This window comes from Heterocephalus glaber, unplaced genomic scaffold (assembly GCF_053883595.1).
Source record: "Heterocephalus glaber isolate CG9 unplaced genomic scaffold, H.glaber_assembly_v1.0 deba00001745, whole genome shotgun sequence".
In the NCBI taxonomy this organism is placed as follows: domain Eukaryota; kingdom Metazoa; phylum Chordata; class Mammalia; order Rodentia; family Bathyergidae; genus Heterocephalus; species Heterocephalus glaber.
Genome location: NW_028258451.1, coordinates 2,518,492 through 2,588,608, shown reverse-complemented (window position 1 = coordinate 2,588,608; position 70,117 = coordinate 2,518,492). Strand labels below are relative to the sequence as shown.

Sequence of the window (70,117 nt, the reverse complement as noted above, 5' to 3'; positions counted from 1 at the left end):
CTCGAAGCACTCGAAGGGGTTCTCTCCACTGTGCACAACATAGTGTCTGAGGAAGCCACCCCGGTGCCGGAAGACTTGCCCGCACTCCGTGCACACAAAGGACTTCTCCCTGCTGTGTCGCCGGCTGTGCAAGACAAAATTTGAGCGGTGGGTGAAGGCCTTCCCACACTCGCCACACGTGTAGGGCTTCTCCCCGCTGTGGATGCGCTGGTGCTGGGTGAGGTAGGACTTGCGGTTGAAGGCCTTGCCGCACTCCAGGCACTCGTAGGGCCGCTCCCCGGTGTGGATCATCTGGTGCTGCAGCAGGTGGGTGCTCTTGATGAAGGTCTTCCCGCACTCCGTGCACTCATAGGGCTTCACTCCGGAGTGGATCTTCTCGTGGCCAGCAAGCAAGTGTTTCTTGTTAAACACCTTCCCGCACTCGCCGCACCGGAAGGCATTTTCCTCCCCCAGCACAGTGTCCCCCGCAGGAACTTGCTCCTGCACAGCCCTCAGACGCACTCTGTCTTCGGTCCCTAAGCCACCAGGGCCAGCGCTCGCCCTCCTGGGCAGCTTCTCCCTCAGGGCTCTCAGGCGTCCTTCCTGCCTGTCTGGCGGGCGGCCCTGATCGAGAGCTCGCACCCATGGGGAGGCCCGGGAGGCTTCATGCGACAAATGCCCCTGAAGCCCGGCTCCCTCGCACAAGGCTGGCTCAGACGTGGTGGGTTCTGTGGCCTTGGTTTTTCTGCTGTCATCTGAAAGAAATCCAAGACACAGTAGGGCTGTTAGTGACGGCAACCCAGAAGAAACGAAAGCACTACTTAATGAACAAATAGCTGAAAGCAGTGACTCTATGCCGGTTAGGTTGCTTCCGAAACTGCAGTTTCCAACTACTTTCCTGATCCTTGGATTCTAAATACCTTGCAAGGGACAGCAAGGCAGAGAGGCTGTGCCAGCAGAGGGAGAGTCCACAGGGACATGGCCGGCCAGGGTGATGGGGACACTGTGTGCTGAGTGTCCTCTGAGAGACACCAGCCTGTGCTGCTGCGAGTGCACTCGGGAGGGCACCTCATGCAGCCTGCAGGATAACAAAAACTAACCGCTCAGTGGCCAGGTGTGGTGGCCACACCTGTAACCCCAGCCCTGGGCAGGCTTGGCCAGGTGGGGTGGCCACAGCTATAATCCCAGGCCCCCCAGAGGCTGAGGCAGCAGGGGCCAAGTTCAAGGCCCACCTGGCCGACCCAGTGAGAGCCTATCTCTAAATCGAACAAAAAAGGGCTGCAGATGTAGCTCAACAGGCCCTGGCTCGAATCCCTAGTACCACCAAAAACAAAACAAAATGCAAAAATTAACCACAAAAAACCCCTATCACTGTTTGTTCAAAGTCATGAAAAGCAACCTCTCAGCACTGGCTATTTCCACAATTCTTTTTTAAAATTCACAGTGGGCCGGCCTGGGGGTTTGTCTCAGTGGTTCTGCCACCTGCCTTGCAAGCACAGGGTCCTGAGTTCAATCCCCGGTACCAAAACCAAAAAAAAATCACAGTGAGCGCCTAAGATCAAAATGGATCCTTTATGCAAACAGATAATCCATCATTGGCCCCTAAACAATTTATTCTGGAGAGAGGATTCAGGAAAGTCAGGCCCCTCATAAAGCCAAACAGCCTGAGTCGGTTTATGCCACATTCACACCTGTGCTGGGCCTATGCGAAGGGAAGAAGCAGTGGACCCTGAGCCACACAGTCTATTAATTCAATTATTCAGTCAACTGCCCTCATGCAGAGATTTGGTGTCCTGATACTGGAATACAGGGGCGTGAGGCAGAGAAGGAGGAGGGAAGTGGATCCCAGGGACACAGCAAAGATCTGAAGCGAGAACTGAAGCCCACAGGGAGAGTGAAGAGACTTCAGCAAAAGGGAAGGCGGTGGCAGGTGGCACTTTCTCTGAGTCCTGACTCACTGCATAGGAAGGGCGGCCCAAACCTGCAGATGCACAGTTATTAATGGTGACCCTGGAGGGCTCCAGGGAGAAATGTACTAGCAGAGCGGAGCAGTGTCTGGTGAGTTACTTGGGTCCAGGAGAGGGTGATGGCCAGTGGCCATCTTGAGAGGCCGGCTGAACTCAAAATTGGGAGCAGCTAGGAGCTGGCTCCGTCTGGTGCCTCCTGGTGTTGGGGTGAGGCTGCCAAGTTCAGGTCAGCGGGAGGTCAGAGAGCAGAGTTCAAGCCAGCAGGAGGCACATGGATTGTTGCAGGCTCAATAAATCTGGCTCCAGCCTCACAGTCAGAAACCAGCCTGAAATTCAGAGAAACTAAAGGTGCAGGCTTGCTAGAATTATCCACTATTGCACCAAAAAGTTACAGCTGGCTTGCTGGGATTAATCAACTCAGAACTGGACTGTCCGCCCAAGTTCTCTACCAGGTGACAGAACTGAACTGAACTTTTTGTTTTTGCTTTTTTTCTTATTATTATTTTCTTTTTTTCCTCTCTTTTTTCTGGTTTTTGTTCTTGTTCTCTTCAGCTTATTTGTTTGTTTTTTTTCCCCAGTACCAGGGATCAAACTCAGGACCTTGCACTTGCCAGGCAGGCACAGTCCCACTGAGCTACATCCCTGGCCCTTCTTTCTTTTGGCACCAAAATCAAATTCAGGACCTTGCGCTTGTGAGGCAGGTGTCAGAACCACTGAGCTAAATCCCCGGCCCTCTTCTTTTGTTTTTTTGCTTTTTCTTTTCTTTTTTGGGGGTGGGTACCAGGGATCGAACTCTGGACCTTGCGCTTGCAAGGCAGGCATGGTGCCTTGCCTCAAGCTGCCTGCCTCACAAGTGCAAGGTCCAGAGTTCCATCCCTGGTACCAAAAAACAAACAAACAAAAAAATAGCAAGAGACCACAAGATATCAATCTAGCAGTTGCTAGATGACACAAAGAATAACATAAGATTGATCAGAGTCAATGAAAAAGCAAGCGATAGCACAAAGGACATAAAATACCTGTTCACAGGAGTAATGACAGAAAACTCCCAAACGGAGAAAAAAATTTGACATACAGATAAGTGAGGTATATAGGCCTCCAATTAGCCATGATTAAAAAAAAAATCTTCCCCAAGGCATATAATGGTCAAGATTCCAGAAATTCAACACAAGAACAGAATATTAAAAGCTGTTAGAAGGCTGGGGATCTAGCTTAGTGGCACCGCATCTGCCTTGCAAGCACAAGGTCCTGAGTTTGATCCCCAGTATCAAAAAAAAAAAAAAGCTGTTAGAGAAAAGAAACAAATAAAGGAAAGCCCATCAGAATGACAGCAGACTTCTAAACACAAACCCTCAAGTCAAGGAGAGCATGGAATGAAGTATTTCAAGCTCCAACACAGACTGATGTACCCTGCAAAACTGTCTTTCAAAATTGATGGAAAAATAAGATACTTCCATGACAACACCTAAAGAAATTCATGACCATCAGACCAGCACTCCAAAGTATTCTTGAAGGATATTCTAGAGACAACAAGGATTACAACTCCATGAACCCCAACAGAATGAATCCACCAGGCACGCCAAGAAATTAAACAGAAAAGGAAAGAAGGAAGACAACAATAGGAAAATAACATGACCGAGGTAAGACATACATATCAGAGATAACTATCAATGTTAATGGTCTCAATTCACCAATCAAAAGAAACAGACTGGGGCCGGGGATTTAGCTCAGTGGCAGTGTGCTAGCCTTGCAAGTGTAAGGTCCTGAGTTCAATCCCTGGTACCGAGAAAAAAAAAAAAAGAAAGAAAGAGACTGGCACAATGGATCAAGAAGCAAGATCTAGGGTTGGAGATTTAGCTCAGTGGTTTTGTCACCTGTTGCGCAAGCACAAGGACCCGAGTTTGATCTCTGGTACCAAAAAAAAAAAAAAAAAAAAAGAAGCAAGATCTAACAATATGTTGCATATAAGAAACACATTTAAGGGGAGGGGGCTTTTGGGGGGGATGGAATAAAATAAAATTTATTTTTAAAAAGAAACATTTAATTAAAAAAGAAATTCATAGACTGAAGGTCAAAGTATGGAAAACAATATTCCATGCAACAGGATCCCAGAAAAAAGCAGGGGTAGCTATTCTATTTGCACACAAAATGGATTTCAAGCCAAGACTGATTAGGAGAGACAAAGAAAGTCACTACATCCTTGTAATGGAGGACGATAACAACCATAAATATATATGCACCAAATACCAGTGCACCCAACTATATAAAACAAATACTAACAGACATAAAATATCATATTAGCATTAATACAGCTGTAATGGGAGACCTCAATACCCCACTGTCACAAAGAGACAGATCAGGCCCACACCCTACCGAGGTCCCCAGTTGCGTGGAACACACGCCGAATCAGCCCGCTGCAGACAGGCAGGTCTGTGCACGCCCTAACGAGGTCCTGAGTCGCGCGGAAGACACTGAATCACCCCGCTGCAGACAGGCAGCCACCTGATTCCACACTACAAAGACGCAGAGGACACCAGACCACCAGACCAAGGTACTGAGTCCCACTGTTCCCAGCCCAGAGGTAGGGGCTTCTGAGCCATCGTCCCACTGCTCCTGGTCCAGAGGAAGGGGCTTCCTGGTCACCATCCCTCCCGCTGCTCCCAGCCCAGAGGAAAGGGCTTTTGGGCCACCTTCTGTCCCGCTGCTCCTGGCCCAGAGGAAGGGGCTTCAGGGCCACCATCCCTCCCACCACTCCCGGCACAGAGGAAGGGGCTTCTGAGCCACCATCCCACTACTCCTGGTCCAGAGGAAGGGGTTTCCCGGCCACCATCCCTCCGGCTGCTCCCAGCCCACAGGAAAGGGCTTTTGGGTCACTATCCCTACCGCTGCTCCCGGCCCCTGTCCCACCTCACCCAGCTCAGAGGAGGTAATCCGTGCAGGTGCTAACAGCCCCCCGCCCCAGTCGAAATGAGAAAACACGTAAATAAGTCTCAAAATCAGACTTCCAGATCACCTAAAGCAACCGCAAAGGGAAATGAGATGGAACACTCTGATACTCAACCACTTGGACCCACTGAACTGGCAACAAAAGGGGATCTGGAAAAAATGAAATCAGAAATAATTTCTCAGATAACAGGAGAAATTGTGCCCCTAATGCAAGACATGATTAATAAATCTAGAGAGGAGCTGAGGAACATGATGGAATCCCAACATAAGAAACAAATGGAATCCATAAAACAGATGCAAATAGATTTCCAGGACATGAAAAACTCCACTGAAAGTCTACACAGCAGAATGAGCCAATGTGAGGACAGAATTTCAGATATAGAAGATAAGATTGCAATTAGTGACCAGGAAAAGAAAAATTGCTTCAAAATTATAAGGGAACATGAGAAATCAATCCAGCAGCTGCTAGACGATGCGAAGAAGAATAACATAAGACTGATTGGGCTCAATGAAGAAACAGGAGAGAATGCAGATGACAAAAAAAATCTCTTCACAGAAATAATGGCAGAAAACTTCCCAAGCAGGGGAAAAGAGCTTGACATACAGATAAGTGAGGCATATAGGACTCCAAATAGCCTTGATCAAAAAAAATCTACACATAGGCATATAATTGTTAAGATTCCAGAAACAAAGAGACAGATGAACTAGACAAAAAATCAACAATGAAATATTAGAACTGAACCAAACTTTTGAACAAATGGACTTAGTAGATGTCTACAGAGTGCTCCATCCCACAACATCAGAATACACATTCTTCTCAGGTGCACACAAGACATTCTCCAAAATAGACCACATACTAGCTCACTGAACATGCTTAAGTAAATGCAAAGGAATTGAAATTATCCCATGCATATTATCAGACCACAGTGCAATGAAACTGGAAATCAATAGTAAAAGAAACCACAAGAACTTCATAAACACATGGAAATTAAACAACACACTCCTGAAAAACCAATGGGTTACAGATGAAATTAAAAAAGAATTTAGACAGTTTCTACAATTACAAAATAATGACAATACAACATACCAGAACTTATGGGAACCAATGAAAGTAGTCCTATGAGGGAAATTTATAGTGGAAATTTATAGAGGAAAACAGAGCGGCCTCAAAGTTAACAACCTAATGTTGAACCTGAAGCTTCTAGAAAATGAAGAGCAAGTCAAGCCCAAAGCTTGTACAAGGAAGGAAATTATAAAGATCAGAGCAGAAATTAATGCAATGGAGACTTAAAAAACAATAGAAAGAATCAACGTATCAGAGAGTTGATTCTTTGAAAGATTAAATAAAATTGATAACCCCTTAGCCAATCATATCCAAAAAAGGAAAGAAAAGACTGAAATCCATGCACTTAGGAATGAAAAGGGTGAATCACAACAGATCTTGCAGAAATCCAGAGGATCATCAATACCTACTTGGAGAACCTGTACTCTAATAAGATGGGAAACACAGAAGAAATGGACCGATTTCTAGATACATATGAATTGCCAAAACTGAATAAAAAAGATATAAAAATTCTAAGTAAACCAGTATCAGTCAATGAAATTGAAGATGTAATTAAAAACCTACCAACAAAGGGCCCGGGATTTAGCTCAGTGGCGCCAAGCCTGCCTGGCCAGTGCAAGGTCCTGAGTTTGATTTCCGGCACCAAAAAAAAACCAAAAAACAAAATCTATCAACAAAGAAAAGCCCAGGCCCTGACGTATTCACTGCTGAATTCTACAAAAAATTTAGAGAAGACCTAATCCCGCTACTTCTCAAACTCTAATGAAATTCAAAGTGAAACAATACTCCCAAATTCATTTCTGGGAGCAAGCATGACCTTGATACCAAAAAGGAGAGAAGGATCCAACCAAAAAAGAGAACTACGGGCCAAACTTCTTAATGAACATAGATGTAAAAATCCTCAATAAGATACTGGCAGACAGAATGCAGCAAATCATCACGAAAGTTATATGCCATGATCAAGTAGGATTCACCCCAGAGATGGAGGGATGGTTCAGCATATGCAAATCAATACATGCAATACACTATATTAACAGAGCCAACGACAAAAACCATATGATCATCTCAATAGATGCAGAAAAACCGCCTGACAAGGTCCAACACCCATTCAAGCCTGAAGAGGGCTTGGATGCTGACCTGGAGATTAAAAATGAGCTCTGGGGACATGGGCCTTCGACAGGGTCTGAAAATAGGGCTTTGAGTGTCTAAGTGTAAATTCATGCTTCAGGGGTATGAGGGTATGGGCCCAGCACAGGTGGATATAAAGAAATGGTCAAAAATAAAGAAAGCTCCACAGAAAAAAAAAGAAAGAAATTTAAACGCCAAATGCGAACTTCAGGGGAAAGCACCACTCTTCATACAAGAGACAAAGTCATTAATCCTACTAAGAAATTCAAAACCAGTCGGTGTCTTCGTTACTTTTCTCTTGTGGCTGAGACAAAATACCTGACACTCAAAGTTAAAGGGGGAAAGGTTTATTCAGCTCACAGCTTGCAGAGGTTTCAGTCCAGCTGGCTGGCTCCAAGGCGGTTCACAGCACTCAGAAGACAACAAAACAAGCAAGGGGGGAAACATGCCTCTTTCTGTCCCTTATGTTGTATCTAGGATACCAGGAGCAGGGTGGTGCCATGCCAGACAGTGGACTGATTTAGCAACCACTCACCCTTAATCCCAGCATCACACACTCTAGATTCAGCCACCTCTGAAAAAGCCCTATGACCACATGAGGCTTTGGGGGACATCTAGACACAGCCATAACCATGAGGAATGTGCAAAGAAACCTACATACCAAAAAGACAGATGATCTCACAAACCCCATTTGCAGCTATAATTCAATCATTTGAATTCTAAAAACATTATAAAAAAAAAACCCTACACATGTGGAGATGGATAATATACAGGAACAAGCCAGGCCTTGCTGCTTATGAGCACAGAAACACGCTAACAGAAGCCGGGGAAGTGAACAGACACACAAGGAACACCAAGCTGCTCCATTAGCGTCAGCGCATGGCAGTCCTGGGGAGCAGTGTGAAGGGCACTATGCTCCAGCTTGGCTGTGAGGCCCCTCCCTCTCCACTCTGTAAAGCCACAGGCTCAGGACAGAAGGTCCAGGTCCTTGAGTCCTGTGCAGTACGGAGCTCCCCATGATCCCCTGGACCTTGCTGAGTGACAAACAGCTCTCCCCTGCTGACCTGAGATTCTGGAGTTTGGTAGGAGCACCCAGAGACAGCCAGCTCATGAACCTGCCCCTCCCCAGGAGCAGGGACAAGTGTGCTGGGGCTGGGAGGTCAGAGGAGCCACAGGACAAAGGGCTCCACGGCTCCAATATCCCCATGGGCCCACAATACGAACAGTCCCCAGATGGGCGTGGGGGTGCACGACTGTCATCTCAGCACTCTGGAGGGCTGAGGCAGGAGGATCGAAAATTCAAGCCCAGCCTGGGCAACTTTTCGACACAGAGAGACCCTGTCTCAAAGTGGCTCAGGAAGAAGGCCCCGGGTTCAATTCTCAGCAATACCCATCTCAAAAACAAACAAACAAACAAAAAAAAAAACAAGAAAAACCAATCCCAAGGCTCCAGGCCGTGGTCTCCCATCCCCACCCTGGCTCTTACCTGGCTGTGTGCTTTGGGCACAGCCCAGCCTCGCTGTCCATGGCTGCTGCCTGTGCTCCAGCTGCTGGATCAGCTCAGGTGTGGGAACAGGACACCCTGGTCAGGGAGAAAATGGGAACGTTTTTTGTGGTACTGAAGAGTTGAACTCAAGGCCCTTGCACTGGGCTACATGCCTGTTTCTTTATTTTTTCTTTTGAAACAGGATTTGGCAAAGTCATCCAGGCTGGGCTGAACTTGCCATCCACCTGCTTCAGCCTCCTTAGGGCTTGGATTTCGGGGTGCACGACCATGCCCTGCTTAGACACGTGGGTTCTGGTGAAGAGATGAAGACCTTCACCCTCATCTGGGCTTTCAGGACAGGGACTGGACCTTAGAATGAAGCTGCTCTCAGCAACACAACCCAGCGTGAGTCCTGGAAACCAAGGCCTTGCCGTGCTGCGCTGCCACAGAAACCCATGCTGGACAGTAAGTCAGAAACTGGTATTTAGGGTACAACCACTTCCTGGGCAGTGGTGCAAGCCATTTAAGTGCACAGCAGTTCAAAATGAAAGAGCAGGACTGGGGATTTAGCTCAGTGGTTCTGCTGCCTGCCTCGCAAGTGCAAGGACCGAGTTTGATCCCTGGTACCAAAAAACAAAACAAAACAAAAGAGCATATATGGAATAATTCAGAAGTGGCATATTTAGCACGTTCACTGCCAGGCAGCTGATCTGAATTCTGTCCTCTGATGTGAAATAGCCGCACAGTGGTGATTCAAGCCTCCCGATGAGACGGTCATGCGTGTAACACTGGGGTTCAACCTGGTAGGAATGTGCTGAACAGTGACCTTTCACTCAACACAAGTATGTGTATAGTCCTCTCTGTTATCAGATACCTAAGGCCGGGCATTGCGTTAAGCAAAGGTTTACTCAATAGAGCTGGAGTCTCAGCCAGGGCTCAGCCTCCATGTGGATGAGGTCGTGCAGGATTAGGTGGGGCTACTTGAGGGGAGAGGGATCCTCTGAGGAGGCAGTCAGCCAGAGGGGCAGATGTGCTTTCACAAGAGCCATCCTCCCAGGGCATAACTGGGTCCCCAGACCCAGGCTGAATGTGCCATTAACCCTAGGAAGGGCGGTGGCCCCAGGGTCAAAACTACCTGCCACTACACCCTATCATTTTTTGCTTTATTTTTTACGATGTTTGGGTACAAACCCAGGGCCCCAAGCACATGTCCTACCACTGAGCTGTACCCAACCCTAGACTCTACTGCTATCTTTCTTTTTGTATTTGTTGCTTTTATTTCCCTGCTGGTAAATAAAAGCAACAAATACAAGGTGTAGGAAGCCATCAAATTTAAAGTACTAAGAAAAAACAATCTCACATAATATCAAAACCCAAAGATAACCACCATTAACATCTCCCCCAAAGTTCAGCATCCAATATTCTCTATTTTGAGCTTTCCAAATTTTCTATTTCTCAACTTAAGCCTCTCAAATTCCCTAGCAATATTTTCTAAGTGGCTAAATTCACATTTGAGGTATTTCATTCTTCCTTAACAAAAACAATGCCATCCACCTAAATGGCATTGATTCCTGAGTGTCTCACCGTAGGGGTCTTGGCTCAGTGACGTGGACGCACTGAGCAGTTCAGGTGTGCATTCTGAGAGGATAATTTGGTGAATTTTATCTAAGCTCCACCGCTTAAAGGTCTCAGCAGCTCAGTTCACCACACTGAGGGCTCCCGCTCCAGCATACACTCCGTCTACACTGCAGGAGGGCGTATCTGCACTGACCAATGTCTTCATTGAGATCCAGGGTAAGTTTTACAGCGCTTTCTGTAGGTCACAGACCAAGCATGGACTCTGTTTCAGAATCTTCTCACAGCACCGGGGGAGTTTCATAGCGATCAGGACCATTTCACAGGGAACAAAGCGGGGCTCAGTCTGAGCCAGGTGGAGGCCGAGGTCTGCTCTCTGCACTGTGCTGTTCAATCCCAGAGCTCAGACTGCCCAGAAGCTTCGAGTCCAGGCAGGACAGGAATCTGATCCTCACGGCAGCCAGAGAAGCGCTGGTGCCAGCGAGCTCCCAGTAGCTGATGGGCACAGCTTGGTCCCAGCATCCTCCCGAATCCTTTTTCCCTGACATGGAAACCCCACATCTGAGCACAGGGAGCACAAGGAGGGACGGTTAGGCTCAGCACCAGGCCAGGCCCACAGAGCTGGGACAGGACTCTGGGCCCGCCCCAGGCGTGGCCTCTCCCAGCCACCACCCAGGGGGAAATACCCTGAGGGAGGGCTCGGTGAGAGATTTGCCCTCAGGGAGGGGCCAGGAAGGGCTGGATGTGGCCACACTGAGAGGCTCTGCCTGTTTCTTCCTGAAGGGCTGGGCATCCGACCTTGGATACTACATGGAGGTAACTGCACGCCACCAAGCTGCACCCCGACTTTAGGACTGAGGCATTGTGTGAACCACTAAAACATTTTCTATTGGGAACTCTGGAAACTGTTCAGTGTTTTGGACACACAAAAGATGTTTACAGAAACATCAACATTCTCTCTCATCATATTATCCACAAAAGGATTTTACTATCAACACCAACAGCAAGAGCACCAGCTTCGTAGGATGAAGGTGCCAACTGCGTGGAGTCACCCACACGAGGGACTTGCCGCAGCAGCTGTTTTCCTTCCTTTGCTGTGAGACTCCTGGAACCTGGGTGCGCCTGGAACGGGCCCGGCACCCAGAGTGTGCCTGTGCCTACACAGTGGCCGGCACTGACTGCTCTTTTTTAACTCATTTTTATTTCTATCTCTTAGTAGCAAAATAATTTAAAATAAAAAATTTATTTGTCCAGTAAAATAAACCCAAAACTCATCAAATATCTACAAGTACCATAGGCACCATGTGCAAGATCTCTACTCTGCCCAAACTAGCAAACACTGCCAAGTACAGTAGAGAGGATTTAAATTAATGATGAAACACATGTTCTTTTATGCTATAAACTTCTATTTGCTGATTCATGTGTTAGGTACACATAGGTAACATCTTTGTTAACCTTAGGTTAACAAAGCTCATTAGAAAAGCTCATTAGAAAAAATAAACAAGACATTTACCACAAAACACTTACCAACAGAGGGTTCTCAGAGAGGACCAAATAAGAAACAAAAAAGTTATGCAGACAGGGTTATAATTATACATACAATTCCACACACAGAATGACATGGATAGCTTTACAGAAAGTATTTAAAATATCCCTTGCATTATGAATTCTCTTTCTCAAAACTAATCTGCCAAATATGTCTTTAGACAGGATACTGTGACATTCCTTTCTTTCTCTCACTTAAAATAATAATAATTTTTACAGATTTTTGAGTTCAGTTTCATGTTTTTAAGATGTAAAACATTCAACAGAATGAAGAAATGAACATGAGCTACAGGTAGTTAGAAAGCCTCCTTTAATCCACAGAACACACACCAACCATGATTCTTAACTGCTCTTCTTTTATTTATTTATTTATTTAACCATTTTTTCTTTTTTTCTTTTGGTACCAGGGATTGAACTCAGGACCCTTGCGCTTGTGAGGCAGGCGCTGGAACCACTGAGCTAAATCCCTGGCCCTTATTTATTTTTTTGACCGCTCTTCTTTTTTTTTTTTTTTTTTTTGGTACCAGGGATCAAACTCGGGTCCTTGCGCTTGCACAGCAGGTGGTGAAACCACTCAGCTAAATCCCCAGCCCTAGACCGCTCTCCTTAAAAGCGACCAATCTTTCACTTTTCTCAGTGGGAATCCTGCATCACTTTCTTGGTACCAAGGATCGAACTCAGGACTTTGCGCTTACAAGGCAGGCTCGGTGCTGCTGAGCTAAATCCCCGGCCCACTGAATCATTTTGATCAAGGGACAACCCAGGCCATCGTGGAAATGCAGGAGCCTCAATGTCCATTCCCAGTGAGCTCAGGGCCTGCCAAGGGCAGTGAGCCTTAGGCTGCTCCCTCTGTTAAAAAGGGAGGGTTTAAAGGAAGGATGGCTTAAAACTCAGCACTCAGACTTTCAAGGAATGGCCTCCTCAGGATATAACTCAGTGCCAGGAGAGGAAGTGTCCACACAGCCCTCAAGCTGGGTCTGCGAACCTCAGCCAGGCTGACATTTAGCTTCTGATAACTCCTGTTGGGGATGGTGATCAGTCTTCGGGTTGCAAGGCTATTCAGAAGTACAGCAGCTTGCCCGGCGCAGTGGCACACACGATCCCAGAACTCTGGGAGGCCACGGCAGGAGGGCTCCAAGCTTGAGACCAGCCTGGGCAACTCAGTGACCTAATGAGACCCTGTCTCAAAATAAAAAAGTAAATAAAAAGAAAAGGGCCGGGATTATAGCTACATGCTAAGGCCCTGGGTTCAATTCCCAGTAACACAAAAAGGATTTAGAAGAAAGAGAACAGAGAGTGTTACTGAGGGAAAATGCCCTCACTGCCTCACGGCAGAACATCCCATCCGCCAGGCCTGCGAACTGGCCTGTGGCGGGTACTTGAGCCAACCAGGCCAAGGCAGGCTACTCCAAGTCAGGGAGAGGCCAGCCCGTGCTGGGCGCCAGGTGAGAGACTGGGAGAAGGAACATCTGTCTCAAGGATGCCCCAGAAGTCGGCTGTAGAGGAAGGAAACCGGAAACACGCAGAGAAGCACAGATCAGAGCTCTGGGGCTACCGAGGGCAAGGACCAGCGTGGCCCTTATGCAGCAATCCTGCTCAGCCAGAACCCCCTACAACCTTTCAATACTGGGGACAGAACCTGAGGCCTTTACACTGAGCTACAGCCTCAGCCCTTTTTGGGGGGGGAGGGGTACTGGGGATTGAACTTGGGACCTTGCACTTGCAAGGCAGGCAAAGGAACCACTGAGCTAAATCCCCAGCACAGCCTCAGCCTTTTAAAAAAAATTTGTATTTTGAGACAAGGTCTTGCTAAGTTGCCCAGGCAAGGCTTGAACTTGCAATCCTCCTGCCTCAGCCTCCCAGAGTGCTGAGATTACAGGTGCACAGCCCCACGCCTGGCCTAAAAACGTCCATTTTTTTTTGGTACTGGGGATCGAACTCAGAACCTTTTGCGCTTGCTAGACACTTGCAGGGCGGAACCACTGAGCTAAATCCCCAGCCCAACGTCCATTATTAATAGTGAAGTAAGCTGGCCCACGTAGAAGTGAGGCTGTAATTGGAGTGGTTCTCAGTCCCTCATGGGGCCTGCCCAGAAATCTTGCCTCTGGTTTCTTCCATTCCTTCCCTCTCCACAGCATCCTGGGAGCCAACTGGCACTGTTTCCCGCCCAGAGACACAGGAGGACCAGCCTGGCAGAGGGGAGTGTAGGCAGAGGGGAGTGACTGAAGCTGTGAGCAGCAGCAGGGCAAGCTCCAACAGTGTTCGTGACCAGCCAAGCCTGCAGCCACGTCCACTGCACTGAGGAGGAGGTGGCCTTACCCAGTGAAACCAGGAGCCCACAGTTCTCCAGCATCACCTCCTGGTACAAGGCCCTCTGAGCCAGGTCCAGCTGCCCCCACTCCTCTTGGGTGAAGGTCACGGCCACATCCTCGAAGGTCACAGGCACCTGGAGGGTCAAGCAGAGGTGTGAGAATTGGCCTCGGCTCCTGGAGGGGCTGTCTTACGTGGCTGGCTAAAAACGGCCCAGAGATAGCACAGCCCCGCTAGCACCACACTTCCTGAGAGCCATGCTCTGCGCTCAAGGGGAGGAGACGCTGCTTTGGACAGAACTCAGTAAATAAGAGTCCACTGGAGAATGAGAGAATGGGACAATGGTGGGCTATGAGGTGTGGACAGGGAGGGCTACAGCCCTCCCTGACACCAGAGCACTGAGGAAACAATGGCTTCAACAGCAACACCCAAGTCTCCCCACTCCAGCTAGGTGCCTGCTCTTCACTGAGGGCTTCACATTCTTGAAAGTGACTAAAAGACTCCAGCTCTGAAGTCAGATTCTTGGAGTCTAAACCCAAATTCCTGAAACTGGCACTCGATTGCCTTTCTAGCCTGACGCCACCTCACTTCTCTAAGCCTAGACTTCTGGATCGAAACAGTAACAGTTCCAACTTCCGCAATCACACTTGGGAGCTTTAAAGACAGGAGACTATGCCTAGCGTGGTTTGGGCATTTTCTTCTTTTATGTAATTTCCCCTGTGGTGCCATGGATTGAACTCAGGGCCTCACCAATGCTGGCGAGTGCTCTACACCAGAGCTACTACACCTTCAGCCCAGGGCATTTTTTATTCTCTCTCCATCATCATCGTAGACTGCCAAGTGGCTTGGGGCTGAAGGAGCTTCCTCAATTCACCTGGACTTACACATCTTACTGTGATAGGCAAGATCTGAACATAGACGGCTGTGGTCCAAGGTCTGACGGTATAGCCCTGGCACTCCAACACCAAAGTGAACCTGAGTTAGTAAGTGGTGAGGCATTTTCACTCGTTTTTGCCAAGTCCATTTCAGTCACCCGTGAACACGGACAGAGCGAAGCTTTCACCAGTGACGTCACAGGAGTGGATGATGACAGGACCAGGTTGTCGTCCCCATCGCCCTGGACTCTCCCCAGGGAAACCACAGAATGGGCCATTCACGGTTTTCCTGTGGCTGAGACAGCACGGGCTGGATCTCATCAGAGACCCAGCACCTTCGGGACAGCCCAAAGCCCGGGGCAAACCTGTGGGTCCCGCGCCCCGCTCGCGAAGGAGCAGGACGGAGCCCGGACCCACTCACCCGCGCGTGGTCGAGCAGCGCAGCCGCCGCCATCCCGGACCCCGCGAGCCGCCCTCGGGGTCCCCGAATTGTCCTCCTCCCGGCCGCCGTCCCGCGCGGAAATGGCGCACCGGTCCGGACGCCGCGGGGAACAGGCGCCTTACGGGGGGCTCGGGCCGCACCAAGGTGCTCCGGAGCTTACTAGCCTCCTCCCCAGCTCGGTACCCGCGAGGCGCCCGGGAAGGGCCACGGCCCCAAAGCGCCCTAACCAAACAGCCAGGGACCTCGGGGCCGAAGCAAATGGCGTTAGTGGGGAACCGCCCGGAAGCCCCGCCCTCCTGAACCGTCATGTGTCCGGAGGTCATGGGTACGCGAAGCAGGGCCTCCTGGGTACTGTAGTTTTCCGTCCTGCCGAACGCGGCAAGGAGCACCTTTCCCCTCAAGGTTCCCGCGGTCTGCAAGACGGAAAGGACCCAAAGTTGCCGGCCTTGCCCCACTGTGGGCGCACCTGCGGGTGGGGACAGCGAGGAGCAGAGGAGAGCCCGGACCTTCTTCGGGGAAGGAACTCGAGGCTCCTGCAAAGGCAGAACTGGCCCTCAGCGGATCCAGCAGCTTCTCTCTCCAGATCGCCTTCCCGGGTCCTCTTCTGGCAGACGACAAAAAAGGAGCCCAACGCCAGGTGGCGCACTCTGTTAAGTCCAGCACTCTAAGAGGCTGAGGCAGGCGGATCGCAAGTCCAAACCCAGCCTGGGCAACTTAGCGATTTAAGGAGACCTTGTCTCAAAATAAAAAATTTAAAAAGGGCTGATGCTGTAGCTCCGTGTGAAGGCCCTGGGTTCAAGCCCCAGCAACGCACACACACACGCTGTCTATCGAGGTCTTGAGGTCTCCCCAGCGTGTTGGCCTTGGCTGAATCGCGCTGCTTCCACAGGAGGCCAGCCAAACTGTGGGTTTGCCTTCACCTAAGGGGGACTCTGGAGTCCAGGAAGGGGGAGGTTAGGGCGTGGCCAGCTGGTTGGCAGGGGGCGTGGCCTGTCAATCAGTTATCAGGACACCTGCGATGCAGGGCATACGCAGAGGAGTTCCCGAGTTCTACGCCGGAAAACGACCAGAAAGTGCTGTTTTAAATTCTGGCGCGGGATCAAGCAGGTCTTTAGTAGAACAGCCTAGATCTGCCCTCAGCCTGAGAACACAAGACTGGCCGGCAACCTTGCGGCTGTGGCTCTCTTTCAGTGGCTGGCCCTCACCCCTTTCCCTACCTTTAACTCGTGTAAAACCGGGCCGGGGATTTAGCTCAGTGGCGCCGCCCCTGCCTCTCAAGCACAAGGTCCTGAGTTTGATTCCCGGTACAGAAAAAAAAAAAAAAAGTAAAACCTTAAAGGTAAGAAGGGACAAGAAAAGAAAGAGAGAATAGAAGGAAAAAAATGGAAACAACTCTTTTGTAGATAAGGAGGGAAGAGGAATCAAAGGGGAGGAACGGGAAAAAAAAGAAGCAAGATCTGTCATGTACAGGTACAAATCCCCTATGATGAATGTGATCGTTATGTATATCTAAAATGTATCAGTAAAATAAACAACAAAATGTGAAATCTTGCTACCTTTTTGTGCATGACTTGACCCATTCTTTGTTCAGGACAAGAACCTGGAAAGGCTTTCCGGAAAGAGCTTGAAGCATCCCAAGACCCCAGTAACACTTTTGTTGTTGGGTAATTCCTTTAGAAATGACTTACCAAAAAAAGTATTCCAGGTCCTTCTTGCCTCAAACAAAGAATTGGACAAGCCAAGCCAAAAACGGTGCCAAAAGTTTATTCCAAAGGTGAGGGGTAAAGGGTTGTGGGAAGAATAAAAGAAAAGGTAAAAGCAAAAATAGAAGTGCACCCTGCACAGGGCGGGCTACGGTGGGGAGTCGGTAGCGAGCTGCTCCTAGAGTGGGGTGTCCGTTCTGCAGTCCACGCCTCCCGCGAGCCCTAGAAGGTCTACATACACGTGCTGAGAATCGTCCGGGCTGCCCTATCTTGAAATTGGCAGGGCCCGCCCACTTCACCCAGCTTCGCCTCTCAGCGCCTCTATCACTCTGGGACCCAAGTTGGGAGTCTCCTTCCCGGAAATGCCAGGCTCAGGAAAGGAAGGCTTTACTCATGGCCAAAGAATGGAGAAGCAGAAGCTCTGCCGCAGACCAGCTTGTACACGCCAGGGCTTTCTTCGCAACAGATAGAGGATAGGAATAATGGAGCGACAGAGAGACTGGTAAGGGGAGGAACAGTCATCACACCTCTGGAGTGGCCAGAGCTTCCCGGAAATCGTCATCCTCCCTTCCCTCCTTTCACTGCCTGGTGTTTCCGGTGGTGGCAGGTGGGAGGCGGCTTTAGCTTTGAAGGCAAAGGAGAGAGGCTGTCTGGGCCAAGGCCGAGTTACCCCACGTAGTAGTTCCCAGAAAACCACTTCTCAGATGTTCAGAGCTGAGTAGAAACCTGGCCCAGGGGTTCAGGTAGGGAAGCCAGGACACAACATGAAGACAGAGGTGCTGCCTTTTCTTCTCATCCCAGTCACCCACGAGGTGTCTGGTAAAAGCACTGACTCTTCCCTTGCCTGCCTGGGGCTCGAGACATCTTAGCTGACAACAGACAACCAAAGCTTGCTACTCACTAGAAAGAGACATGAAAAATATAAAAAGGGAAGAAAAATTAATAGGCTTATTTTTGTTAATTTGTGTAGTACAGGAAAGATCCATGAGCTGTACTCTTGTCAGAAAATTCATAGGAGTTTAAAAATGGATGCTTACTTGTGATTCTTGCCTCCAGAAATTACCCTGTTTACATGTGTCTCACCCATTTGTCCTTGACCCTTGACTTCACATGCAGTTATATTTATAAACATTAGAGGTTTTCTATATATAATCAGGAATGGGATCATGACTGTGTTGTCTGGTAAAAATGTATTAAAACTCATTGCAGCCCGCTGTGGTGGTGCACACCTGTGATGCCAGCATTCTGGGAGGCAGAGGCAGGAGGATTGAAAGTTTGAATCCAGCATGGGTAACTTAGTGAGACCCTGTCTCAAAATAAAAAACAGAAAAAGAACTGGAAATGTAGCTCAGCCTGAAGACCCTGAGTTTGATCCCCAGTACAGAACAAACAAATGACAAATAAACACCCTTTGCATCTTGGAATGGAGACAGATCAGTGGAAGAGCACTTACCTAGGATGCACAAGGTCCTGGCTTCAATCCCCATGTCTGGGACAGGAAGAGGGGGGTGAATATAAAGTACTGCAAAGCACAGTAGCCAAACCAGTAAGTTACTGACGTAAAAACAAACATGTAGACCAAAGGAACTGAACAGAAAGGTCATTTATAAATCCACTCATTTTTATAAATCCACTGAATTTTTTTTGTACCAGGAATTGAACTTGGGACCTTGCGCTTTCGAGACAGGCGGTGGAACCACTGAGCTAAATTCCTGGCCCCACTGATTTTTGACAAATGTGGCAAGAACACACAAAGAAGAAAGGATGGTCTCCTTAATATGGACATGGTGTTGAGGGATACCCACAGGAGCATATATTTGGACCTTTTCTTCAGCCTAAAACAAAAACAAGTTCAAAATGAATTAAATACATGAGCATCTAAATCATACTAATAAACTTAATTAATTTTAAAAAAGACTTGAAGCTGTAAAACAACTAGAAGAAAACAGGGGAAAGGGTTCTTTTTTCTCTTTTTTTTCAGTACATGAAATTGAGCCCAGGGCCTTCAGATAGAACTTCATACCCAGGCCTTTTTATTTGCTGAGACTGAATCTCGCTAAGTCACTAAGTTGCCCAGGCTGGTCTTGAACTTGCAATCCTCCTGCCTCAGCCCTGAGAAAAGATTCTTGACATTGGTCCAGGCAATAGTTTTTCAGACATGACACCAAAAGTTCAGCCTACCAAAGCAGAAACAGACAAGTGGTGTTGGATCAGACCAGTAAGCTTCTGTACAGCAAAGGAGAGAAAGTGAAAGAGCAACCTACAGGATTAGAAAAAATATTTGCAATTTATATATTACATACCAAATTAATATCTAAAAAATAAGGAACTCCTATTGCTCAACAGCAACAAAGCAAAACAGGCCAACGTGTACATGAAAATGTGTTTAAGACTCCGTTTTTTGGTTTTGTTTTGTCTTGTTTGTTTGTTTGTTTTGAGACAAGGTTTTGCTGTATAGGCCAGGCTGGCCTTGAACTCGCCATGGAGCCCAGGCTGGCCTCCAACTTGTGGGTCCTCCTGCCTCAGCCTCCTGAGTACTAGGACTTCTGGCGTGTGCCACTGTGCCTGGCTGTTTTTAATGCTTTTAATTACCAGGAAAATGCAAATCAAAATCAGTTCTGGAGATGTAACTAAAAGTCCTGAGTTCAGTTAATACAGTTACCGCTGCACTGACTTGCAGGCTGTGGATGCCCGGGCCCCAGGAGTAGCCTCTCTCCCAGTGGCTGCCCCTCCCTAGGCTGCGTCCTGTGCACCTCACCCTGGAGCAATTTGGGGCTCGGGGCAGGGGCGTCACTGCTGGGGCTGCATCTTGCCACCCTCGGGGTCCTCATCTGTGAAACGGATGTCAGATTGGCTCAGAGGCTGCAGGGGCCCAAGGGACTGTAGACCACGTGTTTATCGCCACATCCGAGGCGCAGGACCCCGACCCTGATGCAAGTCGGCATGCCCTGGCCCTCGTCGCCTTCCCTGCTGTAAAGTGAGCCGTGCGTGGTGCAAAGCCAAATCCAGAACTGAATTCAGTGTGCTGAGAAACGTACCTCATTATAAACGCACAGCTACTCATTCACTATGTTACGCCGATTCATGTCAAATCTCCATGTATTTTTATATTTAATACGTAATTTACAAATAGAGTATATAATTCATTATATGATTTAATTATATGACTATTATAACTCGTAAACATTAAATTTACAAACCACATAGAGATGATGGACCCTGGATCTGTACTCTTATCTTCTCAGTTTTTCGTGAATCTTTGCAGGACCCAGAGTTTACATTCCTGGGGAAGTTGCTGCAGGTTCGTATCCCACCTCATCCCTTCTGCTGTCCCCTCCCACGTCCTGCTCCCTCGGGGCTGGGCGGGCAGAGTCCCCTCCTCTGCTGCTGTGGGGAGTCAACTCCACAGATCCTTCGCTGAGCCGGGTGTGGACGGTGGGGACAGTGCGTGAGGATCACTGAATTGATGTCAGCCCCGAAACATGGCTAGAGGGCTGGAACAGAGCCAGGGATGGTTTGCGAAGAGATGTCCATTTGGGCAACAGTAGTTTGGGATGGACATCAGCACAGTTTGTGTCCAAGGGCGCCTTCTCTGTCCCCACTCAAAGGGGTGTGTTTAGATCTTGGGGTGCAGCTTGATGGCTGGGGGTGCCCCTGCTGACCCAGGCGGACTTCCTGCCCCACACCCGTGCCGGGGCTCAGCCTCCATCTCCACGCCCTGGAGGCATCGCTCCGGCTCTCTGCAGCCCCGCCCAGCCCAGTGCCCACAGCATGCCGGGTCAGCCCTGCTGCCCGGGCCTCCCCAGCTGGCCCCCTCCGCCGCGCTGTGTCGGCTGCTCAGCCCACCCTCCTTGCCTGGCCTCGCCTCTGCTCTCACTTTCTGCAGCGCCGAGCCCCTCGCCTCCCTCGGCAGTCAGTCTGTCTCCAGGCGTGGCGATGTGGCCTGGCTCTTGAATGTCCCCCGCACCTGGCGTGTCTGGAGCCGGCCGGGGGGGGTGACTGGGTCTGGGGCCGCTGTGCTGGCAAGGGGATTGTGGGGATTATGGGGTGAATCGTGGTGCCTGCCAAGAGGAGGGGCAGACAGCTCCTGCCTCCTCCAGCTGCTCCCGGCCTTCTGGGGCCACAGGGGGGCTTTACACAGATGCCACTTGCCAGGGCAGTGACTGCGGTGTCCACACCGACCTGGCCACTGCGAGACCACAGCCTACCATGAGCCCAGGATTGGCTGGGAGCTGCACCGTAACCCGCACAGCAGCAGGTCTGAGCCTCGTGGTCAGGGATGCCAGGGTCACAGAGGGAAAGTTCGGCTGAGGGGCCCAGGCCAATTAAAGAAACCAGGGTGCAAAATCCTGGGTCTGGTTCAGGGCCAGGAAGAAAATGCTACCCAGTAAATTCTTGGAATAACTGGTGTGTAAACACGGGCTGTCCAGCAGTAATTATGATGTAACAGTGATACATTTATCAAACTGAAGCTGAGCACTTAGGAAGGCTGAGCCAGGAGGATTGCAATCTTAAGTCCCACTTGGACAACTTAGTGAGAACCTGTGTGAAATTTAAAAATAAAAAGGACTGGGAATATAGGTCTGTGGTACAGCACCATGGGTTTGAGCCTTAGTACTACAAAGAAGTGTTTTCTTCTTAAATTTAATAACTGTACTGTGCCTCTAAATGAGAATGTCCTTATTTTTAGAAAGTCCATACTGGGTGTCTTGCCAAAAGAATTAAAAGCATCATACCACAGCGATGTATGCACACCGATGTCTACAGCAGCAGTGTGTAATAGCTAAATCTTGGAAACAGACCAAGTGCCCATCAAGCAAGGAATAGATAAAGAAGATGTGGTTTTTAAAACATATATATAATGGAATATTACTCTGCCATAAAGAAGGATAAGCTGAAGACATTTCTAGCTAAATGGATACACCTTGAGACCATATTAAGTGAGATAAATTGGACACACATGTTTAAATACCACAGTTTCCCTGGTGTTGATAGAGAAAATTTAAACTATAGGTTAGTTATTAAGGTAGCTGAAGTAGAATAAGTAGTGCATTCCTTTAAGATTTACCTTTCCCATAACTCATATTGTTTAAGGTGATGGCTAACTGAAACTTTGACCTATAACCTAGCTGTAGATAACATTTAACCTGGAGAAAAACAAAGTAGAAATGTTTGGGTAGTTTACAATGTATGTCTTTTAGGCGCCATCTATTTGTTATATGTCTGTGACTATAACCATTAACAGGAACTAGTTGTAAAAGGGAACTAGAAATTTTACTAAGACCACCAGGAATGAGGTAAAGGCTAAAAGAAGATATAAAAGGAAATGTTAAAACAAAGAATGGGGCAGACATTGATCAGATGAGTTTCTGGTGTTCCCACTCGCTTGCAAGTAAAGGTTTTGTTTTTTTACCCAAATTCTGTGTCCCCGTGCATTTCTTTCCACGATTCCGGAACAGTGTGAGAAACTGAAAGGGTAAATAAGGACAAAAATGTATAATGGATGTTGGGAAATGGGAAGAAAATCTTCAAATGAGAAGGGGAACAAAGGAAGGGGAGGGAAAGGAAGGAAGGGACAAGAAAAAAAAAGAATAGAAGGAAAAATGGAAAAAAGCTTTTGTATATAATGAGGGGAGGAGGAGTCAAAGGGTCCAAGGGGAATGGGAAAAGAAGAAGCAAGATCTATCATGTACAGGTGCAAATTCCCAATGATGAATGTGATCGTTATGTATATCTAAAATGGGCCAATACAATTAATTTTAAAAAATCTACACTGTAATATTTTGGGGCAAAGATGAGTGATACCTGCAATTTACATTAAGGAGATGGGGCGGGGGGGGGGCTCAAATACGGCAAAATGATGTCACGTGGTGATTAGGGTGAAAGTTAAGTTGAACTCCCTCCCTCCCTCCGTCCTCCTTTACACTTATTTGTAAGAGCCAGGGTGGAACCTGGGTGTGCAGTAGGCCAAGCCTGAGGCCCAGACTCCCGCACGGACTCTGATAAACGGGGTCTCCTGCTCTCAGGACCCAATGTGCTTGGGGCCCAAGCTGCTTCCTGAAAATCCCGCCTGATGGTGGGCAGCAGGCGTGGAGGGGCCGGCGGGAAAGGGTGGGCAGCACCGCGGACCCCACCGAGGCCTCCACGCACCTGTCCAGTTCACTGGATTTCTGATTTGTCACGAGAAACCGGAAATTCTTATTTCTGCGGTTTGGATCCTGCTCCGCGTGCTTGCACCATGGCGGCGGAGACTGGAGGGGCCTGTGCGGCGGCCGTGCCCTGCAGGACTCGGTGCGGCACGGTGATCCCTGGCAGCGGGCGGGCCGCGTGGGGGTCTCCGCGGCATCCGCCCTAGGTTAGGGTCCTTGTGTGTGCGCTCCTCGGAGGGTCGCGGCAGCTCGCGGAGTCCTGGGCGCCATCCCTGTTGTGCCAATCGAGCCGGTAAACCACCAAACACTGGGATCAACGACAAAGTTAAACTGAAAGGAGTTTATTCACGCGCATGGACTCCACTCCCTAAGCGAAGTGAGGCCCCGAGTCCTGGAACAGCACAGTTTATATAGGGTGTCATAGCAGCATAGCTTTTATAGGTGTTATTTTAGGAAGAGAAGTTCAAGGGGAGGTTAACATGTTTTTGACTAGTTGCAAAAGTATTTTCCCAACTCAGCTATCTCGCTGTGTCAGGGTTAGGGCAATGTACAGTAAAGGGAGGCACCAGGCACTATCTCTTTCCGAGAAGCGATGAAGCAAGTTTACTGTGGAGAGCGGTGTTAGCCAAAGAGGCTCCATTTTGAATCTTACCCTCCGTTGTACAGAGCAAGGAGACGATGTTATGAGGAGCCGAGTCCTTGCCTAATTAGATTGACCTGGAACGTGATGAACGTTCTGTAACCCCGAGAAACAAGGAAGCCCATGAGGGTGGGGAATTCCCAAAGAACTAGAAAACAAGGAAGCAGGTGTCTCTGGATAAGGGTCATGATTAACAACCAAACTCACCTGCTGCACAAGAGAGGAGAAAAATAAACTTGGGCGCTCGGTCTCTGGGAGCCCTCCCGACTCTATCTCTTTGTCTATCTTTTTCTCCATCCTCACTCCCCCATTCAGGTGCTGTTCGACAAGTGACGGCGGGCTCCGTCAGTTTACAAAAGCAGAACAAGCAGTTATGCATGAGGGGAGTTCATCTACAGGCCAAGATGGCGTTCCTTGGGTTTATTTTGGGCTCACAGTCCCCACGTCAGAGCTGGGGAAGCTGAGCTGCGGCAGCTAAGGAACTGACCCGAGGCCGCGCTGTTGCTGGGGAAACCAGGACTCAGGCGTGGGTGCGCGCCGCTGCGGTGCTCGTGAGCTCAGGGCCTTCGCTCGGATTTACGCCCCAGCTCTTCCTCACCTTTTGTTTTCAGACAGGGTCTTGCTAAGTCGTCCAGGCTGGGCTCAAACTTGCGATCCTCCTGTCTCAGCCTTCCAGAAGGCTGGGATGCCAGGCTGGCTCCTGTCGGTGCTTTTAAGTACACTGATGTGCCCTCTTCGCGTGGTTGGAGACCGGAAGCTGCATAAAAATGGGTGCAAAAATTACTATTGCGTTAAAAAATGGAGCATCTGGTATGATTCATTAGTGAGTGATTCGCCACAGTGCGGGACGCTCCACCTGCCTGCTCAGGGCTTGCCAGGCCCCGCCAGTGCCCGTGTGGGGCAGAGGGGCCGAGCCCGGTGTCTCAGGCTGGGGCTCAGGGCTGGGAGTCCCGCCGGCCTCACCGTGGGGCCCCACGCGGCTTGGGGGAGCTCGGAATCGGGCCAGGAGCTCCTGGAAATGCGCCCCACGCACAGGAAGGGCTCGGGCCGCAGCCGCTGCCTGTCAGGGACCCTGTGACCCCGCTGCAGTCACCAGAGACACCTGGCCGCACACAGAGCCCCTTGGCTTCCTGCCCCGTTGGCCTCGCCCCCTTGCCCGAGTGAGGCCCGGTCGTGCTCAGCGAGTGAACTGCGAGGCTGGGAGGGGAGTTAGGCCCGGGTCTGTCACCTGCCTGCGGCCCGAACCCCTGCCCGGACCTGTGCCCCGCGAGCCCGGGCCGCTCCACCTCTCTGTGCCTCCTTCCTGGGCTGCAAACTGGGGACGATAACGCGTCCTCCCCTTAGGTCCCCCCGAGGCCCGCACGGGATGGAGGGAACCCTCAAGGACCCGGGGAGCCCACAGGATTCGCCCTGAAGAACATCACCTTCCAAACGCGGATTCTCAGCCGAGGGCCCGGGACCTTTGGCGGTGTCACAGTTAGAGGCGGAGGACATTTGGGGGGGGCAGGGGCGGCCACACCCCGCGAACGCTCAGGGCAGCTGTGCCCCCAGGTACACGGCTGGAAACTCCGGGACTGCGTGCCTTCGAAGGAGGCGATCGCCCCGCCCTCTGCTCCTCCCAGCCTCTGCCCCGCTGTTACCTCAGTGCAAGTCAGCCAAGCCAGCAGCCCAGGCCAGGGAGAAATGAAGAAATAGAACGGGCCATTAAAACATCTCCTAGGGGCTACACTAAGACGGCAAGAAAAGGAGCAGGCGGAACTGCTTTTAAGACTGTGTCTCGGCCGGGCGCGGTGGTGCAGCCTGTAACCTCAGCAGTCGAGAGGCTGAAGCAGGAGGATTGCCGCAAGCTCAAGGCCAGCCCGGACTACACAGCGAGACCCTGTCTCAAAAGACCAACTAAGAAAAAAAAGACTGTAACTTATTTAACCCAGTATATTCAGAATACCATAGAATCAATATAAAACATTGCTAATAGACAGGTTACAGGTTTTTCCACAGCCGTTTTTTGTTTGTTTGTTTTGTTACCAGGGATCGAACTCGGGACCTTGTGGTTTCGAGGCAGGCAGTGGAACCACTGAGCTCAATCCCAGCCCTTCCACAGCCTTTTTTATTGGCACAGGTTTGCAGTACATAATGAGCACATTCATAACACATCTTAATTCTTTTATGCTCCCCTTCCCCTCCCCTCTGCCAACCTTTCTTCCTCTCTGCATTTGGAGAAACTATTTTTTCCTTGAACTCTTTTTTTCTTTAAATCCCTTTCTCTTCCTTCCCTCCCCCTCCCTCATCTCTTGTTCCCTTTTCCATTTTAAAAAGTTGCTTGCTAATATCTGTCCTCCATTTTGCTCTTTATTTATACTTACAGTTTCTCACAATGTAATGAACTTGTTTGTCTGGTTTTGAGATGCATCCATTTACCTAAAAATGCCGCAAGGGTGTCCTTCTTCATGGCAGAGTAGTACTCTATTGTATATAAACGCTGTAGCGCATTTCTCTATTCGTTTATCAGTCCATGGGCAAGATTTAGCTACTATAAATTGTGCTGCTATAAACGTGGCGTGCATACGGTGATGACTTTGACTCTCTTGGGAAGACACCTAGAAGAGGAGTAACTGGGTTAAATGGAACTCAGTTTTTGAAGAACCTTCACACTGATTTACACTCCCCCCAGCGGTGGAGAAGGCTGGGGACCCGGCGCGGGCTTTGCTCCCGGACAGCCCCACGCGCTCCCGGGGCCCAGGGCTGCCCCGCGGGGCTCGGAGCACTGCAGCCGGTGGCCAGTAGAGGGCGCACACGGAGTTACTCTAGACCCGCACAACTGGACAGAAGGGGGGGAGACAGACAGGCCGCGGCCTTGGACCCGGCCCCTCCCCGGGGGCGGACCGGAGGACGCCTGGGGTCTCCGCTCACGTGGGTGTCTCACCACTGGGAGAGGGAAGCGGACTTCCTGCTGGAGGACTTGGCTGCGAACCGCTGCCCTCTGCCGGCCGTCCGGACCACCGGCCCAGCTGCGTCCAGCCCTCTGCCTGGATTTCCGCACGGCCTCTTGGGCCTCCAGACCAAGCCATGCTCCTTGGGCGTGGACGCAGGCCTGGCCAGCACCTCCCGCCCTCCCCGATGTCCACGGGGGGCTCCCTGCTGCCCCAGGGGGACCCAAGCTCTGGTTGTCCGAGCCCTCCCGCCTCAGCTCACCCTGGCTCGCACCCCCGGCCTCGGGCCGCTCTGGGTCTCTCCCGGGTCCGACTGGATCCCAGCAGGACAGGGCGCGTCTGAATGGAGATGCCGACTTCATAGAAGTGACTGAGATGAGAGAAGCCGCTAGGTTGGGCCTTGAGGCGTCGCTTCCTGCCTGTGCCCCTGGGAATCCGGGGCTGCCCAGTGAGGACCTGGGGAGAAGGTGGCGTCCACATCCGGGGGGCGGCCGCGGGACAGTCCCTGCCCTCGGCGCTCCTCCTACTGCGGCCGCAGGGGAGCTGGCCCGTGGCTCACGGGAACGCCCTGTTCCGCACGGCGCCTTCCCAATCCCCCACGCCCCCCTCTCCTCCCCGTGCTGGGCATCAGCAGCGTCCGCGCGCCGACTCAGCGGAACCACCGACGTGCCATGCCTCTCACAGGGAGAGCAAGGCACGGGGCAGCTGAACGCTTCCTGTGTGGGCCCGAATGCCAGGCTGGAGCAGACCAGGACTTTGAGCACAGAGAGGTCGGTCAGGCCTGCATCCCAGGTGGGGTCAGGACCTCGCTGGTGGCCTGGCCCCAAGTCCTCGCTCGGCCCATTGGGACGCACGGTCACCCTGTCTGAAGGCGAGGAGTCTCCCTCCTCGGACGCTGCTGCCTCCCTGGTGTCCCTAGAGCCCTGCCTGGCACATGGGAATCACCAACAGGACAAGACCAAGAGGCTGAACGGCCCGCTCCAGGCCAGGTGCTTTGCCATGGTCACTAACCTGCCACGCGATCACAAGAGCTCAGTGGTTTCCACGGTTCCTGAGGTACAGGGGAGGCGCCCATGTCTGGAGAGTTAAGCAGATTTCCTGAGAGCCCAAAGCTAGTAACCTGTGGAGCCAGGCTCAAGCCTAGAAGCCTGGTCCTGGAAAACTTACTTGGAACCTCTCTCTCTCTCATTAACATGCTTGGGAGGAATAAAAAAGCACTCATCAAAATCCAGGTGGGTCTGGTTCTGCTGACTGCCACAGCTGAGCTAAACGTAGAAGCGAGACTCTTGCTTTCTGGACTGGTGTAGTGGACATGGCCCGGGGGCGGGATCCCAGGGAGGCTGAGTCACTCTCGGGCCGGCCCTGCCTTTCTCCGCTGCAGTCACTTGGCATCACCACCCTGGCCCCGATCTCCATCTCCCATTCTGTTGGGCAGAGGCAATCTGAGGCCCCCTGAGGATGGGATCAGAGAGAGCCCCAGGGAGCTGACATCCCCAGGGGGTTAGAAATTCCAGTCCTCAGGCTCAGGAGACGCAGGTCTGCTGAGAGAAGGCACAGCCGAAGGCCTCGGGATGACCCGGGACAGGCTTGAGTCCGCGGCGCTCTGAGCAAGGCACTTACTCTCACTTGTTCAGCAGAACCCTCTGCGTTTGGCCTTTGATAGAAGGCCACTTGAATTCATACAGGCTCCCTATGAATCAAGTTCTGTCAGTGAAACTCAAAATTCCGGCCAAGAACAAGGTTTAGCACCCACTGCAGGGCCAAGCTTCTGTGCTCTGAGCTTCGACCGACAGTGAGCTTGAAAATGCCAGAAATGAAGAATTAACTGTAAATCTGTTTTATTTCAGATTCCAAAGTCTCAGCTACTCCACTACTAAGGCATTTGACCATCGTGATAAATGGGTTAGCGGGAGAAAACTTAGGGGATGTTCAGGGCAGACAGTTTGGTCTGAATAGGGCAGGTCCTGGCCTCGGGAACTCAGCTCAGAGGCAGCATGGGGACTGCTGCCTTGCAGGCGGAGGCAGACGAGCAACACCAGTGCCTGTGCAGCCTTACGCCACCATCAGGCAGAAGCAGGAACACTAGACTCTCATCCGGAGCCATCCGGGAGGGGGTTAAGAAGTCTTCCTAAGGCTGTTTCTTTGTTTCTGATGCTGGGGCCTGAGGTGCACAGGACAGGGAGTCAGGGAAGGAAGCTGGGTGTGGAGTGCAGGGAGCACGGGGCAGCTGGAGCCCCACCAGAATGGCCTGAGGCTCGTGTCCACTTGTGTCGCCATTCACCTGAGTGACCAGAGTGTCCCGCAGAAGCTGGGGCGCTGCAACCACACGCCTGAGAAGTGCGAGTGCGAGAACTAAAGTGGGAGCCAGGGGGAGGGGGAGGAGCAACTGCAGGCCCAGCAGCGCTTCAGCCAAGAGGGGGCTTCGGGGACCCACAGCAGTGCAAATGCTACCTTACAGTGACACTGGCGCTAAGGGAGAAGGAGGCCTGGGGACAAGGGAGGGAGAGGGGTAGCTGAGGAAACTCTTCTGGCAGGATGTGGCTCCTAATAGTGCTAAAAGACAAAATTACAAGTCCTCTTTCACAAATCCTAAGGGGCTTTATTTGCAACTAGGGCAGCAGCACAGACCATAAAACAGAGGTGGTGTTTCCAGGTTCAGAAGACTCTGCCCTGCTGCTGGGGCAGGTTGCATTTAGAGCTAGAGAAAGAGAAGTGATGTGAGAAACGGAAGTGACGTAGAGAAACGGAAGTGAGGTCAGACAGCCCTGACTGGCTACAGCGCGTTGTGCGTGGTTTGAAGCGTTGGCGGCGTTTGATTGTTGAGGCTCTTCTGTTTGTTCCCGGGTAGGTTGCACGTCAAGTTAGGGTACAGTTTGGAGACAACTTTAGGGGAAACTTAGCGTGTGTACAGGGCCTTCTTGGACCCAAACTTCGTGCTCCTGGAACTCTGCGGAGGAGTAGAAGGAGTCAGAGGTCGGTGTCTGTTTGGGAGATGGGTCCCCCTGGCCCTGTGGTCCGGCCTGTCCCCGTGCCCGATTCGGAGGGCTGGGGCTCCCCCGGGAGTGGCTCGAGGCTCTTCATGGCCCCTAGTCTGTTCAGGAAAGACGCTGAAACACGAGAAGAGGGCCTCACACCCGGGATGCACCGCCTCGGATAGCGCCATGCCCCGCTGAGCTGCGTCACGCACCGCTGGGAGGGCGAGCACAGCGGCGCTGTTTTGCGGGCTTTCGTGGATCCAAGCTTCTCAGGGATGCTGTTCTCCATCCCAGGGACCACTTTTCACCCTCGAGGCCACAGGAATCTTTCTAAATTGCAGATCTGCGCACCTCATCTTCCTATTTGGGGCCTCACCGCCCTCTGGAAAAGCCTGAAAGAAGCAGCTCTTGCTCAGCTCCCACCACAGCCACTGCGGGTGTTTGTCAGTTACAAGCGAAGAAAATGGGACACTGATATAGCCCGTGATTATGTCTTTGATCTTCCCCTTCTGCAGGTGCGTTTACTTCGGAGCCAAATGCGATGTCTCAGAAATCATCAGCCGATTCTTCCGAGCAAACCTCGGGAGGGGACTTGCACACAGCAATTCCCTAAGCAGCACACTGGAAATGCACACAGCTTCGTGCAGTCGGTATTTGGTGCTCTGTTTCTTTGGGTTCGTCCATACTGTCTGCATTGCGATTCTCTGGGGATTCGAAAGACGATGGAAGTGCCCCCTTCTTTTGAAGCAAACACAGTCTACAGTGTGAACTCAAAGGTGACAGCTCCGGGGCAAACGTGCCCAAGCCCAAGCCATTTGTCATTCCCATTCTCCCTGCTGATGTCCTCAGGGACCAGGGTGGTGGCAGCTGCTGCCAACGCTGGCCAAGGGGCTGCTGTGGCCAGAGGAAGCTGTGCCCGGGCCCAGCGTGTGGCTCTGGATGGCTCTGTGATGAGACAGCTGTAGGGTCCCGGGGTGACCCTGCTTCCCCTCCAGCCTCCTCGTGGCCACCATCCCACCACACGATGGCCTCCCAGCACTCACAGGGTGTCCTGAAGTGGAAGGATGGGCCTCCACTGACTTGTGGACAGAGAACCCCAAGGATTCTGGTGTTCCCTCCAAAGAGCAGGGTGTTTTAGTGAAACACGAAGGAAACAAACGCAAACCCACAGGACCCTGGTATCAAGCATGGTGCTGGGGCCTTGAAGGACAGATTCCTTCCAGCCTCTCCCAGCCTTGGCCTCTGACCCCTCACCCTCTTGCCCTGAGTCCTGTGTGGGTCATGCTAGAAACACGTGCGGGATTTGTGCAGGGCGCTGCCCAGGGTAGGGTTGGTGCCCACCTCTCGGGCTCTCCACAGCCCAGATCAGGAAATGGAGCAAGGCACCTCGGTGAACAGAGAGGCGAGTGCCTCGGAGTGTGTGCAGTCACCTGGCAATGCTTCTCATCACCCTCAGGGTCTGCAGCCAACCTCAAGCTCAGATCAGAAATATTAGAGCTAGCTGGGCATGTGGTGCATGCCCATGATCCCAGCACTCAGGAGGCTGAGGCAGGAGGATGGCCACAAATTGGAGGCCAGCCTGGGCTACATAGTGAGATCCTGTCTAAAAAAGAAAAATTAGAGCTGAGTATGGTGGTGCACACCCCTTACCCCAGCCATCTTGGAGGCTGAGGCAGGAGAGTTGGAGTTCAACTCCAACCTGAGCAACTTAGCAGCTCTGAGACAAAAGGATTAAGGTTGTAGCTCAGTGCAAAGATCCTGGGTTCAGTGCCCATTACTGTAAAACGGAGAAAGCTCACATTCTATACCAAATACCTTTTTCTTATCATTATGCTTTTAACAGTACAGTATGACAACTGTTTACACAATACTGACATGGCATTAGGCATTATAAATAGCCTGACCACACCTGCCTCTAAAGCGCAAGGTCCTGCCTGGGGGGTTTAGCTCAGTGGTTCCAGCACCTGCTTTGCAAGCACAAGGTCCCAAGTTCGATCCCTGGTACCAAAAAAAAAAAAGCACAAGGTCCTGAGTTCAATTCCCGGTACCCAAAAATAAATAAATGAATAAATAAATAAATAACCTAGACAAGGTTTAAAGTACACAAGAGGATTGCCTGGGTTATGTGTGAACATGGCACCATTGTATAACAAGGGACAGGAGCACCCAGGGTTTTTGGTTTTGTTTTGATTTTTAGGTTTTTTTGAGACAGAGTCTCACTACTATGTAACCAAGCTGGCCTCAAACTCATAGCAGTCCTCCTGCCTCAGCCTCCTGAGTGCTGGGATCACTGGTGTGTGCCACGTCGCTTGACTTATTTTTACCTTTTAAAAAAGGTAACAGTGTATTTGCATGCTAACAGGAGAGAAGGGCTAATGTAGGAATAAATGTCCCCTCTTAGCTGCTTGCTTTTTCTTCTCCTGGTGAAGTCTCCAGTGTCCCGGAGCTGTCCTGAGGGAGGGAGCACCTGTGGTGCTTGTTTCTGAACGAACTACTCTTCACTGTTAGTAGCAAATCACAGCGCTGCAGTCAAGACCTGGCACTAGCACCTCCAGGATTTGGGGATCACGCTTCAGGTCCTGTTTCCATGGCAACAGCCAGAGCTGCTGGTAGGGGAAGAGACAAAAATACCAGACAATGACCCAGTAGGGTCAGGAAGGAGCGGATGAGGCCTGGCCTGAGGCGAGGGCCCTGGCATTGCTTTCCAGTGCACCTTACCCAGGTCTTTAACGGGACTCCCAGGGCTGTGCTCTGCCCTGCAGGCCCAGAAGTCAGTTTCCACAACCGTGTCAGCGACAGGCCGTGGCCATGGCTATGTCCCCCTTCAAGTCCCTCAGCTTGGAGATCCAGACTAACACCTTCCCCTGCCCCTCCTGGTGGTTTGGGAGCAGAGTGTGAAGTCACTTACCCACCTAGCCAGAGGTGACGGGGACACTGTGCCTTGGGGGTCAATGGAGAACACAGGGCCTGTCCACACCGTGAACTTCATCCAGCATCAAGGAGAAGTTCTGAGTGCTGTGACACAGCGAACCTGAGGATCTTATGCTACGCACTCGCAGGACCAATCCTGTCTCTCGCTCTGATTACCATGTGGATTGAGCCTATTTGCACTGAGCTACATCCCCAGCCCTTTTATTTTTTTACCTTCAGACAGTCACTAAATCACCCAGCCTGGGCTCCAATTTGGGATCCTCCTGCCCCAGCTTCCCAGTGCTGGGATTACAGGTGTTCACCAGCACATTTGGTTCACAATTAAAATGTTTTAAGAAAAGAGAAAGCAATTTGACTCTTCACAGTAGAAGGGAAATATCCAAACCAAACTGGGTTGGTGGGAAGGAAGGTGGCTTGGTGAAGACAGGGCAGGGACGAACGAAATCTTAACCAGTGAAGGATGACTCAAATGAACAGTGGCTGCCCAGGCAATGAACGTGCAAAGCCCAGCAGAGAAGTTGTTATAGAAAGGTCAGGGCAGTGCTGTCTGTGGGGCAGTGGGGAGAGGGGTCCCTGAGAGCTTGTCCTTAGCTGGGGACAGCCACCAGTCACTCCACACTAGCCAACTTTATGCACAGGTTTCTGCGTTTTGTATTGCATAATAGATGCGTGGAAAATTTCTACAGTGTGAACAATCACTTGCTGAAAGGAAGACAGCTGGTGACATCTGAAAGGAGACCAGAAGGTGGTGACTCACTGCTGTGTGGAAGACGGTGCTGGACGGGTGAGGGGCTCCAAGCGGTGGGCACTCAGCGAGGCCTGGCTTGGCACAGTTTCACCTCCAGGATCACAGGAGCAGATCACCAGCCAGAGCCACTCACCAATTCCCCCGAGAGTGTTTTGTGCTGGGTGTTGAGGCGCTGACATTTATCATGTAAATGTCAGAGCTTTCGGGAGGAATGCTGGTAGCATCAGGTCAGATGGCAATGACAGGGCGGAAACGCGTCTGCTCCACACCGGGAAGGAGGTGGCTGCTTCACCAAACAGTAGATTGTCTTCCGAGACTGAGTGAGTTTTCATCAGGATGTTCCAGGCCAAGATTCACATCTGTCCTAGGCCATTTCAAAACAGGATGCTGTGGGCCCTGAACTGTCACAGCCTTGAGCTAATTATGGCTTGCAAAGGGGGGTGAGGAGCCTCCAATACAGTTGTGACCCACAGGTCCTGAAATGACCTGCACTGATGGTCTCAAATGCACACACCCTGCTTGCCTTAGGCTGGCATCTCTCTACACAGCTGTACTGGACCTAAACTTTCAGCATGCTATTCCTAGCGGCAGAATTTGTAACAAGAGAATGGGCACACTAAATGTCCATCCACATTTGACAGGTTAAATAAATTGTGATGCATCTACGCAGTGGCATATTGCATAGTAATGAAGAGGAATGAAGTAAATCTGTACTGCCACGGAGAGATCACTAAGATAGGACATTGTGTGGAACAAAGAGTACAATGCAAAGCTTAAGTAGAGCAGCAAGATTTCTTGTGACGAGGCTCAAATATGAAGCATGCTTGTTTTGTACATATGGAATCTGTGAGATACAGGCATATTCTGTAAAATGAATGGCTCTTAGCAGGCAAGCAGTGGCTGTAGAGGACCTGTCCTCTTGTGTCACCAACTCCCCATCACCATATAAATCATCACCCAGAACACCCAATGTTCTCACAGTGTCTTCCCCCTTCTGACCTGGAGGGTATGGATGTCAATTGTTCACACCACAGAGTAGCTTTCCCTGTCACAGAACTGTAGCTCAGCACAATGATTTTGGTGGCATAGCTGTTGCTTTCTGTGGTAGGTGTTGTCTGACTTACCTGGTTCCCTGTTGGTAAACATTTCTGTACAAGTCTATTCACAGACATAGGCTCTCACTGCATTTTAGTCTTTCTTTGTTTAGAGATGAGCCCTTGCTGTGCTGCCCAGGCTGACCTCAAACTTGGGATTCTCCTGCCTCAGCCACGCAGTAACTGGGGCTACAGGTGTCCACCACCACACCTGCTTTATCATAAATCTTAAAAATCAGTTTAAATCTCCTGCTTTTTTTGGGGGGGGGGTACCGGGGATCGAACTTGGGTCCTTGGGCTTGCACAGCAGGCAACAAAACCACTGAGCTAAATCCCGGGCTCCTGCTTTATTTTTGTTTTTCTTAAGAATTTTTAAAACCAACTAGTTCCTTTGTCATTCTATGCAAATTCTAGAACCAGAGTGTCAATTCCTACCAAAAAATGGGGCAGGGATTTTGGCGCTGAGATTATAAAACTAACCTTGGATGGAAAGGCAACCCTAACAACTGCCAAATCTTTCAAACCATAATGTCATGTTTCTCTCTACTTATTAGGTCTTATGTAATTTCTCTCATCAGTGTTTTCTGGTTTTGTCCCATTTGGTTAAATAGAGGTCTTTCATGTCTTTTGTTAGATTTGCACTGGGGATCACATATTGTTAGATACTAATATAAAATGTATTTTGAAAAGTTCATTTTCCATTCTGTTATTGATTACTTTCTAAATTTTACTTGTTTTCTCCCATGGATTAGAACTTTAAAGCATTTTATTGTCTTCATTTTTTTGTTTCTGGACCCTGTTCTAGTAAGTTGGAATTCCTTAATGCATATATCATATAAATACTACTAGCCCCTTTGATTATGGTGACATAAAATAGAAAGCTGATTTTATCATATTGTGGGACTGTGTGATTCAAAAGTTAATTACTCCCCTAGATTCTGTTGCAAATTTGATGGTTGGAGTGTGTTTGCCTCAGGACAATGGACAATCAGTAATAGGGCAAGGTTACTCAGCCATCTATTTGCCCTAAATCCAAATGTCCCGGGGCCCAGTATCTATAGGACAATCTGTAAACAGGGTGGTCATAACTGTCAGTCAGGATGTCTGCTGAACATCAGCATGTGACAATGAGCCACTAACCTTTGTTCTTCTTTTTCTGTGAATCCACATGTTAAACCCCCCCTTAACCCCCTGTAAAACAACCTCGGACTCTGAGCCAGTTGCCTCTCTGAGCTATTTTGCTTCGGGAGTGCCATCTGGCCAGACTAATAAAGGTCTGTTTCCCAACATGGCCGGTGTGTTCCTTCCCAGGTGTGCTCCACTCCAGCTCCTTGGAGCGTTTGGTAAGGCCTTTGGTCTTACATTCTGGAGGCACCGCTGGGATCCCCGGGTGTGCTCCACTTCAGCTCCTCGGAGCGTTTGGTAAGGCCCTCGGTCTTACAATATAGAAAGTGGTCTTTACTCTTTCATATCTCTTTGTTCATTTTGAAGAAAGTACAAAAATGCTAAATACACAGAAGAAATTTCTCTTCCACCTCTAAGCTTTGTTTTTCTATCCCTGCCTCCCGTGGCAACTTCTCTGCTGCCAATTCCGTGTGTTACCCAAGATGGGTCTGCAATGCGTCTCTGCAAAACAATTTGCATCCGTGTGCGACTACCGAGCATCATTGTGCTTCTGTTATCACGCATGTCCACTGTGCCTATGCTGCTGAGCACAGCTGCTCAGCATGATTATATCCCAGTCACACTGTAGAAACCTCACTCCTCTGGCATCCTCATGTGGCGATTCCTCCGGGGCGCTGCTCCCTAGCAATACGGTAACAGACTGTTCATTTTCTTCTCATCATAGCCGAGTCTTTCGCAACGTGAGGGACCAGGACTCGTGGTGAATCCACCTGCCCACCACAGTCGACGCAGCTGTTTCCCGCCTTTCAACCGCGGTCCAGAAGAGCAACAGAATATGGACGCCAGCGCGTGGTCCTGGCCCGGTGCAGGCTGGGCCCTGGAAGGTCAAAGGGCGTGAGCGTGCGCACAGCGACCTCTGATGCGGCCGCATGTGGGCGTAGGTCTTGGCCCACACTTCTGGCCTTTGTTTTACTTTTAAAATTTATTTTTATTGGTACATGTTTGCAGTATATAATGATCCTATGCATGGCAGGGTGTTGGTCCAGGTGCATAACACATCTTAATCCTTCCCCTCCCCGTACAGGCCTTCGATCCGAGCAGGGCCTGGGCAGGGTTCACGGTTCCAGCGGGCTTCTCAGCAATTGTTAAGCACATATTTTTTTTAAACAAAAACATTTTACCCAAAAAATTTTAAATGAAGTTTAAAAAACAAATCTAACAATTTTAACGCACGTCTACAAGCAGGGTCTAATTCAAGCCACCCAGCAAACTTGTGACCCAAAAGCCCCTGGCCCCCGTGCTGGAACCTGCGATCCCACGCGTTTGTTCCCTGAGTGTTCATTGGAAATTGACTGTGCTGGTGATATAGGGGGAGCTGTAACTCCCAAACCTACTAGATATCCGAAATGCGAGTTTGTGTTCTCCAAAATCAAAGAATGAATTCTAGGAACAACAGGTTAAGAGTAGGAAAAGCTTATTGGGAAAGAAAGCTTCTGCCTAAGAGAGACAGAAGGGGTGCCTGCCCACCTCACTTTTCAGAGATGTTTTATACAGCAAAGCCGTGTGGTGAGGCGGTTACAAAATGGGACAAAACCATAAAACCCAAGGGAAATTTATAAGGTGGGCGTGAGGTGGGACAAAACCATGACCAACCAATAAGATTACAAGTACAGTCACCCAGGTAATATTGATTAAATGGGGGAGCAAGTCCCTAGCAAGCACACAAGGATTTTCAGTAAGGATGGGAGTCGGATATTTCCTGGAGAGGCTGGGTTAAAACCTTGACCCCCCACCCAGGTGACTGATACCTATTTAGAATATCAATCACTGCTATTTATCCCCAGGGGAAGCACAAGGGTGTGTAGTTTCTCTTCTTTTACAATTCTGGCCTTCAGTGAAAGTGTCTTGATTGTCCTCCATGTTGGCTCCTTGCTGTGTTGGCTCCTGGAGGGTTGGTCCTGTCTAACTGCACACGAGATATCTAATTAACTTATGTATCTGCAATACTGGGGAGGTTTGGGTCCACCACACCCCGCTGTGTTCCTGAGCTGCATTCTCTCCCAGTCCCCACACATGCAGCTTCCTTGGCAACAACCTGAGGTCCCCCATCTTCTCACACAGGTGGGAGGCAGCGGGGTTGGGGTAGGGGACTCAGACGGTGCCAGAAATCACTGTTTTGCTTTCTTGTCAATCTTACTTATTTTTGTCCATAAGTCTTTGCAGAAATGGAAACAACTCAGACATATGCATTAGTCTATGAGGCTCCCCGTGATAAAATGCCACACACGAGGGTGGGAGGGGGGAGGCTTTCATGTGGCTTTATGAGGCCAAAGTCCACCAAGGTGTCCACAGGGTTGATTCCTCTCCAGGGCTCTCCTAGGCTTGCAGGGGGCTGGCTTCATATCACCTTTCCTGGGGTCCAAGTTTCCCCTCCATATCAGGGCATTCACCTAGGACTGTAACCTTCACCAGCACTGCAGAATGGAGCTCTACAAATCAAGTTTTTTTCTCTTAGAGAGAAGCAGCTTCTCTAAGCTTTCTCCTGCAGAGCACACAGCCAACACCCCTCCTCTCCTCAGCCACATGAGGTGACAGAATACGCAGCCCCAGGGGCCAGGAGCCCGGTGGTTCCTTCCCACAGGAAAGGAGGAGCTGAAGGTGCCCGAAGGGATAAAGCAGGTGTGGAGATCTCACCCACTGTCTCTGCTCCCCTCCCCTCTGCTCCTTGCTGTGAAAGACCCTGGCCACCTGCCCTCGGGGAGGTGGAGACCTGAGCAAATGGGCCTCCATCTCCTCGGAGCCGGCTGTGGCGAACCCTTTCCCTTTTCTCCCAGACGCTCAGCCTCCTTGGATTTGGTCAGCAGGGAGCAGACGAATCTGAGTGCAGGAGCCTAAGTGGCCAGTAACCAGCCTGCTCTAAGGGCCTCAGGTTCAGGGTTTAGTCTGCAACAACTCTGTTCCCAACAGCGCTGTGCTGTGCCTGTGAGGGGAGGGGACCTTGTCCAACCCAGGGCAGCTCAAGAGGCTTCATAGAGAGAAAGAGCCTGTGATCAGTTCTGGGAATCAGATGACCCGGATGGAGAAGGCTCCAGAGCCAGACTCCTCCGACCGGAACCCCTTTCCCAGGCAGGCGGTGGGGACCTGGGGACCTGGCTCGAGCTGTGACCCAGGACGTTTCAGAGCTCAAGGCTCACGGCGGTGGGGACCCAGCAGGGCCCCGGGTAAGAGGGAGCAACAGTGGGGTGAGCTGGGGCACGGAGAAGCCCTTGCCAAGGGCAAAGCACAGCCCATCAGGGTTGTTTGTGGATCGTTACCATGGATATCATGGGGTGTAATTATCCTCGGACTTTTCAGGGATTGGAAAGCCCTCTCTGTCTCTCTCTCCCTAATGCAATGGCTTGCATGATGTGTGTGACACTGCAGGGCACGTGGGGACCAGAAAATGCTCTGCTCTGACTTCCTGAGGAGGATCACGCAGGGAGGTGAAAAGGAGGAAGCAGCAGCGGGGCAGGCGTGTCACATGTCACTCCACACACTCTGCACACAGGCACCATGTGGTGGGTTTATTTTCCCTTTTTTTTTTTTTTTTGCAACAATGTGATGTATGCATTCAAATGTGATGGAAATGCAGCCGAACAGAGATAGACTACTGACCCCCACCTCCAATTGTCACCCCAGGACCCCTCATGGGACATTCTGTGTCCCCCACTGCCCCTGGACAGACTTTCCTCCCTGTGGGATGGGGCTGGTGGCTCCACTGAAAGGCTCCTCCCAAGCCTGGTGAGAGGGGCTCCCTGCCCCAGCCTGCAGCCCACACATTCAGCGTGACTGTGGTCTGCTCTGCAGATCCCTTCTCTTATGCCAGGGTCACGTTTAGCAAGGCTTCTTGCCCCCTTGGGTTATGAGCTCTCCTTGGGGTTTTCCTGTAGTGAGAGTGTGAGTTTTAGTGGCCAACTGGTGAAAAACCGAACTCCATGGCTGGAAACAGCTGCTCTGCCCTGGGTCAGGAGCCCCGGTGTGGCTGGGTGCTGTGCGTGGAGTCCCTCGGGGTGTGGCCCTGGTGGCCTGCTAATTCCCACATGGATGCCGGCTCTCCCTGGCAGGGGAAGACAGTCTGGAGTCTGTTGCAAGATGGGTCCACACGCCTGCCACCACAGCACTCTAGGAGGCTGAGACAGGAGGATAACAAGTTTCAGCCCAGCCTGGGCCACCTAGCCTCAAAATTTTAAAAACAGAGCAGAGGAGGAGTGCTGGGGATGCAGCTCCCTGCTAAGGGTTGGGCTCAAAAAGAAAGAAAGAAAAGAAAGAGTTTTATGTAACGTAACAATCACGGATTGACCTTCCTTCCACTGCCTGCGCTAAGATTCTTAGCAAGGCCAAACTTCATTTGCTCTCCTCAGCCTGTTGTGTGTTCCTCATAAAATACAAGTGATTTTGTTTCCTTTTTTTTTAAACTGAACATCTAACTCAGGACCTTGTGCTTGCTAGGCAGGCGTGGCACCACTGAGGTACAACCCCTCACCCCCCACCCCTCAACCCTGCCTATTTTGTTCGTTTTTTAGCAAAAACCCAGATAGGTCAGTTTAGCCAGAGTGGCAACAGCCAGGCCCAGGAACTGAAGAAAGGCTGGCTGCCTTCGAGGGCGACATTCGCAAGGCAGAAGCTGCGGTTTACTCGATGTGGGAGCGTGGTGGGCACAGGAGCCCTGGAGTTGTGTGGCTTAGAGTCCTCTCACCAGATGCTCCCTCCTCTCCGCCATGTTCTCCCCCACCCCAGGCGCATCCCCAACTGTGAGGAGGCCACTGCTTTCCTGAACCTCACAAGTGGCGGGATGCACTTGTCCATTTGGAATGGGAAAGGGGCTTCTGAGGGAAGAGCAGCTGGCCCAGGCCTGGGCCCCCGAAGGAGGGGTGACATTGTAAGGGCTCCATGCAGGGGTCAGACTCAAGCTCGGCCCGGCCACCCACCAGGGATGGGCGGCTCCTCACGGAAGACCTGTGAGAGGTTCACCTGCAGCTGGGATATACGAGGTGTGAACAAATTACATGGTGAATGTGTGGATTACAAATGTCCCACAGAGGGCCGGGGATTTAGCTCAGTGGTTCCAGCGCCTGCCTCAAAAGCGCAAGGTCCCAAGTTCGATCCCTGGTACCAAAAAAAAAAAAATGTCCTACAGTAAAAGACACATTGCCATGAATGCCCTTCAATGTTCTCCCCCTTACTCTGAACACACTCATCCCATTGTTCTTGCCACTTTTTTGTTTTTTGTTTTTTTTGAGACAGGGTCTTGCCATGTAGTTCAAGCTGACCTTGAACTCACTATGGAGCCCAGGCTGGCCTTGAACTCACAGTGATCCTCCTGCCTCAGCCTTCCGAGTGCTGGGATCACAGGTGTGTGTCACTATGCCCAGCTCTGGAGTCCTCTTTCCTGAGTGTCTTAATGAGGTGTGATCAGAAATAAGGTGACTCCTGCTGCCGAGTGCCATCCAAGGGAAAGGCAGACTCATAAAAATAAGACGCCGGCCGTGTCTTCATCCACCTGATCACAGATCTGTCGCCATGTGACCCTGGCTCTTTTCAAAGTCAAAATGGCCATGAGAGGGAAAGGTTCTGAATCAATCTGGGACACTGAAGCAGCCAGGACAGTGCAGCTAAAGACACCCACACAGACGGACTCCGGAGCTGCTGCAGAAAGTGCACGGACGATGGGATGAGGTGAGTGCGGTTCGAGCGAGGGCAGCGTTTCGGGGCATCCATGGCAATGTGCCTTTCACTGTGATAACCTTCTCAAGAACGTAAACGTTGCCGTCGTTTCTGGTTGCGCAGTGCAGGTGCTTTCCGTGAACTCGGAAAGCAGCAGCTTCCTGCAGACAGCTCCTGTGGCCACTGGTGTAGAACTCTGGGCATTTGGGTGGCAGCTGCCCGCCTGCAGATGTGTCCCTGGGCTCGGCTCTGTGGTGCCGGTTCTGTGGTGCCGGTGCCGCCTCCGCCTCCTCCTCCCCCTCCTCTTCCTCCTCTTCCTCCTTTCCTCGTCCTCCTCTTCTCCTTTTTCCTCTTCTTCCCCCTCTTCCTCCTCCCCCTCCTCCTCCTTCCCGCCCGCTCGAAGGGCTCGCTCTGCGCACAGCGGCTCCGGGCCGCGATGCGCGCCTCCTCGCAAGTCCCGCTGGGAGCTGGCCCGGCAGTTCCCGGAGCTGGCGCAGACCGGCGGGCGGGTGAGGATTCCCAAGGCAACAGCCCGGGGTGAAACCGCGGGTTCCCATGGCAACAGCCCGGCCTCCGGCCCGTGGGGCGCCCAGGCGACCTCCGCCTTGCACCGGGCCGGAGTCGTCCACCCACCCCTGTCACGGCTCTGTTCCAGGTCGAGACCAAACCCGCGGTTTCGGGTCCGTCTTCGGGTGGAGGGCGTGGGGTCGGGGACTGGGTCGGCTCCGCCTTTCGCGCCCGCCCTCTGCGGGGCCGCAGAATCCCTTTCGCGCTCCCCGCCTCTCCCCAGCCAGCCCCCGGCCTCCCGCCCGAGTTTCCATGGCAACAGCCCACGCCCCATCACGGGTCACATCACGGGTCACGTCACAGTGCGCGTGCGCGCTGGGCAGGCGGCCGCGGGAGGCGCTGTGGGCGCTGTGGACGCTGTGGACGGACGTCCCGAGCACCGTCCACGCCGCGCCCGGCAGAAGAGGCCCAGGCGTGGGGACAGCGAGGCCCACAGAGCACCGGCCCCCAGCCCCGGGTGCCCTGCCGCTCGGGTCCAGCACGCACCTGAGCCGCACGGGGTGGACGCGGCACCGGGCCGCAGACCCGCTCGGCCCGGGGGATGTGAGCGGGGACCTCGCGGGGAGCGAGGGACCCACGGAGGCCCCACTCTGAATGGGAGACGGCGCCTCTGACCAGCGGACCTGGGGCCCAGCCCGGGGGCGCGGTCCTGGGGCTCTGGGCGAGGAGCTGCGCCGGGGGCTCTGCCGGGAGGGGCTGTGCTCAGCGGTCGGGCAGGGAGTGAGCGAGGCTGGCGCAGCAGCTCCGAACGCGGGCCGGCTCGGGATCTGTGAAGTCGTTTATTAGCACAGCCGTGTCTGTCACTGTGTTGTCTGTGACTCTCTCTGGGCTAAGGGGCCCTGTTGCGTGGTGGTAGCCCAGAGCACAGGCCTCACAGATACTACCTGGTGTCATTTACTGATCCCCAGAGTCGTGCCTAAAAATTAACCCAGAATTATGCTCTCATGTGTTTCCTTAGGGGAAACATCTCCTTTGCTTGCTTGCTTGATCGATAAATGAATGGAAGGGTGAATGGATGGATTTGTGGATAACGGATGTTGAATGGATAAGTGGGTGGCTGGGTGGGTGGCTGGATACATGTATGAAGGGATAGATGGACAGCTACACGCACACCTGGTAGGTGGGTGGATGATTCGACAGTGGGACAGTTAACGAGTAGGTGGATGGGTAAGTGAAATACTACAAGCTTCCTATTGCTGCTGTCATCGCTACAAACGGTGGTTTTAAAACTATAAAAATTTATTCTCACAGCTGTAGGGGCAAGAAGTCTGAAGTAAGTCTTCAGGCTTAATGTGAAGGTGTCAGCAGGGTGGTTTCTTTGGTGTCTCTGAGAGGAGAATCTTTTCCCTCAGATTTTTTTTTTTTTTTTTTTTTTTTTTTTTTTGGTACCGCGGATTGAACTCGGGTCCTTGAGCTTGCGCAGCAGGCGGCAAAACCACTGAGCTAAATCCCCGGCCCTTTCCTCAGCTTTTTTGTTAGTTATTACCTGCATTCTTTGGCTCATGGCCCCTTCCTCCATCCTCAGCCAGCAGTGTAGCACTTTAAATCTTCCTTCTCTCCCACTGCCTTCCTGGCCAAACCGTTTTCTCTTTTCCTGGAGTCAAATCTTCCTCTCCCTGTTTCTGATAAAGAAGATGACATATCTAGATAATCCAGGATAATCGCTCTGTCTCAAGATCTCTGTTTTAGCCACCGCTGGAAGTTCTTTTTGCCACATCAGGTAGTGTTCACAGTTTCTAGGAACTAGGATATGGATCTTTGGGGGCCATTATTCAGCCCACCACAGAGCAATAAACAGATGAATGGGTGGATGGATGGATATTAGAGTGAATGATTGGATGGAGGGTAGAAGGATGGATGGGTGGATGGATGGACTGATGGATGAATGTGAAAGTGGATGACTGGATGGAAAGATAGAAAGATGGATGCGTGGATGGATGGATGGGTAGGTGGAAGGAAGGATGGGTGGATGGATGGATACATGAATGAATGGATGGAAGGAAGGATGGACGGGTGGAAGGAAGAATCGGTGCATGGATGGATGGGTGGATGGTGCAGATGAATGAGATACTTTTTTGCTATTGATCAACTATTTCAAATGGACTCTGGATTCAGGAGCTACTCCTGTGTGCGTACACAGAAGACTGCCTACACCTTCCACTGGTGGAAAGCCATCACCCTGGGCATAGAAATTGATGACTGAGAATGAGGAAGGGGTCACATTCTACTTCACCGAGGATGAGCTGAGAGGGAAGCAGCTTCCCCAGGAGTGAACCAGGGCACCTGGGAGGTCAGGTGGTGGTCGCTGTGCAGAACAAGCTGTCCTGCCACCATCCTCTCTCTGAGCAGGGTCCACAGGCGGCTTCCCGAGGGCCCCCAGCATCTCCCTGCCTCGGAAACCTGCCTGGGCCTGACCTTAGGAGCTGCTGTTCTCAGTCTGAGTGACCTTGGCCCACTTGACTGCGTCAGTTTCCTCATCTGATAGATGGGGGTAATTGTCGCCCACCCCACAGCGTTGAAGATAACTGGAGAAAGCCCTTAGCTTGCTCCTGCTTTCCCTGCCAGGCACTTGAGGCCAGTGGCCTGCACGGCACGGAGTCACTGCTCAGCGTGCTGGAGGCTGCATGTCCAGGAGCAGGGCCGGGAGGTGGCGGGAATACAGGTTTTCTCTGGGTCCCTCCTGAAGGTCCCCCTCCTGCCCAGCACTCCAGGGCTTGGGCGACACATGCATTTGAATTGTGGCGCATTCTGGCTCAGGCTCAGGGCTGGGTCAGAGTCAGGCTAACAGGGAGGTAGAAGAAGTAAAAGAGCAGGAAGGAGATGAGGCAATCATAACTAAAAGTTGCACTTTCAAAAAGGCTGCAGCTCGAGACCCGTAGTTACCTGCGTCCTTGTCAGCACTTCCTTGGTGAGATTCAGGCTCCTGTCCCTCCACCATCACACCCCAGATTCCCTGGGACACAGAGTGTCCTCAGGTGGGCTTAACTGAGAAACTAAAGGGCAGGAGCCTGGCCTTCAGGTAAAGGACCAGGCCGAGCGAATCCAACAATGTTTAAATTACTATCTTAAAAGAAACCTGGGTCCATGCTGTGAATGGGCCAGGACCCTTGGGGGGCACATTTTCCCAGGGCTCCCACACCCCAAAGAGGAGCATAAATGTTCCTTGGTCCAGGAAGGAATGCACCTTGCTCCCTGGGGGCCGCGTGCTGTCCCTGAGTGTGTGCCTTTCACTTTCCACCCAGCAGACCCATCCCAGGCCTCTCACTGACACGCCCTGAGAACCCTTTTTCTGCAAAGCTCTTATTTTTTATAAATAACTTTATTTATTTATTTATTCTTTGGTTTTGAGCCAGGATCTCACTATGCATTTCAGGCTGGACTTGAATTCACTGTGTAGCCGAGGCTGGCTTCGAACTCGCAGTGATCCTCCTGCCTCAGCCTCCCAAGGGCTGAGATTACAAGTGCCAGTGCCACTGCGCCCAGCCGAAGCACTCCTCTCTGGGGAGTGGGGTAGGTTCCTCATCTCAGCTTTGGGAGCCGAGGACCCCTTCCTAGGGCCGCCCCAGCTGTCAGGTTGTGACCTTCACTAAGGTGAGAAGAGGGAGCAGTGTGGACGTCCTTGTCCGTGGTAGGGAGCGCCAGCTGCCGTCCTGCTTCCTGGGGGAGACCCCACACCCGCCCCTTGGGCTCTGCCATTCATTCTCTCAACAGCAGTTTGAAAGAAACCCGTGTGCCTGTCATGGTCAGATAGGTTAAGCAGTGAATTTGTATCAGTGGATTCTGGTACAAATTCAGTTGACACAACCTTAGTGTTAGAAGATTGTGCTAGCATGGTGAGGGGAGCCAGGCATACAGATACACACTTACGATCCCAGCACTCTGGGAGGCTGAGGCAGGAGATTCCAAGTTCGAGTCCATCCTGGGTAACTTAGTGACTTAATGAGAACTTGTCTCAAAATAGAAAGGAACTGGGGATGTAGCTTAGTGCAGAGGTCCCTGGGTTCAATCCCCAGTACCACAAAGCACAAAACAACAAAAAAACAGACATTGGGCCAGGGATTTAGCTCAGTGGTTCTGCCACCTGCCTCACAAGTGCAAGGTCCTGAGTTCAATCCCCGGTACCAAAAAAAAAAAAAAAACCCAGACATTGGGGAAGCCCCACCCTGGGACAAGGAGAATCCTCATTTGTACAGGAAATTCCCCTAGCCAGCCCCAACTTGGCTGGGCAAAGATGCTCGGTCCGGGCCTCGACCTGCCTTTTCTTTATTTCCCAAGGTCGAGTTCAGGCCCTGGTATGAACCTGGGTGTTGGGATTCATTTGCCTGGTGACCAGGAACCCCTAAACATGGGAGGTGGGTTCATTCACGCGGGGCTGAGTTGGGAGGGTGGGAGTCGGGCCCTGGGTGGGCAGCAGGGAGCAGAGAGGGGAGGGTCACAGGCAGACCACCAGCCGGGCTCTGGCAGGAGACGCCAGCCGGGCTCTGGCAGGAGACGCAAGCCCAGCTCTGTCGGGCCAGGGCTGCAGGCGCCACTCCCAGCCCACGGGAGCTGGACAGAGAGCCCCCTCTGGCTTCTGGGTCTCACCAGGATTCTGTCATGATCTGATTGTATAGCTAAGAGTGACATCTCAGATGGAAACATCAGCCTGAGAGCCCACACTTATTCATTCACAAATCATGCAGGAGAAACAGGTGGACTCCATGCTAATCATTTTAAGCACACAGCCAGTCTAACACAAGATTTTAAAATATTCCCTGCTCTGAGGTCCTCTCTGCTGATAATATTCGTTCCTCTCTACTTCTGGACCTAGCAGATGTTTCCATGGTAACAGCTAAGCCTGCCTGGGTTGCTAAGCAACAGAAGAGAAAGGAGCAGGATGGAGCCAGACGGGGGACCAGGCCTGGAGCCTGCGGCGCCCGCCTGGACTTGCTGCACCTGCTGGCTCCCTCTGTTGGGGTCTTTTCAAAGGGCAGGGTGTGGGCTGTGCTGCGTCTTGAAGTCCACGTCGCACACCAGCGGTGGCCGGGGACAGACGCGGGTCTCCTCAGTGTCACCCCCATGTCCCACAGTGCCGCCCTTGCCTTCTACAGCACGTCGGACGCCTGGCCCTGAACACAGTGGCAAGGAAAACCCAGCGGACTGACACTTTTTCTCCTGGAGACGGAGCGCTTAGCGAGGACATTGCTCACAGTTGTCACCCTTCAGTTCCCTACAGATGGCTCGTTATCCCTCTTCACTGCAGAGTAGTACTCCAGTGTGTGTAGATACCATGTTTTCTTTATCTGTTCACCTGATGATGGACATACAGGCTGCTTCCAAGATTTAGCTATTATGGGTTGTGCTGCTATAAACGTGTGTGCATGGATCACTGTAATATGATGACTTTAACTCTTTCGGGAAGAAACTCCTTCTTTTTAGCACTGGAGGGTGAACCTAGGGCCTTCTCACTGAGCCACATCCCTACCCCTTTTCATTTTTTGTTTTGAAGCAGGGTTGCTAAGTTGCCCAGGCTAGGCTTGAATTTATGATCCTCCTGCCTCAGCCTCACAGAGTGCTGGGTCCCAGGTGTGGGCGGCCGTGCCCAGCTACCCTCTAGCTGGAATTTCCTTTTTCCTCAGTTCCCGTGGCTGCTCTCAATCTTCATGTTTCTGCTCCAAGGTCAGAGCCTGAGCGGGGGTTCAGGGCCCAGGGTGGGGAAAGCTCCCTGGCTTCCTGAGGCAGGGGTCAGGATGAGCTGGGGCACAGACAAACCCCGGGGAGACTGAGCACCGTGAGCTCCGTGTGCAGCACTCGACTATTGCTGCTGTCCTGAAAGAGAAACAGTCCATGCAGTGTGAAAATGAGGAAATGAAAACAAACCCCCATAACAGGGGGACCAAGTAGCAGACCTCTAACTAAAGCCCAGCACGGACTGCTGAGGCACAGCAAAGCCGGAGGCAAAGGAAAGATACAGCGTGTGGAGGAGTACTTTTGTGTATTTTAAAAATTATTAATTTTCTCCCAGAATGCTAGAGTAGCTGAAGAATATACTGAAAAAATTGGGAAAAAGTTAAAATTTGTAGTTATCATGTGTTTGAATTTTAATTAAAAGACCCAGTGTTCACTGTAAATTCATTTTCTTGGCCTTAAAGGGAGCAAACTCATAATATTTTCAAAATCACTTTTTGGAAAAACACATGAACCATGAAGAAACCCCCAGCACCCCACCGGAGCTTCGGTCACATTTTCCCCAGCCGGGCCCGAACCAGCAACACAGCTGCCCGTCCTGCAGAGTGACTGAGGTCCTCCTCATGCTGAGCTGGCGTGCCCAGGAGTTGCATGCAAACGTTGCTTCTGGCGGCTGGGGTCTGCGTCCTGGGTTACACACCCCGAGTCCTCACCATGACTGAAGCCCAGCCTTCTCCAGTTTTCCAACCAGGGTCAAAGCCAGGACCAAGCTGCTGCATTCCGGGTCCACGCAGGAAGAGGCCAGGTGGGGGCGCCCAGGACACTTGGGAAGGTGGCTTTCACGCTCAGGGTGCAGGGAGATCCCAGGGAAGCACTCAGCACAGCACCCAGAATGGAGCCCATCATTGCCGAACAATAGTCATTGCAGTGACAGGGACAGTGGTGCTATCAGCCACAGCCACCCCAGACTGGAGCATGCTGACCCCAAGTACAAAGCTTCCCCCAGCAAGTGTGGGGCAGATCCAGCACTCTGGGAGGCTGAGGCAGGAGGACTGTAAGTTGGAGCCCAGCCTGGGTCACTCAGTGACTTACCGAGTTCCTGTCTCAGGATAAAGATTAAAGTTTGGAAGACGCAGCTCAGAGCGGAGGCCCGGGTTCCACCCCAGTGCTGAAAAGCCAATCAGCCAATCAACAGATCAATCAGTTAATCGACCAAAGCCGCTCAGCCCCAGCTGCACCCGAGCCTGTCCCTGCTGGCCTGCGCCTTGCCTCGTGGAGACCTCCGGTGGGCAGCGGCCCCTGTCCCCGCCCTCGACAGCCGCCCGTGCGGGGGCACCGCCCGCATTTCAGCCCGGGTCTCGAAGGGCGGGGCGGGCGTGTGGCCTCCACTCTGAAGTCAGGAAATGGAGGTGAATGTTGAAGCTGTGGGATCCAGGAAGCTCTACGAAAGCTAACACGAAGTCAGTGAACAGGAAATTCATTCAACAGGAAGGGCGGAACGTAACCTCGGAGGGAGAGGCCCCTCACGCCTCCGACCGCGCCGGCCGGCGTAGTCAGGAACTCAGTCTCCTGGCCTCCGGGCTTGGCCCTCGCAGCCCCGGGACCGGGCGAAACCGGCGCTGCGGCTTCTGAGCCCCTGCTCTGCCCCCTTCGTAACTGCAGCTCTGACGGACTGGGCCAGGGCCCCCACTGGTCCGAATAACCCGTCCGCTTCAGGCAGGGGGAGTTCGGAGGGGGCAGAGGCATCGCAGCGCCGCTCCGCTCCGGGTGCACGGGGGGGGGGGCACGGGGGGCGTGGGCCAGGTGGGCGTGGGCCAGGTGGGCGTGGGCCAGCGGTCCTTAGAAGGTCAGTGACGCCCCCACCCGGGGCCCTCGGCCTCTCGGATGCAAATGAAGACTCCGGGGCAGGGGCCCAGCCCCCTGCCTAGACCTTGGAGGCGCTGTTCCCCTGCCTCGGCCGGGACTGGAGGCCCTGAAGTCGGGACCGGCCCCCCGTGTAAGGGCTGCGGCCGCACCCTGGGCTCCCGGGCCAGCGAGGGACGAGAGCGGCCACCCGCCTGATCAGCAGCGGTCCCTGCCAGCAGGAAGGCTCTGCAGCCAGATGCAGGAGCAGCCCTAAGGTTACGCCTGTCGTCCCGGCACTCCGGAGGCTGAGGCAGGAGCGTCGCGTATTCCAGCCCAGTTCTGGCAGTTCAGCAACTTAGCGAGAGCCTGGTTCCAAACGAAATGAGAGCAGGGCTGGGAGGCAGCTCCGTGTGGAGGCCCGGGTTCAGTCCCCAGCGCCACACATCGGTCCTGGTGCTGCGTTTCGGACAACATCGCCTTCCCGCAGCGTGACCTGACCTGGCGGCAGCGCCCCGCACCCAGGAGCCGTGGAAGCACAGGCAGCGGCGACACAGGGCGAGGCCCGTCAGCTTCTCCGAGTGTGCCTGCGTTGGCGACGCGTGGCGTGGGGGTGCCTTGGTGCTAGGAGTGGGGCACACTGGCGGGGCGGGCCATGGCGTTTAGCAGAATCGCTTCTTCCCTGGCTGAACGTGACCGGGTTCTGCCCGGAGAGTGGAGGAGGCGGCTTCGAGCGGCCCGGGCAGAAGGGCGGAGGACCTGAGGTGCTGGCCGGGAGCCGCACAGAGCCCTCCTCCTGGGACCGAAGGGAGGACCGGAAGCCAGCGGCATGGCGACTCCAGAAAGCTGAGTACTGCTCGTGTGTGGCCTGATCTCAGAATCGATAGGCTTTGCATGTTCTTTCTTTTTTCTTTTAGTTTTGGGTGTTTTCTTAGCTTTTAGAATTATCATTCACACCAGAGCTGGGTGTGGTGGCGCACACCTGTAATCCCAGGATGGGAGGCTGAGGCAGGAGGCTCAGTGCATTTGAGGGCAGTCTGGGCTACACGGTGAGTTCAAGGCCAGCAGACACACAGGGAGACACTGTCTGAAAAACTCATCCCAGGGATTTAGCTCAGTGGTTCCGCCGCCTGCCTCACAAGAGGAAGGACCCGAGTTCGATCCCCGGCACCAAAAAACAAAACAAAACAAAACAAACAAACAAAAAACCCTGAAAACTCACGCCAAAATTCAAACATGTTTCACGAGCAACTGAGGTTTTGTTCATAAAATCTTTTCCTACACCAATGTCTTCAAGAGTTCTTCCTAAGACTCTCTTCCAGCCGGTTCAGGGTTTCTGTTTTAATATTTAGATCATTTTAAAAAAATATTTAGAATTTTGATCCATTTAGATTTTAGTTTAGTGCATGGTGAGAGGTATAGGTCTAGTTTCAGTCTTTGGCAAGTTGAAAACCAATTTTTCCAGCACCATTTATGGAAACAAAGTCTTTGTAAATAGGGAGGGATGGAGGGGTTGAAGGGAGGGCAGGGGAAGGGGGAAAAAATAAGAACCAAGAGCAATTACATAAAGGTGCAAATTTCCAATGATGAATGTCATTGTATTGTATACCTAAAATGTACCCCCAAAAAAGAATGCTGTGGAAAAAGAAAATTCAAACATGGGCTCTTCCACAGGCAGTCATGGGCCTTCTGCCCCGAGCCTCGGGCTCAGCGGGGCTCTGAGGCCTGGCCAGCGGCAGCGGAGGGAGGCCCTGCAGCCGGCGGCGGCAGTGGGAGCGGGAGCCACTGGGATGTGCAGTTATGAAAGGGTGCGCAGGGATGCCAGTGTCCTGCTACCCCAAGCACCTGCAGCACGTGGACTCGGACGCCCCTGAGCCAAGGCCGAGTCTGAGGCTGAGTTGCCATCCACTCGGAATCTGGCTGTGCCGACCTCGCATCTGCAGCCCCTGCCGGGCAGACTCCAACCAGAGGAGGCACAGTTTGGGCAGCTGCACAGTTTCCTCCCTCATTCTGATTCCCAGTACAGCCGTGAAGTTACGCCTCTGCTCTACCCTCTGTCTGTCTCCCCCCACCTCAGCCTGGCCCGGAGCAGCCGAAGGGCACAGTGGGAGTCTCCATGGCCACCTCCCAGCATGGTCCTGCAGAAGGCCAGCCAGAAGGACTTGCCGAGCAGCAGCAGACACCCAGGCCACCCTGGATGGCCAGTCCAGCTTCAAGCTTCACGTATTCCTAGATGATGAGTATGTGGTTGGTTTCCAGGAAGACGGCCACAACTACCTGATGCACCACCTCCAAAGTGACAGCAATGCTGCCTTGTGCAAGATCCTCACCTTGTGTTCTGGAATCCCGGAAAGAAATGCACGGAGACACAGAAGTTGGGGGGAAAAAAAAGCCTTTACTTGCAAGCGGGCAGGACCGCCAGAAACTCGTCTGGTCAATGCCTGCCCCGTCCTTTGCTTTAACATTTCCTTTTATATCTTCTTTTAGCCTTTACCTCATTCCTAGTGGTCTTAGTCAGTAAAATTTCTGTTTCCCTTTTACAACTAGTTCCTGTTAATGGTTATAGTCACTGACATATATCAAACAGATGGCACCTAAAACACATACATTGTAAACTACCCAAACATTTCTACTTTCTTTTCTCCAGGTTAAATGTTATCTACAGCTAGGGTACAGGTCAAAGGTTCAGTTAGCCATCACCTTAAACAATATGAGTTACGGGAAAGGTAAATCTTAAAGGAATGTATTACTTATTCTACTTCAGCTACCTTAATAACTAACCTATAGTTCAAATTTTCTCTATCACTTCCACTTCCACTGGATGTGCAGCCTGCTGAGAACAGACCACCTGCTTGATGCCAGAGCTGGCTCCTCCCAAGTGACAGCAGAGGCCTGGAGCCCCCACGTGCCCAGCCCCATTCTGCAGAAAGAGGCTGCCCCGAGGTCTTACAGGGGAGCACCAGGTGCATCAAGGGCACCCCCATCTGCCACACACTGCAGAAATCGCCCCCATAGCAAGCTGCTTGCTGCTGGGGTTGACAACTCCTACATAAAACTCTGGAGTCAACAAAAACAAGTAAACAAAAATAAAACTCTGGAGTCTGCGGTCTAAGAAGTGGAAACCAGAGCCCACCTTGTAGACTCGCCAGGTGCCGACCTGGCTTGTGATACTGTGCAGGACCAGGATGGGCAGACTAGAGATAAGGGTCCTGCAGGACACTGTGCACTAGCCAGCAGCGTGCACCTCCTCGGACAGCCCAGCGTGGCTCTCTGTTCTGAGGACGCGTCCATCCAGTCCCGGGACCGGGAGTTTCAGCAGCACTGCTGTGCCAAGGCCACGCCCACCTGTGGGGCCTGACTCAGCCCCACAGCCTTCACTTCACCAGTGGGTCCCGCGCTGACTGCCGGGCTGTGCTCCTTTCACGGGACGCACCACTGAGGACAGATGCAGGATGCTGGCAGGAGTGGGTGTGTCGGGTGCCCTAACTGACTACTTAGCCAGGCCAGACCAGCAGGACTGTGGGCCTGTGGAGCGCCCAGCAGGGGACTCGGCGAGGCTCTTCACAGGCAGCATGGCCTGCAGCCTGCTTCTCACGGACGGGACCACACGGGCGGATCAGGAAGGTCGATCCTGACTGTGGCCGGAGTGGACTGGGCTGTGGTGAGGCCTCTGGCCACAGCGGGGACATGGACGAGGCGAGCACGTCCCTGATGACTGTGGAAGGGCCCTGCCTGGGGCAGCTTCAGGACCAGGGGACTCAGGCTGGTGGGCGGGGCTCCACGCTGCCCGGGCTGAGGTGAGCACGGGGCTCGGAGGCCAGTACTTGATCCCAGAGGACCGGGCCGCAGCACCTGCCCCTTTGCGGCTGGTCCTCCTCCCAGCATTGCTGCCGTGGGCAGGTGCTGCGGCCTCCACAGCACCCCAGACACCCTCCGCTGGGCCACCCTCGGGAGGGAGGGAGGACAGGACAGGGAGGGAGGGCGATCCTTTTCCTGAACGGCACCAGGATCGTTTTCTGGTGTCATGGTGATGATTGCAAAGAGGAGGCGGAGCCCTGGCAGAGGGGACATCGCTGCTTTTATCTGCAGGTTTGACTCTGGGCACCGGCTGTGATGCTTGGGATTCTGAGCTTTGGGGAACTCAGAGATTTATTTGGTGGCGCAGGAGAAGGGGACCTCCTGGGGCACACTGGGCCCCAAACAGCACGTTGGTGGGAGAAAGCCGGGGTGGGCTGACTGGGGGCGCGGGGCTCTTGCACTTCTACCAGTGATTCTGTGCCCTGAAGAGAGGCAGGACGGTAGGAGGGTTGCAGCTTAGCGGCAGCGCATTTGCCTAGCACGTGGGAGGCCCTGGGGTCAACCCCCAGTACGGCACACACACAGGCGATTATGGTGAAGAAAAATTTGGAGTAAGTCACAGACAGGATCAGAGTTGGCATCGCAGAGACCGGTAATCAGAGGTCAGCTTTCCCCTCTCTCTCCTGCACGAGCCCTTCAGGGGGTGAATCCCGAGTGCACACACGTCAACCTGTGGCCCGAGGAGAAATGGGGAAAGGGTTAAACATTTCTGTTTTCTGAAAAGGTATTTTGTATTTTGTTTCTATTCAAATGTATTTTGTTTTTTTAAAAAACAATTCAAATATGCTCCAAAGGAAGTGCCCTCAAAGCTAAATTCTGTTTGAAAGATTTGCAGGAACTTCAAAATAGAGAAACAAGTAAAAATGTTATCAAACAAAATCATGATATGAAAAAGAAATGAAAAGCCAAAAAGATTAAGATGCAAAAAATGAGGGGCTGGGGATTTAGCTCAGTGGTTCCGGCGCCTGCCTTGCAAGCGCAAGGTCCCAAGTTTGATCCCCGGTACCAAAAAAAAAAGAGAGAGAGAGAACAACTGCAAAAGGCTTTACAAAAAAAATAATTAGAACCAAGATTTTTCCAAATAGGAAATTAAAATCAGAAGGAAGGGGGAAATAATAGCAATAGCAATAAAAAACAGAATTTTCGAGTCACAGAGTAAATGGAGGCGGCCTGCCCGCTCCCTTCCCAGGAATTGGCTGCCCCTGATAAGGAGCCGGGTCTCACAGTGGCAGAGGAAACCACGGCCTGGGTCCGCTTTCTCCCAAAGTGTGATTTGCAATGTTTACAAAGAATCCGCTGCACTGGCAATGATAAGAACCAGTCTGTGACAAGGGCCGGGCTCACAGCGAAATTCCCAAGTCACCATTTGTTTTAAGTGCTTTTTAGCCAGGACAGCAGCACTTCCCCCAAGAGCTGGCAGACTGGGTAAACACAGAGCCTCAAGACTTCCTGAGCTCTGAGGCTGTGTTGAGTCGGAGCCTGCAGTGTTTCAATAAAATGCTCCACACTGGACCACAGAAATGTTTATTCTGGAAATGGGAGACATTACCCTCATCAAGCAGACTGGGAAAAAAATTATCCAAGTGAGAAAGCAAACATGTCTATTGAAACAAAACTGTGTATAAAGGAGTTATTGCAATACTGGAAGAAATATTTACAAAGCAAATAGCAAACATCCAAGCCAAGGCCAGTCACAATGCTGGCATCTGCGTCGAGCGAATGTGGCAGGCCCAGGTTGGATGGTGGTTTCCCGGGCTCCGTACCATGGAAAGACCTAAGAGGGACTTTAAAAGCTCTTTTGTTCAAAGTTGACTCACTGAGATCCTATTTTATAATCACACAAAGTAAATCCTGGGCGATTGTAACCCACCAAGAACTCCATGGCCAGTGTGTGACTGGTAGTTCTTGGGCGGCGGCAGCGGGGGGGGGGGTTAAATTTAAAGATGTTTTAGTAGCACATATTTGCAGTGACAATGGTTACACCCGCGTGGAGTTGGTGCATGCAGATAATGCATCGCACTTCTTTTCTATCTCCAGCCCTCCCTCCCTCCCCCTCTTCAACAGCGCAGAACGGAATTTCCCCCCCTTTCTTGCTCCCTTCCCATTTGCAAAAGATCTGTCTTCCCGGCTCCTATTGTCTGCCTTTTATTTCACTCTTTAATTTATTTGGGTTTCTTGTGTAAGAGAAATGTATAAAAACTCAACAAATTAGCCCCTTTCCCCAAACGAAAGATCCCACTTCTGATTTCTTGAGAAATCAAGCAATACCAAAAGCTGGCGAGGCTGCGGGCTGAAAGGGGCTTTCTACTGTTGGTGGGGCGTGAACTTGCACCAGCCCTGTGGAAGTCAGCGCCAAGAGGCCTCAAAAGTGACCAAACTTCAGGGTCCGCAGCGGGCCCACCAGAGCTGCCCCTCAGCCCCAGCTGATGACTGACTCCAAGCCTTGACACAATTAAGAATTTTCTTTTCAGGTTCATCTCATGGGTGAAGTATTTTAAATTTTTGTTTTGCTTAAAATTGTGGTAAAATACGCAAAACATAGAATTGACCATTTTAACCATTTGTTTCCATTTTGAGCATTTTTAAACGTACGGTTTGGAACTGTTAAGTGCTGTCACAATGCTGTGCGACCATCGCCCTTTCCACTGACGGGGGAGGGGAAGCGGGAGAGCAGAGGAGGGCAACGGTGAGGGGCAGGCGGGGCAGGCGTGGCGCCTGGACGCAGGGTGCGGGCCGCGCTCCCGTTCCTGGGCGAGGCCACAGCGCCCGTCTGGTGGCCCGTGCGTCTGCTGGGCATTCGTGCCAGGTGCCAGATCCCTGGTGTTGGCCGAGGAGCTTAAGCGAGGGGCGGGAGGAGGAGTCGTTGGGCTCCGCGTCCCGTCCCCGGGAAGAGGCCAGGGGTGCACAGTGGAGAGGCGCCGCGGGCCGACCCGCCTGGAGCGTTTGGAGGCGTCTCCCTGCTCCTCTTCGGAGCCCTGCTTGCTTCTGTGCCCCGACCGCGATCCCGCAGCCAGGCGGGAAGCGCTGCCCATGGCAGAAGAACCCTTCCGGCAGCTCAGCGAGGCTCGCCCTCCCTCCCTCACCAGCTGTGCACGGCAGCCGCCTGGTGGGCTGTTTTAACCCGCGTGTGTTACCTGCAGGGCCTGGAAAATTCCAGTTTCCGGCTTCCCGCCAACCCCACTGTTTTGCCCTTGCAGGCCAGCCGCGGTTTCCAAGGCAACGGTACTGCGTGCCGGAGCCCGGCTTCGAGGGAGCGGGCCGGGGGGTGGCCAGCAGGTCCACGCAGTCCGTCCCGCCCGGGTTCCTCCAAGGCCCCTCCGCCCCGAGGCCGTTTCCACTGTGCGAACCCCGAGCCGCGCAGGGAGGCGGAGCAGGAGGACTGGAGGCGCCAGGCGCTGGAGGGGGTGGGCGCCAGGCGGAGTCGCTGGGCCCGTGGCGTCCGCCACACCTGCAGCGCGAGCTCAGGGCGCAGCTCTCAGCCTGGGCTCCCCGAGCCCTCCGCCGGCCCAGGCGGCAGTGTCGGCCGTGTGCGGGGCGCGTGTCGTCCCCCAGGCCCAGCGCCCTGCGCCGGCGCCGTGCAGGCGTTAACTTGGGGCCCGGCCACTGCCTGTGGGCACGGGCGGGAGCCCCACGGAGGCGCTGGCTGCGCAGTCCGGGTGGACTGAGGGCCACCGAGCCTTCCCGGGTTCGGGTGTGAAGTTCCGGTGAGGGAGAAGAATGTTCCGGAAGCCGCTCCTGGGGCCCAGCGGCTGAAAGAGCAGCACGGCGGTGAGCTCCGCTCTCACCAGCACAGCGCTGTTGGGTGGCGCTGGGTCCGTCCACGAGCCCGATTTACTCCTGCCGCGGTGAGTACGGCAAGGCACCGCCCTATCCCTCCAGTGCAGGAGACTTGTCAATTAAAATAAATGAAACTTTTAGCCGTTTTGGCATGTGAATTTCACCTAAATAAAAAAAGAACAGCACCCTAGAAGTTAGCGCTCACTAAACCCACGTGAACATCCGCCCGTGGTCCTGCCAGCAGCCCATTCTCTGGGCCTTACTGATTCTGCCTCAGAAGCAGACTTCGGTTTTACTCTTTATTTTAAAATCAATTTTTATTTTTGGTTGACACACAATATATGCAGATTTCGAGGTCTGATGTGACGTCTTGATTCACGTCTGCGCTGCTCATCTTGGGCTTGCGGGTCATTCTCCTGTCCACCCCCATACTGTGAACGCTTCCATGTGGTGAGGGTGTCAGCGCTCTGCTGGCCACGTGGAGACTGCAACTGTCCGCGCCCTGCCGAGCCGTGGCACCTGCTCTGTCCACCTTGGACAGCAGACGGAATAGGCGTTTCTCCAGAGACGGACAGATGACTGAAGAGCGTCCGAAAAGGTTTTCCGCATCACGAGTCACAAAGAAATGCAAACCATAAAGCAGAATGGTTTCATTCTGCTCACACACACTCCAGTGGCTACCACAGAAGAAAACAGGAAATAAAGGTTGGAGCAGAAGTGGGCAGCCGGAGCACCTGCCCACGATTTATGCAAAAGGACGCAAGAGGGGGTCGTGCTGTGGAAATTAGCATGGCAGTTCCTCAAAAGACTGAACACAGAATTACCACATGACCCAGCACCCCGCCTTGGGGTACCCCAAAGAAAGTATGATCTAAAAGAGGTATTGTGTAGCCAACTTCGTAATTCACAATATCGAAAAGATCAAAGCAAGCCAAGTGTCCAAGGGTAAGCAAATGGATAAGCAAAGTATGCTGCACATGACAGTGAATATTCATCAGCCTCCAGAAGGAGATCCTGTCACCTGCTGCTTCGGGTGAACTTGGAGGACTTCACACTCTAGGAAATAAGCCAGACCCCAAAAAGCAAACGCAGTGTGATTCCACTTCCCGGATGTCCCGAGTGGCCAAAGTCACCCAAAGGGAGAGTAGGCGATGGCTGCGGGGCGGAGGACGGAGGGAAACCGGGGAGGGAGTCTCCTCACCCAGCAGAGTGCAGACGCAGCTGGGTCTTGTGAGCCCCGAAAGCCAGCACTGGCTCGCCAAGGGACCCCGTCTTCTGCAGGGGCGTGGTTAGAGAGGACGGCCAGGAGGGAGCACTCCCAGAGGTCGGGCAGAGCCAGGCAGCGGTGGCAAGGGGACGGGGTGTTTCTGGCCCAGAAAGCCACAGCTCCGGCCTGGCCAAGGACACGGCAGCCTCCGAAGGGTGGGCGCAGAGGGCGGGACAGCGCAGGCACAGCCCACCCTGCTCAGCGGCGCAGCCACCCAGCCGCTTCCTCTAGGGCTCGGTAGTGGGAGCTGCACCCAGGAAACGGCCGACTCCCCCGCCCCGCCCCAGGCACCCAGGTTCCCACTTTCTGTCCCCACGAGTTGACTGCTCAAGGGACCTCACTATTTGGAATCACACAGAATTTGTCTTTTTGTGACTGGCTTTTTTCATTTAGTACAATGTCCTCAAGGTTCAAACATGTGGTATCTCAGATCAGAATTTCCATCCTCTTTGCGACTGAGTAATATTCTGCTGTTGGGATAGACGATGTTTTGTGTGTCTGCCCAGGCGTGGTGGGCGGGATACTTGGTAGCTTTCACCTCTTGGCTGCTGTATCTAAGGCGGCTATGAATGTGCCGGTCAAGGACCTCTTGAAGACCCTGCTCTCAGTTCTTTTGGGCCTATGGCCCACAGGGAATGGCTGGATACTGGTCCAGCCTGTTCTGCAATTGCTCTTGACCCAGAAAAGTGCTTGAAAATATTGGACTGTGGCTGGGAAGAAGTCTGGAGAGGAACTCTTGACCCTTGACAAGAGCTCTACATGCATATTCTCAATAGAGCTAGGAACCTTCATGATATTCACGCCACAGGGACTTGGAGAGGTGAAGCAAGACATGCAAGGCTGAGATTTCCAAGGCGTGTGAAGTAGAGGTCTTCATTGCAAGGGGCATTGACTGGCTCTAAGCTGAGGGGTGATGCAGTCAAATTCCCCCTGTGGCTGCAGGTGCAGGCTACCCAGCGGGGAGAGGAGGATGCTGGTGAGGCAACCATGGTAAAGCCCAGGACACAGGCAGCAGGGAATGCAGGTGTGGTCATGGACATGCAGCGGTGGAAGGTTAACGCATAAAATGCGGGGATCAATGAAGTCCTTGAGGCCCCAGGTTCCCTGCCTGAACACCACGCGACTGAAACACAGCCCTTGTCCTGGAGGGGGCCCACATTTAAACAGAAACGTTCGGCAGTTGTTGGGCAAGACTCTCCCAGAGCCGGGGCGAGGGAAGCCCCGTGTCTCCCACAGGTGGAGCACATTACATCCTTGGCCCGGAGGACCCTGGGAGGGAGAGGACAAGGACACAGGCGGGAAGCAGCAGGAAGCACCGTGGAAACGGCTCTGTCTCAGTCCTTCACAGTCCTAGCTGCTCCGGCGTGCAAGAGAATACATCACCTGGGCTGTTGCAGCTCCTGGGTCTCTCTTTAAATAAAATGGCCTCATTCTTCCATAATAAAAGGAGTATGTGCCCATTCTGGCTACTTTAGAAATCACAGAAGAAGGAGGAAAATAAGGAAGTAAAAAAATAAGAATCACCTCCAAGAAGACCAACTGGAAGTGAGCTGGAGCATTCTGTAGTCTTTTCATCCATCTTTTCCCCTGCAAATATATTCATAAAAACCATTTTTCTTTTTTTTTGTGGTACCGGGGATCAAACTTGGGACCTTGCGCTTGCAAGGCAGGCACCAGAACCACTGAGCTAAATCCTTGGCCCCATAAAAACCACTTTTAATGAAATCTTGAGTGTGCTACTTGTAAATTTCTTTCACCAATTTTTTTCATTAAGTTTATTGGTACATTTTAGGTATAAAATACAGTTACATTCATCATTGGATGCTTGTACCTGTACATGATGGATCTTGGTTCTTATTTTTCCCCCTTCCCCTGCCCTCCCTTCAACCCCTCCACCCCTCCCTATTTACAAAGACTTTGTTTCCGTTTTTTCCTTTTCTCATATGTTTTCCTTTCCCTTCTATCCTTTCCCCTACCCCTCCCACTTCCCCTTCCCCTTTGCCCCTTTTCTTCCTATTTCACATTATCTATTATGCCTTTTAGTCCTTATTTGCACTTTCAGTTTCTCACACCAGAGAAACTATTCGGTGTTTACACGTGTGCGTCCTATTTATTTCACTTAAGAGGATGGCCTCAATATGCACCCATTTAGCTATAAATGTCTCTAGTTTCTCATTCTTTATGGCTGAGTAGTACTCCATTTTATAAAAAGAAAACCACATCTTCTTTATCCAGTCTCCAGTCGATGGGCACTTGGGCTGACTTTCTCCAGTTTTTGTTTTTGTTTTTTTTTGGTACCAGGGATCAAAGTCGGGACCTTGCGCTTGCGAGGCAGGCGGCGGAACCACTGAGCTAAATCCCCGGCCCCTTTCACCAACTTGTAACTGAATGCCAAGGCATCATTGGAGGTACCTGGGATGTGGCAGACAGCGGAAGGGGTACAGCCCTGCCGGGGAGGCCTCCCTGGTCTGCTTTATCTGCAGCTTGCCCTTCACCAGCACCCCCTCCTCAGCGTGGCTGCTGCACTCATCACCGTTCTTTAGAGACATGAGTGAAATGACAGCTGTCGTTTTCACTTTCTGCATACACAAAAATGTATTTACCACGAGGCAACATTATATATTAGCCATATTTCTTAATTTTTTAAAATTTTTGGTAAGTGTACAAAGAACTAGAATGAGATCCTTATAGACAACTTGTTCCATGCTCATTGTGAAAAGTCACAAAGTAGAAATATTTGGTTCATGGGAACAAATTATTATGGATTCTTGACAGAAGTTTTTAAAAAAATCATCTCCATGATCAGACAACACAGAGATAACTACTTTTAAGGGTTGGGGCTGTTTAATGCATTCTTTTTTTTTTTTTTGGTACCGGGGATCGAACTTGGGACCTTGTGCTTGCAGGGCAGGCAGTGGAACCACTGAGCTAAATCCCCGGCCCGCGTTCTTTTTTCTGTAACTGGACCTTATCATCATCAGACGCTGCACTGTGTGCGAAGTCTTAACGTCCATCGGTCCTCGTGGTCACCGTGGTCCCCACAAGCGCCTCCGTCTGCCACATGGGGCTCGCACAGCCAACCCTGGGACGCCATGGATTCATCCCTTCTGCCGAGCCTGACTCCACGGCATCCTTCCCTGCTTTAGATGCAGCCTCCTTCCTCACCGTCAGCTGCTATTCATGCTCTATCACTATGTAGCAAAACTGCACATTGTGTCACATGACGCACGGCTCCTTGTGTGTCTCACAGGGCTGCACTGCAGGCCAGCAGCCCCGGCGGGCTCAGCCGGCTCCCAGGCTCTGCTGGACTCTGGTGGTTTTGGAGAAGAGCCCCCTTCACATGCTCCCCCACTCTCCCCTCTGAGGGCAAGGAGGCAGGAGCTCATCCCCGGGGAAGGGCTCCCAGGACCTGGGCCTCTGGCCTCTGCTGCCAGCCTCCAGGTGTGTGTCAGAGCTCTCATGAGACACCCTGAGCCAGGACCGACCGGCCCCGCACTGCTGAGTTTCCCACAGACAGATGCCATGTGAGATACGGTTAGTTTTTGTGGTTTTAAGCCACTAAGCTTTGGAGTAATTTATGCAACAATAGCCAACAGGTACAGATAATAAACAACTAAATGGCCCCACTGACAGACAGCCTTGTTCTTTAAATGCAATAAGTGCTTTAAGGAAAAGAAAACACTAAGAGTTCCTAAGCGGGCTGCGTCACCCGGGGTCACCGAGAGATGGTTTCTCAGGAGAGGTATAAGGAGAGGATGGTGGTGTGTGAAGCTGGAGGACCCAACCCCAGGCGATGGAGGGGAAAGTTCAGGGCTCGAGGGGTGTAGAGGAGGCCACGGATCCCCAGACAGGAGGGAGGTCAAGGCTGGGGCACGGAGATTCGCACAGGCAGAAGTCAGGGCTTTCCATTTCCATGTCCAGACTCTGCGGATCCTCTGGGTAACTGTGAGCTACACATTCATGTGGTGCGACTCGTACCCTTCAAAGGTGCTTCTAGGCAGGAATGGGGTGAAAAGAGGAAACAGCCGTCAGTTTGAATCACAGTGCGTGCAGAGGTGAGTGGCCCTGGTCACAGAAAGAAGTGGGCGTGTCTGGGACCCACTGTGGAGTCTGAGCCACCAGGACTCGCAATGGGTTGGGTTGGGGGTGAGAGAGGCACAAGAGGCAGCGTCGGCTCCAAGACCCTCTTTGGAGGGGGATTGGGTCAATTAGGTAGAAGTGGTGAATGGGAAATGCAGCGAATGCTTAAATTAAAACTTACTAAAGTAAAAGACACATTTTCATGAATCCCCCACCACTTTAAACACACTTGTCCCATCATTCTTGCCATTTTCTGAAGCAGTTCTGGAGTCCTCTTCTGTGAGTGCCTTAGCAGGTTTAATAAAAAATGTGGTGAATGCAGCTGCTGAGTGCATCCAACAGAAAGGCAGGCTCATGAAGACACCATGGTGTATCCTCATCTGCCTTATTCACTGGAGCCAGCACTGTGCAAATTCTGGCTCTTTCCCAAAAGTCAATGTCAAATGACCTTGGAAAGTAAAAGTTCTGAATCAATGCAGGACATTGAGGCAGCCACAACAGTACAACTAAAGACACTCAGGAAAGAGGACTTCCAGAAATGCTTCAGAAAGTGGTAAGAACCATGGGATGAGTGTGTTTGAAGTGTATGGGGGTGTTTTGAGGAGGAATAGTAGCAATACATATTTTGTTGTGATAATTTTAAAAAATTAAATACCCACTGTATTTTTGGATCACACCTTGTAGGCAGTAGGGAATCACTGACTTAGGGTAACAAAATGGTTAGCATCTTTTAGGTGCTTAACACCTGATGGACTCTGTTCCAAGTCCTCTGTGAGAATGCTGAACCTGAAAACAATGCCTCGAGGAAGACACATTATCCCTATTTTCCAAATGAAATTTTAAAACTTTTCTCAAAAGTGATAGAAGTTGAATTGATTCCCATGAATCTGACTCCAGGCAGCCACTCTGATACACCAGCTCGGAGGGGAAACACTGGAAGAGGACCTGTACGGCAGGGTAGAAATCAGCGATTCCGCCTGCTGGGTTCATTTTTTGATGCTAGGAAGATGCGAGAGGGCATTGGCTATATGAGTTGGGAAATGGGTCAGCAACCAACTCTGGAAGATTCCTTGCACCTTTCTCTCTGCTGCGGTGTCATGGATTTTTAGAAAAGCTAACACTGTAAGAGAGAAGTCAACCCTGGAGATGAACACTGCAGAGTCACAGGCAGAAAGAGTATTTCAAGCCAATGCCTGGCTAACCAGCAAGGGTGGGGTATGAAAGAGCAGAGAAGGTGGCTCAGATGCATCATGGGTAAATCTGGGCCTCTCAGGTCTAGAACAAAAGGAGGAGTGGGCTGAGGAGTGGGCAGTGATGAAGAAGGAAAACCAGGAGAGCGAGGTGCCCCTCGATGTCAGAAGAAAGCTTTTGAATGAAGAGGAAGGCAGTTTCCTGGTGCTCAGCATGCCTGAGAGCTCAGTAACAGGAGGACAAGGATGCACCCATGGGATGTGGATAGAAGGGGCAGTGGTGAGGACCACAAGGTTCACTGGCATCTGTGGAGAGAAGACCTGGCAGATGCGTTGCAGAGAGAAAGTGAAGCGATGGACCCTCCAAGCTCCTGTTGGGCTGCGGGGGAAGAGTGACTGAGCAGCCTGGGACAGGGAGGACTCCGTGACATGGATCTGGCCCACACAGGGCACATACGGCATGTGTCCCACAAGCAGGTGTCACGAGGACTTCCTACGTCTCCCTGGAGTGAAGAAGCATGTCCCCAGGAAAGCATGGAGAGCTTAGAAGAGCAGGAATAATCCACAGCCATTACGAACATTTACTGTGTTTCCTTTCTAATGCACAAGGAGTCTACTCCTCTGTTAGGGACTGGACTGTGCCCCCACCACAAGGTGCCTGTATTTGGATACAGGGTCTTTACAGAGTAGCCAAGGTAAAATAAGGTGACTATGGTGGGACCTAATCCAGTATGACTCATGTCCTTAGAAGGAAGAGGAGATGAGGACACAGGAGAGAGAGAGGGAGAGAGAGAGACAGGCCATGGAGGACACAGGAGGAAGACGCCATCTGCATGCCAAGAGGAGTGGGCTCAGGGCCCATCCACACCACCACCGAGGTCTTGGGTTCCATCCTCCAGGGAGGAGACCACAAGCTTCTGCTCTTTAAGTCATCCGGTCTAAGGAGCTTTGTCAGGGTGACCCTGGTAAGCAAATACAACTCAATATCTAAAGCAAAATGACAGCACTGGATTTGTTGCTTCCTGTAACAGGGGAGAGCTCCACCAACCAGCCAGTCTGCTCCCGCAGAGGCCCCCATTTTACAGCGCTCTTCGGGCAGCCTGTCACTCGGGGCTGTTGGGTTTTCCCAGACATAGGAAGGTTGCCATCGCTGGCAGACCCCTGGTGGCTGGAGTGGCACTCAGGCGTTTCCGAGTCCATCCTGGACAGGCTCAACCCCCGAGGTGAAGTGACTGTCTGGCTCGAGGAAGCGTGTTCACTGGGGCAAGCTGCCACCGATCTGTGCACGGGGCTAAAACTGACTCTAGCAGCTCCTCCCTTCCCCGGCCTAAAACCAATCCATCTTTGCCAAAGCTTGTGGGGACGTTCTTGTTCTGAACTTTTGTGCTGGCTGAGGCCTGCCAGGAAACTGGAGCCTGATTCGGTCACTCTCCTGAACGCCTTCCTGTGGAGAACGGGGCTGGCCAGCGGCTGGCACTCGGTGTGTGGTGGGAGCACTGCTGCTCCTTGTCCGGGTGTGAGCTTCGGAGCTGCCATCGGGTTCCCTGAAGGGTGCCTGGGTGAAGGAGGAGCGCGTTCGCAGGGTCTGCGTTTACACAGGGTCTTGCTCTCCTGCAACTGTGGAGATGCCGAACGCTTAGCTCAGCCATGGCGCTGTTTGGGGCTCGTCCGGCAATGGAGAAGAGAAAGTCAGGCCCATTAGTCTGGTTGTAAATCTGTATGTATGATGATTAAGTTTATAAGGATTATTAGATAAATAAATCTGATGCAGGGCTGGGGATTTAGCTCAGTGGTTTCGCCACCTGCTGCACAAGTGCAAGGACCCGAGTTCGATCCCCAGTACCAAAAAAAAAAAAATTTTGATGCAGGCAAAATAAAATGGGGTGCAAAGAAGGAAAAAAAAATTGAGGTGTGTTTTGTACATGTACCAATTCCCTACAATGAATGTAAGTGTTATGTACTGTGAACATGTATTAATAAAAATCCATAAAATTGAATATTCACCATAGTTTTTGATCACATGTCAGACTGAGTTTTCGGGGGCATTCTGGATCTAAATCATAACAGATCACCTGGATAGCCCCAGAGCGGACACCCAGGGTGGGGGGAGTTGGGAGAGGCGAGGCTGGGCCCAGGGAGGCTGGGCTGAAGGCCCCAGGGTCGCACTGACCACTCGGACACTATTCTGGTGGGGTGAACAGCCCTGCGGGGCTTTGGGCAGGGGTAGAGGGGACACGGACTTGGGACTTGGGCCATCTCCTCTCATGGTCGCTGTAGGTCTCTGTGTAAGTGTGCGTGCTGTGTGTGTGCACATGTGTGTGCACGTGTAGATGACATGGGAGAACATTTAAGAGCCTGTGGCACATGCCAGGGAGGCATAAGGGCAACATGGTCAGGGTGGTCGGGGTGTCAGACACAAATGGATCCAGCCAAGATGCTGGCGAGAGTGGGAGAGGGTCAGGCCACAGAAATGCAGAGACGGCCAAGATCCCTGGGGCCTGGCCCACACCCCACCTCAGAGCAGGCTGAGCTGCACCAACGTGTGCACTGCGGTCCACGCTGCATGCAGAGGGAGAGAGTTCGTTTCTTTTAGAAAGCGTACGCCATGTCCAGTGTTCAGCAACTAGATTTTCAACTCAGAAAAAGATGTCCCTGGCAATAGTCTGTCTCGCAGCTCAGGATCTGGTTCCCACCAGTTTCTCTCTTTGTATGAGGCAGGAATCTCATTCCCTTTACTGCGACACACAGTCCTGTATCCTCAACCCCTTTCTCGGTGACCAGCTGAGGAAAGGAGTCTGATTCGGCCCTGTGAACTAAACTGCAAATATATCCTACATCTACCTGTAAAGACACAGGTTTTCCCCATCACTTGTGACTTTGTGTGTCTATAACAAGGTACACACATAGCCCAGCACATGCGCTCACAGTGAAGGTACGACCCGTCTGTGGAGTGCTAATCGGTGTCACCATTCAGAGGGTGACATGGAGCTGGCTGTGTTCAGATGCCCATCAAGCCCGTGGGCCCCTGTGTTATCCTGGCAGACAGCAGACCGAGTCTTTGCTTTGCACAAGTGTCCGTGAGGGCCGGTACTCCAGCTAAAGGCTCTCAGAGGTCATGTGGAGAGCCTGACACAGACTCTGAGTTCAGAAAGGCCCCGGGGCACGAGTTCAAGGGTGCCAGTGCTCGGGGATGGATGCGATGGTGGGAGTCCCAGCAGAGACCCAGTGGCCTTGCTAGACTGGACACAGTGAGGGGAGGTCTGCTGGATGCTGTTTCAGGAGGCAGAGCAGGTGGGGCTGATGACAGAGGGGACTCTCCAGTGTGAGGCTGCCATGGAGCCAGCGGCCTGTTTCTGTCCCAGGAAAGGAATGTGCTTTTGTGGATGTGGATGCCGAGGCCTCTGTGGGACCAGGATCGTGAGTAGCTGTGCATTCTGGCACAGGGGCTCTAGAAGGGGCTAAACCTGGGGGAGAGAGGCAACTACTGAGAACAGGGCTGGCTACACAGCTTGCAGAATCAAAACAGTTCAAAAGGTAGGGGCGGTGTGCACAAAAGCTGCTAAGCTACAAGGCCATCCTCTTTCTTCTACAGTCCCTGGTGACCTGTTCTGACGTTTTTGCTTTGCTAACATCACAGGTTATCAGAGCCCTGTGATCAGATACGCCTGCAGAGCCCACAGCTTGTGGATTCCTCCTCTCTAAGGATCAAAGTAAAGCCTCAGGTCCTCATCAAGGAAAAGAAATAAGCTACGTATTTCCTCCCCACAGAGGCCCACCACCCCAACACTGGGTGGAAGGTGGCCCCCAAAGACCTTGCAACTCTATGCAGGGACAAAGTGCTACAGGATCCAGGGTAGAAGAGAGAAAACCCTGTCTCTGACTGCACATTGCTTCCTCTTCTGTATGAATAATTATGCTCTCTCTCACTATCGTTCATTCATAAAAGCAAAATTTTATGCTCAACACCTATAAAAAAGATAATAAACAATGACTATATTGCTATGTTAATTTCTTGTTGGAGCAGTTGAGAACACACCATCCTACGATTTTCACACAATTATAAATGCTTTAAGATTGGAGGTATGATTGACAAAAATTGTAAATTAGGGTATACTATATGATGCTTTGGGATAATACACAAGATGAAGTGACTACAGCCAAGCTGCTTAACATATCCATTCCCTCATCTGTCGTCATTTGTGTGTGCATGTGATGAGGACATTTGAGATCTACTCTCTTAGCAAATTCCAAGTATATAATACATTATTACTGCCTCATTTTTTTTTTTTTTTTTGAGACGGGCTTACAATGTAGCCCAGGCTGGCCTCAAATTTGTGAAACTTTTGGTGGCCTTCCTGTTTTAGCCTCCTGAGTGCTGGGATTACAGGCATGTGCCACCAACCCAGTTCCTTATAAGAACAATTGTCATTGGATTTAAGGCTACCATAGTAACCTAGGATGACCTCGTCTCAAGATGCTTAACTTAATTACACAACTAAAGACTCTCTTTTCCAAATAAAGCTTCATCCACAGGTTCTAGATATTTGGTATGAACACATTTGTGTATCTATCCATTTGTCTCTCCATCCAGGAATGTATACTTCATGAAGGGAGTACTGAACCCAGACAAGAAAGAACAATTTTCAGTAATGCTATTAACTGATCATTTATCTGTTTAGCTATGCTTCTCATGAGGTTGGGAGTTAGAGAACTATAACTTCTGGGTCAAATCTGGCTCACTGACTGTTTTTCGATGGCCCATGAGCTAAGCATGGTTTTATTATTTTCAAATGGTTGAAAACAAGTTGAAAGAGAAGGATATTTTGTGACATGTGAAAATAATATAATATTCAAATTTCAGTTTCCCTAAATAAAGTAAAATGCAGCCATACTCACTCATGTACTCATTGTGTACAGCTGAGTTTTGCAAAAAAAAAAAAATTGCAGAGTTGCATAGTTACAACAGGAACTGTTTGGTCTCCAAAACCTAGAGTATTTGTTATCTAGTATTTTCCTGAAAGTTTGCTGGCCATTGCAGTTGTAAGTTTTGATGAAAACAAGATATCAATTTAGTTCAATAAATATCTCTTACACCTAGCACCGTGCATTCAAATATATTTCTTACACAAATGAGTGCGCCGATGAGACTTCCCCATCCTTCTCCAGGTTGGTAAGTGGAGAATTCATTGAAGCTCAGAGAACCCACATTGGTCCTGGATCTTGGCTTCTCTGCTATCCCAGATAAGCATGAGGTCCTTAGTGGCTAGGATCATGCCTTCTCCGCCTTTTCTTCCAAAGACTCCTACTCAGTCCAAGCATTTTGACTCCAGAGAAGGGAACACAATGAATCCTAGATAGCTCATAAACCTCACCCTGTCCTGGAGCAAACGCCCTCTATACTGTGTCCCTCCACTCATTTTCGTACTGTGCTCTCCAAGAAACTTCCTCACTTACCTTTATTGTGAAGTAATTGACAACCCACAATCTTCTAAGCCTTGCAGAGAAGGTTTTTTCATTCACCCTTTTGTAGACTAGTAGTGATCCCAGCCAACATTTATAGAGCTTACTATGTACTGAGAACACAGTGCTGGAGAAGAGAGCAGACGGGGGCCTTACCACCCTTGCTTCATTTTCTAATACGTGGAAGAGATGGTGATAGGCGAGGAACACCTCCGACCAGGCTAGGATTCCAGCAGAGAACATCACTGCTCAGCGCTCCCAGGGACGCGCTCATCTGTTTAAGGCTCATCTGGTCGGGTGCCCATCCCTGACCAGTCACTGCGGGCCTGGACAGAATGGAATGACAAGTTCCCCACAGGAAAGATAGTTCTGTGGGAAGGAGTGCTGGATAGACAAGCTACAGAGGTCTGCAGTAACGGAAATTACGTTTGTGAATATCAAGGAGACCAACTCTACCTTGGGGATTTTTGCTTACCTGAGCCAATAAAATCTCCTTTTAAAAATCAGTTTGAATTTAACACTTCACTTCATTTATACATTGTTCCTCTCTTTCCACCAAAATGTAAGTTCCATGAGAACAGATGTCATGTGTTTTGTTCAGTGCTATCATCTCCTTTCCCCAAACAGTGTCCGGAATTGCAGTAGCTTAGCTGCCCAGTAAATATCTGTGGTCTTGGTAATTATCTATTTAGTGTCTGATTCCAACTCCATCCGTCTCATTCCCACTGTGGCAGGCACAGTGTTTTGTTTTAACTCACTTCTCTATCCCACAGATGCTCGTATACAGCTTATAAATAATGGCTTCTCAGAATATACCAAAGGAAAAATTAAAAAGCGTTTCTCCCACTGTTCTAAAAGGAATAAGAGGATGAATATGACTTCTGTTTTGATAGCTATTATATCCTCAGGATCTAGCACTGTCTGACACAGAGCACTACCCTCCAAATCACTATTGGCTTAATGATATTCTAAATAAATTAATAGATGGTAAGGATGAGTAAAGTTAATGTCACTTGTATTGGTAGCAGCTTCAGAAATGAAAACCTATGACTTCACAGGGTCTACAGAGGTTCACATAACCAACTTTCAGTACGG

General features: G+C 51.5%; 1 protein-coding gene and 3 long non-coding RNA genes across 6 annotated transcripts in view; 1 reads left to right on the top strand and 3 right to left on the bottom strand.

The window, feature by feature from the left end:
• LOC147821303 (uncharacterized) overlaps nt 1-15,879 on the bottom strand; it is a 17,543-nt gene extending 1,664 nt beyond the window's left edge. The window contains exons 1-4 of the mRNA XM_004866592.4: nt 15,296-15,879; nt 14,009-14,135; nt 8,570-8,665; nt 1-734 (exon numbers count right to left, since the gene is read on the bottom strand). The exon at nt 1-734 is cut by the window's left edge and continues 1,664 nt beyond it. Coding sequence (XP_004866649.2) covers nt 1-734; nt 8,570-8,665; nt 14,009-14,135; nt 15,296-15,328 — 990 coding nt within the window. The 5' untranslated portion in view covers nt 15,329-15,879. The remainder of the gene's footprint in view (nt 735-8,569; nt 8,666-14,008; nt 14,136-15,295) is intronic.
• A 4,221-nt stretch (nt 15,880-20,100) lies between these two features.
• On the bottom strand, nt 20,101-27,211 carry LOC110346103 (uncharacterized). Of its 3 annotated transcripts, none has more exons than XR_015447351.1 (4): nt 27,001-27,211; nt 26,227-26,405; nt 24,407-24,565; nt 20,101-23,475 (listed from the first exon to the last, which is right to left on the bottom strand). It is a non-coding gene; the product is annotated as an uncharacterized LOC110346103 (long non-coding RNA). The 3 variants fall into 3 exon arrangements; XR_002389941.2 differs by having other exon boundaries at nt 20,101-23,440; nt 27,001-27,208; XR_002389940.2 differs by lacking the exons at nt 26,227-26,405; nt 27,001-27,211 and adding an exon at nt 25,233-26,075.
• Nucleotides 27,212-41,747: 14,536 nt separating this feature from the next.
• LOC147821302 (uncharacterized) lies at nt 41,748-50,677 on the top strand. The gene is made up of 2 exons (XR_015447352.1): nt 41,748-41,969; nt 46,972-50,677. It is a non-coding gene; the product is annotated as an uncharacterized LOC147821302 (long non-coding RNA).
• A 604-nt stretch (nt 50,678-51,281) lies between these two features.
• LOC147821301 (uncharacterized) lies at nt 51,282-57,060 on the bottom strand. The gene is made up of 3 exons (XR_015447349.1): nt 56,383-57,060; nt 53,312-53,918; nt 51,282-53,242 (listed from the first exon to the last, which is right to left on the bottom strand). It is a non-coding gene; the product is annotated as an uncharacterized LOC147821301 (long non-coding RNA).
• Nucleotides 57,061-70,117: the final 13,057 nt, after the last annotated feature.